At 40.4% G+C, this 72,089-nt stretch overlaps 5 protein-coding genes and 1 pseudogene across 7 annotated transcripts in view; 3 read left to right on the top strand and 3 right to left on the bottom strand.

Moving 5' to 3' along the window:
- LOC134209998 (protein Lilipod) overlaps positions 1 to 12,625 on the bottom strand; it is a 136,984-nt gene extending 124,359 nt beyond the window's left edge. Inside the window, exon 1 of one of the 2 annotated variants that reach the window (XM_062686022.1) lies at positions 12,585 to 12,625. The gene's annotated coding sequence lies outside the window, so the exon portion shown is untranslated. Of the gene's footprint in view, positions 1 to 12,391; positions 12,411 to 12,584 lie in introns of those variants that run through there. The other variant, XM_062686023.1, reaches the window with a different exon arrangement.
- Positions 12,626 to 16,882: 4,257 nt separating this feature from the next.
- Positions 16,883 to 19,288, bottom strand: LOC134214725 (uncharacterized; annotated as a pseudogene).
- Positions 19,289 to 23,390: 4,102 nt separating this feature from the next.
- Positions 23,391 to 24,163, top strand: LOC134209989 (complex III assembly factor LYRM7-like). The gene is made up of 4 exons (XM_062686007.1): positions 23,391 to 23,550; positions 23,605 to 23,748; positions 23,810 to 23,891; positions 23,962 to 24,163. The coding sequence occupies exons 1-4, from the start codon at positions 23,524 to 23,526 to the stop codon at positions 24,066 to 24,068; spliced, it is 360 nt and encodes a 119-aa protein (XP_062541991.1). The 5' UTR covers positions 23,391 to 23,523; the 3' UTR covers positions 24,069 to 24,163.
- A 6,054-nt stretch (positions 24,164 to 30,217) lies between these two features.
- Positions 30,218 to 57,239, top strand: LOC134209988 (ras-related protein Rab-8A). Its single transcript, XM_062686006.1, has 5 exons — positions 30,218 to 31,102; positions 44,100 to 44,299; positions 44,396 to 44,488; positions 55,230 to 55,343; positions 55,417 to 57,239. Exons 1-5 carry the CDS (start codon positions 30,979 to 30,981, stop codon positions 55,543 to 55,545), a joined length of 660 nt encoding a protein of 219 aa, XP_062541990.1. The 5' UTR covers positions 30,218 to 30,978; the 3' UTR covers positions 55,546 to 57,239.
- A 3,024-nt stretch (positions 57,240 to 60,263) lies between these two features.
- Positions 60,264 to 69,051, top strand: LOC134214724 (dnaJ homolog subfamily C member 22). 2 transcript variants are annotated; one of them, XM_062694045.1, is made up of 4 exons: positions 60,264 to 60,480; positions 67,093 to 67,708; positions 67,774 to 67,978; positions 68,395 to 69,051. In XM_062694045.1, the coding sequence occupies exons 2-4, from the start codon at positions 67,099 to 67,101 to the stop codon at positions 68,873 to 68,875; spliced, it is 1,296 nt and encodes a 431-aa protein (XP_062550029.1). In that variant the 5' UTR covers positions 60,264 to 60,480; positions 67,093 to 67,098; the 3' UTR covers positions 68,876 to 69,051. The 2 variants fall into 2 exon arrangements, with proteins under 2 accessions (XP_062550029.1, XP_062550030.1); XM_062694046.1 differs by lacking the exon at positions 60,264 to 60,480 and adding an exon at positions 60,552 to 60,751.
- Positions 69,052 to 71,153: 2,102 nt separating this feature from the next.
- The window catches only part of LOC134214723 (serine/threonine-protein kinase Nek8), a 3,452-nt gene continuing 2,516 nt past the window's right edge, over positions 71,154 to 72,089 (bottom strand). The window contains exons 4-7 of the mRNA XM_062694044.1: positions 71,856 to 72,089; positions 71,652 to 71,789; positions 71,475 to 71,578; positions 71,154 to 71,417 (exon numbers count right to left, since the gene is read on the bottom strand). The exon at positions 71,856 to 72,089 is cut by the window's right edge and continues 394 nt beyond it. Coding sequence (XP_062550028.1) covers positions 71,303 to 71,417; positions 71,475 to 71,578; positions 71,652 to 71,789; positions 71,856 to 72,089 — 591 coding nt within the window. The 3' untranslated portion in view covers positions 71,154 to 71,302. The remainder of the gene's footprint in view (positions 71,418 to 71,474; positions 71,579 to 71,651; positions 71,790 to 71,855) is intronic.

Raw genomic sequence — 72,089 nt, 5'->3', positions numbered from 1 at the left:
ATACATGGGACAAAGTGCATATAATCAAGAGTATGTGAAATGCATATCCGTCCCATCTTTGCTGGGTTCCTATGGGACAAACATGCAATTCACGGCAGTATAATATAGTTATAGCGTTTTTTTTCATTATAGATCATCTAGACAAATGATTGTTATGTGGCGAGCTATTTTTTTGATTGACAACCTTTTTTACTCAATTATTTGTCCCTCCTAAAGATGTTTTTAAGTGGCCACCCAAAATTTAAACAACTTCTCCTAATAATAACTAAATGTTATAATTTTTTCACAGCACAAAACCGTAAATATGCTAAATGATCTTCACTGATAAAAATGCCCACCACATTTTCCGGATATGGATTTTGATTTGTTGCACACTATGAGGAGACTTGATCCTGAGACTTGAGAGTTTGACAAAAAATTTAAGAAAATATTTTGCTTAATTTCAAAGCTAATCATTTTTCATGAATAAATTTGAGTACTGCAATCAAAACCTTTCACGTTGTTCTATTGATTGCGCTATTCAAATTAATTCATGAAAAAAATGTTACTAAATCCTTTGAAGTTGTTGAATTGTTCAAGCGCTATTTTTTTTGTAGATGTGAGCTAATCCAGTGAACATAATTTTCACTCATTCTCACAAGAAGAGAATGCTCATTCACGCAGATTTTTGCCTACTTAGACTACTCATAGTTTTGAGAAGTCCTGCTTTTGACTGATATTTAGTAAAATTTCCGTGGGATTAAAAGAGATGGCAATACAATTTTTCTTAGTCACTGAGTAGATAAAAGTTAGCGTGTTCGTTCTAAAGTAGACCCAAGACGACGGAATTTTTTTACAAACTCTTGAAGAAAAAGATTGATGATGTGAGTACCATTCCGGCTAAGCAGTGAAAATATTAAAGAAAAGTTTGATGAGAAAAGTATTTTTTTCTATATCTCTCGTCTGGGGTCTGCTTAAGGTCACTCCTGACAGAATCCAAGTTTTTGCTCTGTTTTCAGACACCACTGATACGGAAGCAACGCACAACTGTCATTTTATTGACGCATGCTGCGACGCAGAAAAGCTGAATCAACAAACATGACAGTTGTCCGCTGCCTCCGTATCGAGTGGTGTGCCCCCGAAAAGAGCACTTAGAAACTTGGATTCTGTCAGGAGTGACCTTAAGGTGATTATACAATTGATCTAATGGTAAATTTCAAATCCACCTCAATTTTTCTATTCCAATTTCCAAAAACCCAAATCTAGCGTAATAATGTTTGTATTGTTCTGAAAATTCTCATTAAACCCAAAAACGCTTGATTTCATCTCATCTAATTTGCAACTGAAACTGAAAGTCACTATTTGGTCACTTTTTCTGCAACTGAAAGTCACTATTTGGTCCCTTTTTCATCAGCGGTCACTAAAGTCACTATTTTGACCTGCATGGGTCGCTGCCAGCTGCACTTCGCGTTAATTAAGAAAATCAATGATTTGAAAGCATCAAAGTAAGTTGATGAACAGACGGAGAGCTACCAAAATATCAATCAAAGCAATCGTGGTACTTCGCCACCATCGCGGACAGAGTGACAGTTATCAGCAGACTTCGTTGCCTAGCAGCTTGATAATCCACAATGCATCAGCATCGAGAAGATTCTCATGAGTATCCGAGAAGAAATCTCAATTGAATCTCTAAGGAATTCCTTTCAGAATCATCAAAGTATTCCAACCGGAATCCAGAAGAATTCATACTGGATTTCTATTCATTCCTTTCGGTATCGTTGCGTTGAGGGATACATTTGGGAATCTGTGGAGGATACGTTTCACAATTCATGGATGATTTGTTTTAGAATCTCTCATTGATTAGCTTCGGAATTCCTCCGGAGTCGTTCGAAAATTTGTTTCGGAATCGTTGGGAGATTTGCTTCGGAATTCCTTGACGATTTATTTCAGTCCTTTGAATATTGAATTTTGAGTCTCTCGACGTTTCGCCTTGGAATCCCTTGACGACGAATTGTTGCGGAATCATTCGACGATTTACTTCGGAATACATCGACGGTTTGCTTCGAAAGCTTTCGATGATTTGCTTCAGAATCCCTCGAAGATTTGCTTCGGAATCTCTCAACGATTTGCTTCGGAATCATTCGACGATTTGCTTCAGAATCGGTAGAAGACTTGCTTCGGAATCCCTCAACGATTTGCCTCAACATCCCTGGAGGATTCTTTACGGAATTCCTGGAGGATTAATTCGGAGGCCCTCGACAATTTGCTTCGGGATCCCTCGACAGATTGCTTCGAATTCTTCGAAGATGTGCTTCTACATCCCTGGAACATTGCCTATGAAATCCTGGAACATTCACGTTGGAATTCCTGAGGATTTGATGATTTCTGAACATTCCGTTAAAACTCCTGGAATTCCTCTGGTATGTTGGAGGATTCTCCAAAATCACTAAAGATTCTCATCGGAATGTTGAGTGATCAGAATTCCTGGAGGAATGTTGCAGATTATTTTTTTATTTGATATACTATATATAATAGCCCTGTTTGTCTGTCCGGTGACTAGCCAACCAGACGCACCGGGAAATTCTCACAAAAATAAAAATTTGACACTTCAATTCTTTTTACTATCAGATAGAAAACAAAACCAGTGACAACCAGACAACCAGACACAGCATTTGATGAAAAAATCACAGACAACAGAGTTGGAAATTTTGATTTGAATGCGAAAGAATCTATCACTCCTAAAATTGAAAAAACACTGCCATGGGCGCTATTTGTCCACAAATGAACTAGAGATAGATAGAAATGCAAAATATCAACTGATGACTATCGGTGGAACCTGACGGCGATCGACATATTGTCCTTAGATACGCGAAAAGGCGAGCGCTTCTACACTTAGACGCAATAGTATATCACTTTGATACTGTGGCTTGCAAAATTCGGCAGCAGTCGATGAAGGTGATTGTTTTATTTCATTTTTATTTTCCTTCCTTGAAATCGATCTCACATTCCAGAGGAGAGAGGTAAACAACAGAACCACATCACCCAGTGTGCCACGAATATGAAATTCACCACATCAAATGTACACTTACCCAGCAAATGACAGAAAATCACCACGCTTTTATATGGGCCACTCTACTCAGAACGCACGAACTGAGCAGCCTGTCAGACGACTTCTGTTGGGTTGAATGGAATGAATGGTTGGTGCTGGCATGATTTTTATGATCTGCCCCACAGTCGCACTCACGACGGCGGCGATGAGATTGACCGTAGAATATGCTGAGATCCATGTATTTCACTGCATTGACTTTGACATATTTCAACCCTGATTGTGGGCTTCAACAGAAGGGATATTATTCAGTGTGATTGATCTGAAATTGCCTGGTGGTTGGAACGTATTTACCAAATTATTATTATTATTTATTCAGACTAAGGCCGAAGTGGCCTGTGCGGTATAAGAGTCTTCTCCATTGGGCTCGGTCCTGGCTACACGTCGCCAACCACGCAGTCTACGGAGGTCCGCAAGTCATCTTCCACCTGAGATCCACCTTGCCGCTGCGCACCTCGCCTTCTTGTGCCCGTCGGATCGTTGTCGAGAACCATTTTCACCGGGTTACTGTCCGACATTCTAGCTGTGCCCGGCCCATCGAGTCGTCCGATTTTCGCGGTGTGAACGATGGATGGTTCTCCAACAGCTGATGCAATTCGTGGTTCATTCGCCCTCCACGTACCGTCCTCCACGTACCATCCGCCTCCACGTACCGCCCACATAGATGGTACGCAGCACTTTCCTTTCGAAAACCCAAGTGCGCGTTGGTCCTCCAGACATCGTCCAGGTCTCGTGTCCAGAGGACTAGTCTAATTAGCGTTTTGTAGATTGTCAGTTTGGTAGGCGGCGAACTCTATTCGATCGGAGCGTCTTTGCAGGTCAAAGTACGTACGATTTCCAGCCACAGCCTCCGAATTTCTTTGCTTTCATTTTCGCAGTCACCAGTGAGCCAAGTACAAATTCTTCTACCACCTCGATTGTCACCACCAATGCAAACTCGCGGTGGTGGCTACATTCTTCTCTTGAACCTCTGCCTATCATGTACTTCGTCTTCGACGTGTTGATGCCAAGTCCGATCCGCTTACTTCCCTCTTCAGTCTGATGTAGGCTTCTCCATCTTCTAAGTTACGTGCCATAATATCTATGTCGTCGGCGAAACCAAATAGCTGGACGGACTTATTAAAATTGTACCACTCGTGTTAATCGTTCTTCGTATTACCCTTCCAAAGCGATGTTGAATAGCAACACGAAAGGACATCACCTTGCCGTAACCCTCTGCGGGTTTCGAAGGACTGAGAATGCCCTGAAACTCGAACTACGCACATCACCCGATCCATCGTCGCTTTGATCAACCGTGTCAGTTTATCCGGAAAACCGTGTTCAGCATTAGCTGCCAAGCTGGTCCTTGATCGATTGTATTTAATGCGGCTTGAAGTCGATGAATAGATGATGTGCACGTTTTGGCATTTCTGCAGTACTATGAATGGCGAACACCTGGTCCGTGGTGGAGCGTTCGCCCATAAAACCCGCCTGGTACTGCCCCACGAACTCCCTTGCAGTTGGTGCTAGTGACGGCATAAAATTTGGGAGAGTACTTAGGCGGCGTTCAGCAATGTGATTGGCGGTAGTTGCTACAATCAGCTTATCGCCCTTTTTGTAGATGGACACGACACCTTCCATCCACTCCTGCGGCAAAACCATCGTAATGACCCAGTGCAGGCGCTCTAGCCAGTGCTCACCACCGTGTTTAAATAGCTCTCCTGGTAGTTGGTCAACCCCGGGGCTTTGTTGTTCTTCAGCGGCCAATCTCCTCCTGGATTTCCTGAGATCCGGAGCCGGTAGAATTATGTCCTGCGCGTTCTCCCAGGTCTATCACCATACCGCCATCTTCGTTCGTCAACATCGCCATTCAGGTGCTCTTCGTAGTGCTGCCGCCACCTTTGGATCACCTCACGCTCGTTCGTAAGAAGGTTCCCGTTATGTCCTTACATATCAGGCTGTGGCACGTGGCCCTTACGTGAACGGTTTAACTTCACTAGAACTTTCGTGTGTTATTAGCGCGGTACAGTTGCTCGTTTCTTCACGGTCTCGATCTTCCTGCTGGCTTTTTCCTCCGGAAAGTCGATTTTGTCTGTTCCGCGCCTGTTTATATGCGCCTGCCTTCGCCTCGTGCGGTGTTGCAGCAATCTCGCCCATGCTGCATTCTTCTCTTCCACTAACTCTCACATTCGCCGTCTACTATACAGTCGTTTCTCTGATCCAGGGGCAGCCGTCCTAGTGCAGCGGTTGCGGTGCTCCAATGGCGGATCGAATATCTCCAGCCATCTTCGCAGACGCTGTCGCCTAGCTGCTCCCTTGGAAGTGCCACTTCCAGCTGCTGCGCGTATTTTGGGCTAGTCTACCGTCTTGTAGTCGCCCAATGTTAAGCCGCGGCGTCCGACTTCGACGCGTGTTAATGTGTACGAGTTTTGAGCGCAGGCATGCTGCAACGAGGTGAGTGGTCGGATTCAACTATTGCACTGCGGTAAGTGCGGACATTCGTGATGTCGAGAAGAATTTACCGTCGATTAGAACGTGATCGATTTGGTTTTCCGTTTCTTGGTTAGGTGATCTCCATGTGGCGCTTGGATATTTTTGCGGGAGAAGAGGTGCTTCGGACTACCATTCCGCGGGAGGCTGCAAGTTTATGCATCGCTGGCCGTTGTCATTCGATACGGTGTGCAGACTATCCGGTCCGATGACGGTCTATACATTCCTCCCTTCCTACCTGTGCGTTCATGTCACCGATGACGATTTAACGTCCCGCAGTGGGCATCCATCGAGTCTGCTCCAGCTGTGCGTAGAACCTTCTTTCTCGTCGTCGGGTCTCCCTTCGTGGGCTGCACGTTGATGATGCTATAGTTGAAGAAACGGCCTTTAATCTCAGCTTGCACATCCTTGCGTTGATTGGCTGCCACCCAATCACGCGTTGCGCATCTTACCCAGCACTATGAAGCCGGTTCTCCAGCTCGTTGGTGGTGCCACAGCTTTGGTAGAAGGTAGCCGCTCGATGCCCGCCTTTCCACACTTTCTGTCCTGTCCAGCAAATCTCCTGCAGCGCCACGACGTGAAGTTGGGGATGTAATTCATCGTAGATCATCCTGTCGCAACCTGAGAAACCCTGGACCTTGCAATTCCATGTTCCAAGCTTCCAATCGTGATCCTGTATTCGTCGCCGTCTTTGCCGATTATATCGAGTCGACATTATCTCTTATATTGTTCGTAATGATTGGTTTTATAGGCGGCTTATTGGGCCTTCGTTAACCTCCTCTGGCTCGTCGGAGGGCCGTCGTGTCAGGGCTGTTTAGCGTCCACCTAACACCAGGACTTGGGCTTGTGCGCTTTGAGGGCACACGGTCCTTTGGTGGGGCCTACTCCGGATACATGCAGCTTTTATAGAGGTTAACGGGCCACTGTCAAACCCCACCACATCCGTCAAGCACAACTCGCAGATGGCCTGCGGAGGGATCGTCAAGCCCTTGGACATAGTCCCTGCTGCCCGCAATTACCAAATTACCACTAAGATAACTTAATGATGTTCGAGAATTTGTTAAAGAACCTTAAAATAGAGAAAACAGATGAAGAGGCATAGCCCCAAACCCAAGCGTTAAAACAGAAGTACCGCATGGGACCGAAATCCATGCAGCACCAAAAGTCGCCCAAAAATATGTCCAACCTATTATAGACATGTTTGCAAGATCAACAGATCACGACCCAAGCAACCAAAAGCTCGGATAAGAGGGGATGTTTTGGCTTAATCAGCTCGCATTTTAAGTAATTTGTTGTATGGTGGAAGCGCAAAACTGAACTTTAAAGTTCCATTAAGGTTCTTGGAACTCAATGTGAACCTAAAGTGAACTAATTGATTCGGTTAGGAACTAATTTTAGTAAAATCTGAACTTTTGGTTGCTTGGGGAACATATTTTTCTATCCGACAATTGCATTGCTGTTCATTCATGTCTGAAATTTCCAACTTGATTGCAGTGAATACAACGCTTAGATAATTTAAATGATTTGATTTGCGAATAAAACAATTTGAACTACGAGCACCGTGCTACTGAATTATATTTGGCTGTGAGAATTTTTATGTTTGAAATTAATACTTGTATGCAATGGACAGATTTTGGTTCCGATCATGTCCAATAAACATCAAAAAAGCTAGCTCGAATTATCCTCTGATTGTTTGGAAATAATTGCAAAATAATTTCGCATCGCTTGAAACTCTTTCATCTACCGAAAATCCCTCTCTCGATATTTGATATCAGGTAGTAATTCATACAAACTGATAAGAAACATCATCATAACGGCAGCATATCTGATAATGGATTCAATTAGTTCAATACCCATTATGACGGCGGGCGAGTCGGTCTATTATTCGATATCTGTATTGCGTTTTGGAAAATCTCTTCATCCGTTTTGATTTCTTTCTGCAATTCATATACCTACGCAGCTTGGAATGGAAAACATCTGTCGGTTACGGACGGAGCTCGAGTGCGAGCACAAGGTCGTGGATGTTGTTCATTCATTAACATTCTTAAGCGCAGAACATGGGCATTCCGTTTTAGCAGACAAGAACACGCATCTGCTGCAGGCTGCTATTGATGGGGCTTTTCTTTTTGCAACTTCCCATTCTAGGAGGGTTTTCATGCGCAGTGTTAGTGTACATAGTGGAAATGCATCGAACCGAACGGCCTCCAGCTCTAGCTGAGATATCTTGCTTGGAATTGATGCGAACACGTTTCACGACAAGCGCAATTCGTGTTAACCCTTTGGAGCAGTTTGTCATATCGGGTCTATTTTGCGATTTGGCTGTACATTATTTTGTAACCAAATATTGGAGTAAATTCTTGCTAAACATGCATTTTCTGTATCCACGGTATGTTGTTGTTGTTGTTGGTGGTGACGGATTAATCCTTTGGACTCATGATCCGACAAAATAAGCTTTCTCTTCCATATAAGGGTAGGTATTATAGCCAAGTCAACAAATTTTCTATCGCTAGTACATGCGGCACCTAATGTCAAACGCCTTTGAAAAGTATGATAAATAACATGGTCCATGGTTATTAGAGTGGGGCGTCATGGTCATTTTTTCAAATCAATGTTTTTTCGAAGCCATTCTGGGTCCTGAACAATCATGGCAGAATTTGGGACCGATTAGTTGCTTCTTCGCTTTCCCATCGCTGTTTAAGTTTGTATGAAATTATAGCGGGAGAACGTATATTTTGCATTTCTACTACTAGAGGTTTCAGTTCATCGTAAACCAAGTGGCATATTGCGTTAAAGTATAAACCCAAAGGATGCGAAAACTTTGCAGAAGAAGGCACGTTGCTGTAACGTCCACGAAAAGTTATAACGCTTCGAACATTGAGTGTTCAAACCATATGCAAAAAATCATTTATTCTGCCAGCACTGCCGTACTACGTAGACCAATAATTTAACTGAGTGTTATTTCGAAATAATTGATCTAATAGGGCTCTAAAGCTAATTGGAGCTACCAGTTAACAAGAAAAATATCCAAACAAGAAGGACGATAGGTTTTGCCCTTCGATAACCATAGTAGTTGTCTGCAGCTGGCAGAAACATTGATTTCTTTCATATGGTTTAAACAATCAATTTAGAAACGTAATAACATTTTGTAGACCTTCCAACTAGAGTACCTTTTTGGCAAAGTCTTCAGCATCTTACAGACTATATGCTAACGTAATGAGTCACGTGATTGATGATAAATTGAAGCTGCTAAGAGCAAAATGTAAAAAGTACGTTTCCTTACTAATCTCCATGTAAATTTAAAACGCGATGCGGCATCTGAGTCGCAACCAATCGAGCCCTATTTTGCAGTTGATTGGGGATCCCAAAACGATTCAGAAAACCTTGATCTCGCTTGATCGGAGAAGTTGCGTTTTTTCCACTCAACTGCCTCCCTAATGGTTATGGATCTTCAATTTTCAGGTGTATGAGTAAAGTAACGCCATTCTGTCATTGGAGTAGTCGAATGGTTTTTATCAATCCATGTTGATGTTCGGAGATGATGGACCGTAGCTGCTGATGTCAACACGTCGTGCAGAATGCTCTCAAACTGCTTAAAGCAGCATTCATAGATTGATATGGACCGGTAGTTCTCTGCGCTATGTAATGCATAGTAGATATGTTGGCAGATTTGTAAACAGGGGTGATCAGCTTCCAATCATCCGGAAAAAAAAACAGAGTCCGTTATAGATCTATGTGAAAATAGAAGCAATGGGCAATGTTTGATGAAGGTTTACTGTAGCGATCGGGTCCGAGGTCCCCAGTGTTGAGTCAAACTGGGGCTTAGAAAACAATTCCGCATTGAAAGTATCCTAAAGAGCCGGATGGAATACGGTGAGGAGCTTCCAGGTTGTTCTTGTTGGAGGAGAATTGTCCTAAACAAATTTGCTTTCGCGACAGATGATTAGGATGAAAAAGGTGCGATGATGACATGATAGGATATTTTTCATGGCCTCGAACGATGGTCATTTTTTTATTTACAACTTTCCATATACTCACGGAATCAACATTGAGTATTTAGGATTGTACTCATCAAAACAAACGCAGATTAGTCGTGATATACTTGAACCTGTTTAAGATGAAGTATTCTTGCATTTCCTGCAAACGATTGCTAAAGATTTCGTAGTTGTTGCGTGCGCCAGACTTGATTTAGCGCTGCTTGGCGGTCGAGCAAATTTTGAACAGCACGTATTCTCAGATAATTCGTCCAGAATGGTGCTATAGAACGTGGTTATTAGAATGTCAGATTGAAGCATAATTCATCACCTGATTGATAAGTCCAGCAGGTAAACATGCATGATGATTTTTTGTAATCGCAGTTGTTGAACCAAATGCTTATGATAAGGGCCAATTTTTAAGAAGAGCCGATAGAAACCTCGAAGAGTTCTGATGCACTGGAAAGATAACGATGACTCAGATAGGGAAGGCTCGCTCGTCTCAGTTGCGCGTTGTTGTACGTAACAAGAGAAACTCATATCCGTTCAAGAACGCATTGTGAAAAAACGAATCACCTAGAAAGGGTTAACTCGGCTGTCTTTGCTTCGTTTTTCAACAGTGCTTATGTTATATGGATTTTACCTTGTGTGCTTATGGTTGCAAACAGATGACAGAAATCGACATCAATTCATCACATATATTTCTACAACTTAGTAGTTGCATTGGGTCAACGAAAACTGACTGTCGATTCATTATTTCGTGATAAGACGATACGGTTGATAAATGATACGGGCGACAATCTATAGAGTCTATGATTAAACGCTCATTATCGATGCATTAGCTGTACGCTGCGCATTCGCTGTTGTTCTTTGACTTAATGCTCTTTCGGTGTGACCTCGAATTCAGAGTTCATCATAATCAGCGTTTTTCCTGTTTCACTGTTAATATTCAGCTTAATAATGCTCAAAATTTATACAGTGTGTCTATCAAATTAGATTTTGACAGTTTGCTTATACAGAGCAAAAACAGCAACAATGGACTGAATCAATATCTATGGGCATATAACTCACCCAGGCTGTTACAGATCTGCTTATTCTAGTATTACTGGCAATCATTTCATGTACAAAAAAATGTTCTTTCTGAATGCTTTTTCCAGTTCCTTTTTTCTGAACATAAAATAATTGCCTTCTTACTCACCGAATTGATCTTAATTTATCATTCCGTATGATCCATTCTTAAAACAACAGCCATGCTAAACAACGAATTGTATTTTCGAGACATTGAAATCATGTCACAAATGTCAAAAATGTCTGAAAAATATATCTAGAAAAGTCGGGACATCCTAATTTTTTTCCGACACGGTGAAGGCGTATAACCTCAGAAGATCCGAGATCATTTTGCTGAGTTTATAATCCTATTATAATGAGTAACTTGAATTGCATGCTGGTTTTAATGTGTTCAAAAATAATTATAAATCTATCTTATTGTACGGATAATTTGTGCATTTCTGCATGTATAATAGTGAATATTCGTTTGCTCAACAGCAATCAGACAAATTCCTTTTTTCCAAAGATACAGAACCCCGTCACACATATATATGTAGGTATTGTACGTAGTCAAGCATAAGGCGTTCCAGCACTGGGAAATTTCGATGTTACCTCAATGGCGAAAATAACGATAGCTTTTGGATTACTCAATCGTTTTGTTTCTCCCTGTACTTCACATTTTATTTTTCGTCCCCTAGAAATATTATGGAAGTCACTTTTCTGATTACAACCACGCATCGCGACGAACTCAATACGATGGACGACGGCAAACGGAACTTCGTAAAATTCCTACAACTCTATTTGAGCGATAAGCGAAACACGTTCAACAAACAAAATTATTTCATACTCCTAGTAGGCAGCGATTTTAGGCGAAACGGTTAAACCAGGACCAATAATAATTGTTAAACTTGAATCAATAAAATCATAGTAAAGAAAAAAGCACCTTACCATATGCTCCTGGAACGGTGTTGTGGAATATCTGCTCCCGGATGTCGGCCACTTCCTCATCTTCGTCCATTTCTGCCACGGCTTGGGCCAGCGAGGCAGTCGATAGATCAGGGTTGAGAAAAATGTTGACTGGTTACTGTTTCTCTGACTGAATCTACTGGTTTTCTGTTGGTGCTACTGGTATATTCTGGATACCTTCCAGGTTCTCGTTGTTTATTATTCAATTGAGATGCATTTTTTAATTTTCAACACAAGCGGTATCATCACCGAGTAAATGCACCACCTACTTCAATTGATATTTCACGAATTTGTCAAAGAAACGACAAGGAACATCCTTTCTCTTTTTGATTTCGACCCAGCAATAATATAAAAGATAAATACATTTTACAGGGTGTCCCAAAAACGTATCACATACAATCGCTCGTTTTTTATTTTGGTTCAAATTTTTGAATGAGTATGATTAGATAGGCTGCAAATATAGTTCCCTTCGACAATCTTAGAATAATTCTAAGGTTTCTTTGTTCCATAAATTAAGAGAGAATGCATCTCCAAATGAAAATTACTTAATCAGGAGTTTTTCGATATGATTTTCTATTGGCCTGATCAATAATTTTGAAATTTACTTATTTACGTTTAATCATATTAAACTTAATTATAATTACAATCGTTATCATTGTATTCAGTTTTGGGACACCCTAGTTCCTAGTTGTTGCTGCACTTTCACTCGACATTTTTATTTCGGATTCTACCTATTTTTGCTTGTGACGTATATTATTTTCCCCTTTTCACTGACACTTTTCGTGACTTTTTATTTTCAATTTTCTGATGTAATAAACCATAAATCATTTATTTTCTATCAATTTTAACGCACCATTTGACTGTATGATGTATGTTAAATCGTAAAACATCGAGCACTAATTTTCGGTAACATCGATCCCCCGCAGGTAGACCCAAAATTGCGACTTACTGCCCGTAGCGCCGCGGCGTTTCCTAAAAATTTTAGCGATACTTTTTTCTGCGGTAAACGACTTTGCAACGCCAGTGGGAAAATTCTTTCCACTCACAATGTTAGGTACTCCACCGAGCAATTACATTCCACGTCTCGTCGAATCAATTTCAACAACCACGAACTAAATTTCACGACGGACAAAGCGAATCTGCGCTGCTGCTGAAAGCTGAACTGCACTGAAAATCTCGAACGAAACGCACCCCAGTGGAAGCATCTTTTGCTTTGCTTCCTTTCCCAGTAGGGTGGATCCATTGATTACGGAACACTGCTATAGGTGGGTTCAAGATGAATACACCACTAGGTGTTCCAATCTGCCAAATTCACTATTCAGCCATCTTGGATTTTAGTATGGGCGAGCCAGCCGGTTTGTTTATGTTTTCCACCGAAAATGCTTCAAGAGAGATTTTCGTTTAAAATGTTTCTTATGCTACGTTTAGACAAGGCAAGTGAATTGAGCAAGTCGCTTGAATCGAACGCGAACTGAACGTGTAAACACCTTAATTCAATTCACTTGAACGAAAAGAAAGTTGAACATGTTTAACTTTTGGCAAGTCAATTGAATTCAACTGAGTTGTTCAATTCACTTGCCCTGTCAAAACGTAGCATTACAAAAATATATTGAACCCCGAAGATGAGTGAAAACAACATTATGTTACGTATCCGATGGATGCCACCCCACAATACGACGTCATTGATTGAAAGCCATGAAAACGATGAAAACAAAGCACGCTCACAACGCATGAAGCGTTTGCTTTTTCTGTTTATGATACGAATAAAAGAAAGAAAACGGAATTTGAAAAATGTAACGGTGGGTTTTGACGTTTTCTTTTCAGGCGTTTGTTATGTGTTCAAGTTAGCCCTTTAAATGCATGATGTGGATGATGTGCATCGAATGCACAGTGGAACGATTTGAATAATTTAACACTTCGAACTGACAATTTGTTAGTCACAAAACTTGAAAACAAATTCAAATTTATTTACTTAAGTAGTTTAGATCTAAACTGGTCTGATATTACATTGCATTGAACATGGGCATAATGGCTGTAATTTATTTAGCATCGTGGTCGTATTATTTGCAGCTCGCGCGACGGGATGCAAGTTTTAGCAATCAATCATTATGTGTGATTGAATCGGACATGATTTGAAACAATGGATCACACTCAAGGTGCGAGCACGCTGTAGTGAGTAGCAAATATTAGGCTAGCAAATATTAGGTACACTAGAATGTAAGAGCTCTTTTACATCCACACAAGTTTGATTGGTTAATATTAGATTTGTGAATAATAGAAATAGATATTGTCGTAAAAAGCTATGGAAAAGAGATTAACATGGAGTACATGGCTTTTTATTGGTAACGTAAGTTATATACCGTTTTGACTTAACCGCCGATCACTCGCGTTTATAAGGCCATTTAAACTTAATTCACGTAATTCTTTCCGTAGGATCGTGAATTCATGCAAAATCTTGACCCTCAGTACGAAAAATCATTGATATTTAGGTTTTAGAGCGCATAGGGTAAAATACCCAATAGTGGACCCCCTAGTAGCGGAATTTCGGTCTTCCTGTCATAAGGAGTAGAAATTTTCAACATAATAATTCTGCTTGATATCTAATAACAAGTTCTGCATCTCCTTTTTACGATACATACATAAAACACTCAAATACACGACGTTATTCGTTGAAATTAACATTTTAAAGTCCGACTGAATTCGCCCTATAGTAGACCCCTAGGGTCTAAGAAAGGAAATTGCTTCCCTATAGTCGACACTTCATTTGATTTTCATGTTTCGTTTCGAGGCGTTCTTCTTCCCTATTGTGGACCCCCCAAAATATTCCTATAATGGACACTCTGGTGTTTATTTTTTAAAGAATTGTTATAAATTATCTAATTTTACTTTCCATAGCATTTCCAATGCATGTAATCAAATCATAGGACTGTAAGGTAGGTTCTCCCGATGGAATTTCATTGCAAAATATTTACATTGTGCTGTAATAATGCAAAAACCGCTGGAGGGTCCACTATTGGTTGGGGGTCCACTATTGGGCACTTTACCCTAAACGCCATAATGCGTGTACGCACTTACATCACTGTTGCTGCCCGAATAGAAATGAACCATTCATCGAATCGGTACAATTATTCAATTTCTATTCGTGGAATGATAATTATTCAAGTAAAACAGCTCTTTAAGATGAAAATTGTTAAATTCTAGGAACTTTTTTCAAATAGGCGTAACTGAATTTGACCTTGAAATTTGAAACGACTCATACTCGCTCTATATTCTCCATATTTCGTTCAACTTACTCTACTACCAGACAGATCGCTATCTATTGACGAATCCAAGAGATAAAAAGAAGAAGACATGCGATGGTGAGAAACATCAAAATCGTTCATGGCGAAGTATACGGCGGCGATTTTAAAATGCTCGTATAAAATTCTAAAGGTATTCTAATTAAAAACTAATAAATGTAAGTGCGAGAAAAATGAAAAGCTAGATTTAGAACACATTATCCCAAAAAAAGTTTTTCGTTTAATGCACCTAAAATATAGATTTCCATTTTCTCGCACTTTACATTGATTAGTTTTAATTAGAATTGGTAATTTAATTTTATACGGACATTTTAAAATCGCCGCCGTATACTTCGCCATGAACGATTTTGTTGTTTCTCACCATCGCATGTCTTCTTCTTCTTATCACTTGGATTTGTCAATTCTTTCTGTTAGGTGCATTTGTTGACCAAAATAGTTTGAATTAAGAGCACAAACGTCATTCCAAAATTCAAGGTCAACATCAATTAGGCCCATTTGAAAAAAGTTCCTAGAATTATTCATTATTAAATTTTGATCGTATACGTTAAACGATTATTGTTCTGAGAATCATGAATGATAAAGTGATTGTAGACTCAATGACAGATTTTTTTTGTTCACAAAAATGGTCATTGTTGAATGATAACAATACTTAACGACCCTTTCAGAGTATTATCCAAAATCCAAAAATGGTTGAGGCTACCGTCAAAGTTATTCATGGTACCATTGATGTATAATTTACTACCATACCATAAATATTCCAATCATGTACCTACACGCAAAAAAATGTTGCGGTCGAAACTACCATTCCGAGGGTTAATTTAAGAATACGCACCGACGATTTTCAGCAGACAACAAACCCGTTTGATTTTACCATGCGCGCAGTAAAAATCAACTGTGGTCCTGGTGGAATGTTGTTGCATGAACTGAATCAGTGGTGAATTTGTCCGAATGCGTGGTTAATTTAACTGAAAATTTGTGGTTGTTTTAAAAACATGGCGTAGTCTACAAAATAGTAACCGTCACCATGGAATTACATACACAAATTCTGTGTATGTATAATCTGGCATCGGCACTACATGTCCAGCCCACGGTAATCTGCCGAATTCCATCAGGTTGTACCTAATTGTACCAGCAAATACGTCTTTTTACCTCGCGGCTAATACCTACCATTATCACATGTAACGAATGTTCCAAGATACATATATTTATGAACTAATCAACAACCTCAGATCGCATTCCATGCATTTTCACCTTGGGTTGGGACCAACACCGTGTGGACACCCGCGACGAGCATGCGACCCTACCTCTCATCTGTCACTCTTTGGCACTCCACATCAACCAGCATTTCCGTTGATTTCCTTGTGCAGCACCAAGTACCTCTGTGGCTGTTGTATTGACTACTTCGAGGACTTTTGTTGCCACAATGCTTTCGTTTTGGGTTGGGTGTTCTTTGTTTCGTTCTCGGGCTTATGAGTGAAATGCTCCGCAACGCCCTGACTCGACAGACGCTGTATGTTCAGCTGCATGGTTCTTTCATGTCTAGAACCGGTGATGTTAGACAATCTTACTCGTTTATCAGTGTTTACTGATACACATATCGAGACAAATACAAAATACAGAGGAGTTCCACTGTTTCACATGGATTGGGTGCAAATTTATCATACATTTCTCCATCTGTTGATTTTTTGGAGAATTGTTGTATACAAATCATGAGTCCAAATTTTGAAATCCCAAATCTGGTCTATATTTGATTTGAATCGTCTAATTCAATTGTTATAGATATAAGATTGCATTCGTCTGTCTCTAGATTTCTATTTGAAATTAAAGTTTTAATGCCAATTAATAGCTCGAAAACCTTAATAGACTATATAGTTATGCGATTTCTGGTATTTAATTATAAAGCTTAATATTCATTGGTTGACGTTATGTTATGTCATCGTTTGTAAACTTACAGAAATGTTTAATTATTGCATTAACAGATCACACAGGTTTCAAAACGCATCGTAGGAATCGAGCCTAACGAACATAAAAAAGTACACTTCTGCTCAGAATTTATTACTATCCTTTATTTTCACAGTTTCAATTTGTTGGTTGCACCATTTTCTGATGGTTAGAAGATTAAATTACATTTTGCTTGACTTCGGTCTTCGCTTCAGGTTAAAAATAAGGGACTAACAATAAATTCGCGAAGCACTTTACTTCTTGGCAGGATTGGACAGCTCAGCGATGGCCCTTGCTTCCTCTGAAATGGGGATAAGAAAACGTAAGTTAGTTAGATGTAATGTTTCTTAAAATAGCTCTAAAAATTCAATATCGTTTCATTTCAAAGATGCATTTCATAATTGTTCATTTCTCTGAAGCTTTTCAAGACAATTTGCCAAAGTATTTAGAGATTTGCAGTTGAGTGTAAGGCAAGAATTAGCACTACTACATCTGATTCACTTTATCACTTTATTGTTACTTAAAGATAAGTATATTGACCTCGACATAGTCGGAAGGCCGATTACGAAAGGCCGAATGTATTTATACAATTTTAACTTGGGCTGACAATTTGAACCAGCAGATCAAACGGTCGGCTGTTTGTTTTTTGTTTCAAAATGTCAGCCTGGTTAAAACTATGTACAGTCGACTCCCCACATCTCGATAACTCTTCCTATGTCGATGATTTCCTCGGCCCCTTCAATCTTCATACATTTGGCCATTCTACATCTAGATAACCTCCTACCTCTCTATCTCGATGTGTTCTGATCATATTTTGTTTTGGATTCTCTCTCCTTATGTCGATATGTTTAAATTTTTATGCTACTAGATCATCTTTGGACAATAACAAACAGATCAACACCAAGGAATGACATTTGTTTTGTTGTCGTTTTTCATAGCAACGAGCTTTTTTGGATCTAGTACCCATTTCAATTTTCCTTCCATTCGTCGATCTCTTCAATATCGAGATGTAGAGAGGCGACTGTAATGCAATTCTAATTTTTGTGATTCTCCTTGGGCTATGATAAGATATTCTTTGGCATTAGATTGACCAGATGCATGCTTTCTTGTTTTTCAGTAGGCAGTATACCTTCCGTATCACAGCGATAAGGCGTATTACATAGTAGATGCATAAGTATTGGATTGCTAATGTCGTCCCTGTTCGCGTGACTAACCTCTAGGTAACTTTGATCTGGTAGCCAAAGTACCGGTACTAGAAGTGTCAAACCAATGTTGGTAATGAAACAAAACATGCACTACAACATTATGCACAACAAACCGACAAGTTAGGGTGGAAGCATATTTTGGCAAAATACTTTTAATGACTACAGCGCCAATAGGATTCTAGTATTTATGCTTCTACTTATTACATAGTCGTTACGAAGCATACCATGATGAATGTGACTGAGTTCGATTCTTTATACAAGTGATCCCCAGAATTTTGCGGGGTTTTCCTTAATTTGCTTTTAAAACAATAGTAATATGCTTTTATCACAGACAAACTTTTATCTTACATGCTAGTACTTGGATGAAAGCTTATAAATATATCTACCAGCTAAGGGTATTGGAACTCATATTGATCCTAAAATCACTTCGATTGGTGCTCACTGCACCATTTTTTTCGTTTTAATCAGTAAGTAAGTACAAAGTGTAGCATGTAAGATCATAGTTAATTTTAATTGCTTAAGACGCAATTTTGAAAATGAACGCTCAAAATGCTGAGAAACACTGCTCTTTACGGTTTGAGAAATTTTCGGGTGAGAAATTTTCTCGCCTTTTAGATGTATTGAAATCGTACATTACAACTAATGTCATGAATTTTTCAGTAGTGAGATGCAATTACAATAGATAAAAAGCAGACATACATATGGGAGAGATGTTGGAATAGCAATCATATCTCCTTTAAACTTAGACCGGGCAGATTTTAACTCAAGAAATGACAAAATTCTGCCATAAGAAATTCCACCTTCTGTTAGGGTCCCGCCATGTAGGTGACACAAATATAAGCATGCAAGTGGCATTATACTGTTAATTTTAAATCATAATAGTAATATGTGTGAGGATAATTTACAATAATCTTCCATCCACTAGAAGACTACATTAAACTACAAATACATACAACAGTTGCATTCCTAATAATTATTGTTCTATTCATAAAGGATACTGACCAGCCTGTGCACGCTTCTTCTCCCTCTGCCAGTTTGGCGTCGCGGATGACTTTCTGCTTGGCTTCGACCTCACGAATGCCGACCTCACGCTTGGACAGACGGCTCTGTGGTAGGCACGTACGCCACACCGATGGCAAGGAACGACCAGCGACCGAACTACAAAGGAAATCAAAAATAGTAAATATAAATCAGGCATAAGGTCAAAATTGGCAAATAATATAAAGATCTCGAATATCTTTTCGTTTCAATGTTACCTTCTTCCCGGACAAACTGACAAACATTACATAATGGGACGGCACATCTTTCAGGGTGGCATTCTGGCCAGCACAAAATGACTAATACTACAGCTTACGCCTTTTGATCAGTGGGGATACGCGAACTGGAGCACCGAGATCTGCCATTTTCTGAGGATAAATTTAATGGAAAATATGGAAAGTTAAGCAAAACTTTTCCTCCTAAAATTTCCACACTACGCGAGAAGACGGCAAAATGTCGTGACGAACGATCTGTCAATTGTCGAAATGTCAAAAGTTGATAAAGCCCGCACTTTGAGCCATCATAAATTACGTTACCAGTATTTGCCTCGCCAGGCAGCAGGGTGGCCAGACCTACCGATTTCTCGGTAGTCCTACCGATTTTTGACTCACCTACCGATTCACAGACGAGAGATCAAAAACTACAGATTTTTCAAAATTCCTACCGAGAACTACCGATTTTCAATCCGCCAAACAAAAGCACGTTCCACATAGTAATCTTTGTTATAAACGATTTGAACAATTTCAGTTATTTCTTAGGCAATCTAGTATAGAATAGTTTAATCATAAATTGGTCGAATCTTCAATGTATAACATATATCTTAATTTGGTCTTCCTTAATGGGGCCCTCCTTAGCCGTGCGTTAAGACGCGCGGCTACAAAGCAAGACCATGCTGAGGGTGGCTGGGTTCGATTCCCGGTGCCGGTCTATGCAATTTTCGGATTGGAAATTGTCTCGACTTCCCTGGGCATAAATGTATCATCGTGCTAGCCTCATGATATACGAATGCAAAAATGGTAACCTGGCTTAGAAACCTCGCAGTTAATAACTGTGGAAGTGCTTAATAAACACTAGCTGCGAGGCGGCTCTGTCCCAGTGTGGGATGTAATGCCAATAAGAAGAAGATTATGATGACATTTTGCATCATATTCATAGTTCAATGCTCACAAATAGATTAAAAACAGTATCAGAGTGTTCAATAATTATTATTCCTGCTACTTGTGATATTATTGTATCTTTGATAAATATAATTTGAGGATCATCCGCATTTATTACTTTGAAATATTTACATATTAAAAAAGTTTTGTTCAATATTTTGCGGCAATATCATGGATCCCATGTTTCTACGAAAACTTCTGCTAACTTTAATGAATTAGAAATTATTTGGAGCTAAAGAAGTTTATTGTCTGCAAAAAATGTTACGTGTTCAATACACACGTGTACAATACACATGTGGAAGTATTGGCTTGAGAAATGGATTGCGAGTGATTTGACTATGCGTCCAATTTGGGAATCTCGAGCTCGTTCAGTAGCCTCTAGGTTGCGAAGTCCGACGGAGGTCCTTCGTAGCTTAGTTGGTTAAAGCACCAGTCTAGCGTACTGTAGGGTCATGGGTTCGAGTCCCATCGAAGGGAAAGTGGTTACCTCCAATACATTTTTCAAATCAATATCTTCCACATAACGTACATATTCACATATGAGTTTCCATAACATTGTAAATTCTAGACCAACATTTGAAAAGGGCGTAACAGCCAAAAATTATTCCTTCTGATTCTTTGTCCACATATATATCTATATATGTAGACGAGGAATCAGCAGTAATAAATTTTGGCTGTTACGCCCTTTTCAAATGTTGGTCTAGAATTAACGTCCAAGTCGGGTGGTTTAATCCCCGGAAATAGGCAATTAACTTTGATTGAACTGAACCTGAGTTGCGTTAAGTTTGCCTCACGCAATGCGGTCGGGTCTGAGCTTGATGACCGACTGGCAAATGCTTACACAACCTCACTTGATCAGTACAGTTGCTGATGAAGAATGTAAAGCCGCCATGACATTCTAAATACTCACGCTCCTCTAATGTGGACGTGTACAATACACATGTGGAAGTATTGGCTTGAGAAATGGATTGCGAGTGATTTGACTATGCGTCCAATTTGGGAATCTCGAGCTCGTTCAGTAGCCTCTAGGTTGCGAAGTCCGACGGAGGTCCTTCGTAGCTTAGTTGGTTAAAGCACCAGTCTAGCGTACTGTAGGGTCATGGGTTCGAGTCCCATCGAAGGGAAAGTGGCTACCTCCAATACATTTTTCAAATCAATATCTTCCACATAACGTACATATTCACATATGAGTTTCCATAACATTGTAAATTATTTTTTTAGTTTTCCTCAAAATCCTCTTTTTGGTAATTGCTTTGGATTGTTAAGTATATGGAGATTCTTATTAGATTGCAGGCTATTTCTTTGCAGCGTCAAATCATATGTGGTATATAATAACCAAATTCAAATATGATGATGCAACTATTCTTGAAATCTAGAGATTTATCTGATTATTTCTATTGTTCCAAGAACTCCTTTCGTGAACAACAAATCTTTATAAAATATTCATTTTTGCAAGTATTCAGGGCTATGGATAAAACATCTGACGGCATCCATCAACAGAAAAAGGCTATTTCAGTCTAAATATTTTAGATCCCCTTTCATAGGGGTCTCCTGTCCTCGTTATAGCACAAGGCTATGACGCTGATGACCTTGATATGTGGCTAGCTTTGGAAATACTTAGAGTTTTATCAGCAATCATTCAGATTGTTCGGCGATATTTATTTTGAAACTGAAAAAAACATGCATTTTCACAAGAGACTATTCTAGATTCATCTTTAAATCAGTTGAGTTTCAAATATTTGACGCTCAGCCCTCAGTACACTGTTTGTCATGATGACAACTAGTGAAACTAGTTTTTAACTATAAAAATAAGATTGCTGGGGAAACCTTGTTCTTTTATAGCATCAGATTCGAATTAGAAAAGAGTATTAAATGCTTGTATCAAATTTTGATATTAGTTTGAACCTAATCACTACTGATTTTACTCTTGATGATGAAAGTACTTATAAACAATAAACCATGGCTCCTAACTTCTCAATTGTAAGATGTACGTTTATTTACATATTTTGAAAGAGATATTTTTCAACACGCAATGATATTACTATTGTAGATCCAGTTGAAAACCGAACTGAGCTCTCGCGACAATCGCATTTTCTCCCATTTCCGAATGTCGCAACTGCATCGCGAGTTATGCGCATGATGGCGCACGGCTATGGCATAGATGCGCTATGCAGTTGCGACATCCGGAAATGGGAGAAAATGCAATTGTCGCGAGAGCTCAGTTCGGTTTTCAACTGGATCTGCAATATTTCATATTATGATTAACTTTTCCGGCCTACCGATAACTACCGATTTTTTTACAGTCAAGCTACCGATTTACCAAAATATAATCTGGCCACTCTGCCAGGCAGTATACGCAGCTTACACACGGGCAAAATATGGCGAAATTATCAACGGACTTGTGATAATTCAAGCCAAAATTTTCAAAACAACTTATCTGCTTTTGTAAACAAAGATTTAAACGACGATTTGACGAATCTGATAGCTCTCCCACGCAAACCAACACCATCAACAGGTAGCGGCATCCTTTACCTACCTATTGATGGTGTTGGTTTGCGTGGGAGAGCTATCAGATTCGTCAAATCGTCGTTTCAATCTTTGTTTACAAAAGCAGATAAGTCGTTTTGAAAATTTTGTCTTGAATTAGTTTGTAGATGAAAAATTCAGATCATTTCATTATCAATGAATTATTGGCAGTGGCTGATTTTCTACTCACCGCTTCCACATCCAGGCGCTATCGTATATGCGCAAATAGCCAGCATGAGTTAACCGCCAGAAATTTGTATGGCGAAAGACATCTAACGCGGGTTTTCTGAAAATTAGGAACTTTTTATGAAAAACCATTTGGTACCGGTTATGTAGGAAGGTGTCCGCTAATACGCCTACCAAATATTGTTTCGACGAAGACGCTTAATATTGAGAAATCGAACCTTAGATGCCTTTCGCCATACTGATTTCAGAAAGTTAACTCCTAGTGTGCCGCTGTAATTACGCTCAAAGCAGGTGATTCTTTCTTTTTAGCTTGAAATAATTCATGGTGCAATTTTGTTTATTTATTCGAACTTTTTCCTTGTGAACAGTGATATCACTCGCCAGAAATCGTCATTTCAAAATCCAAAAGAATTTTTTATTTCGCAAGACGTGAAGATTAAATACAATTTTACCCATGTTAACGGTAACTCAATGTTTGATCCCGCCTGAGTGTCTGTCATATGCGGCATTTGTTACACAACACCAAAACAAATTTATTTATTAAAAATATTGAATTTAGTTACTTGTTTTCAAATAATATTTAAAACTGATAGGTTTTAATAACCCGTGACACATTAGATCCACTCAAAACCTATGGTTATGAGTAACTTACGGAGAGAGGTAACTTACGTAAAGTTTATGATAAAACTTTCATTCATATCTTTGCTGTCGCAGGCATTGAAATGGTACAAAACGCTTCAGCGCACCAAAGATCATGTGTTTGCCGGTGACTATCGAACCATTCAAGCTGCCCGGCAGCGCATCCGGGAGGAATTTTCGAAGAATAAAGATCTACGCGAGGAGAAGGATATCCAGGAGGTGATGCGTTCAGTTTATTCGAGCAACGTTACTCAATCAATAAATAATTTATCATTTCCAGAAACTCAAAATTGCAAGAGACGTTGATATTGAGCTGCGAAGTTCGGTCGTTCAGGCGGTGAAGGGTGACGATAACGTCTATCGTCAGTTGATTGATCTTTAGATCTGTATCATGCGGAGCATGTTATCTAAAACAGATTTATTTTATTGCAGATGCCAAAATTACCAGTGACACGAAAAAAATGGAAAATGTTATGTTCGATCCGAATGCCGAATTACCGGCTCCAAGGACGAAGAAATGCGGAGATGGAAAGAAGTAGTACATGTTACATGTGATTGTAAATTTTATTAAATAAATTAGTTGAATACCTGTTGTTTTCGAAAATAATTATTCTAAATCATGGGATAAAGTTAAGTTTGCTGCACTCTTTTATTTTTTTATTTCATGAGAGTCCTTTTTTTAAAATAATACTTTATTTTAATACTAAATTTAAGAGATTACAAAAGATGCAGTCAATTTTGTTTTTATGGATGATTACGATTAGGGGAAGAGGCCCCAAAAATGAGTTTTCCGGCAACAGAATATCACCATGTGTGAATATTATCAATTTGATTGAGGTTTTTGACAATTTTTGACTAAGTGTATTAACAAGTTGTTGAAACTACACACCGAATTTTTGATTCATGATCCAGCAATTTGATTTGCTGGATTATTATCAGCAATTGAACGTTTTGCTGAAATACAGCTTTTCAGTTCGACATGTACTGGAATACAGCACACATTTTTACTGAAAACCAGCTAACAAAAAGGTTTTGACTGATAGTCAGCATATCGAGCGACGTTTTACTGAAAATCAGCAAACGATTCCATAAAATGATTTCTGTTTAATTTCAAGTTTTATCAAACATGTGCAGTTCAATTTGTTTTTTCAATAATAGCGGACATTGATGTCACTTCCGATGACTCGTCCACTTTGGATTGGAAAATTACATCTCCTACAAGAACGATGGTACACTTCATCGATGGAAAAATTATGTAGAGCGCTGAGCCATCTTTGAATAATAATAAAATAATTTAATAAATAGAATTGTACGTATTTGTTGTTTATTAACCAATGGGGCTACCCAAGAAGCTCTCTCTAATGTCTAGTTCAAATTTTAAAACCACTGCATTTTTATTCATCCTCTATTAAATTGCTGGAAATACAATTGATGGTTTTCAGCGATAAAAAATAAGTGTGTGCAGTACCCTTTGATCACACAGAAAACATTGGAAGCTGAAAATAGGCTGAAAAAAATCCAAATTCAATCCAAATCCAATCCAAATTCAATGTTAATTCAATCCAAATCCAATCCAATCCAAATTCAAACCAAATCCAATCCCAATCCAATCCAAAATCAACCCAAATCCAATCCAAATCCAAAAATCCAATCCAAATCCAATCCAAATCCAATCCAAATCCAATCCAAATCCAATCCAATCCAATCCAAATCCAAACCAATCCAACCAACCAATCCAAACCAATCCAAACCAATCCAAACCAACCAAACCAATCCAAACCAATCCAAACCAATCCAAACCAACCAAACCAATCCAAACCAATCCAAACCAACCAAATCCAATCCAAACCAATCCAAACCAATCCAAACCAATCCAAACCAATCCAACCATCAATCCAAAACCAATCCAAACCAATCCAAACCAATCCAAATCCAACCAAACCAATCCAACCAATCCAAATCCAATCCAAAACCCAATCCAAACCAATCCAACCAACCAACCAATCCAAATCCAATCCAAATCCAATCCAAACCAACCAAACCAAACCAACCAACCAATCCAAACCAACCAAACCAATCCAAACCAATCCAAACCAATCCAAACCAATCCAAACCAATCCAAACCAATCCAAACCAATCCAAACCAATCCAAACCAATCCAACCAATCCAAACCAATCCAAACCAATCCAAACCAATCCAAACCAATCCAAACCAATCCAAACCAATCCAAACCAATCCAAACCAATCCAAACCAATCCAAACCAACCAAATCCAATCCAAACCAATCCAAACCAATCCAAACCAACCAAACCAACCATCCAACCAACCAAACCAATCCAAACCAATCCAAACCAATCCAAACCAAATCCAAACCAATCCAAACCAACCAGATCCAACCAAACCAATCCAAACCAACCAATCCAAACCAATCCAACCAAACCAACCAAACCAACCAAACCATCCAACCAATCCAAACCAATCCAAACCAACCAAACCAATCCAAACCAATCCAAACCAATCCAAACCAATCCAAACCAATCCAAACCAACCAAACCAATCCAAACCAATCCAAACCAATCCAAACCAATCCAAACCAATCCAAATCCAATCCAAATCCAATCCAAACCAATCCAAACCAATCCAAACCAATCCAAACCAACCAAACCAATCCAAACCAATCCAAACCAATCCAAACCAACCAAATCCAATCCAAACCAATCCAAACCAATCCAAACCAATCCAAACCAATCCAAACCAACCAAACCAATCCAAACCAATCCAAACCAACCAAACCAACCAAACCAATCCAAACCAATCCAACCAAACCAAACCAATCCAAACCAATCCAAACCAATCCAAACCAATCCAAACCAACCAACCAAATCAACCAAATCCAAACCAACCAAACCAACCAAACCAATCCAACAAACCAAATCCCATCCAAACCAATCCAAACCAATCCAAATCCAATCCAAACCAATCCAAACCAATCCAAATCCAATCCAAACCAATCAAACCAATCCAAACCAATCCAAATCCAATCAAACCAATCCAAACCAATCCAAATCCAATCCAAACCAATCCAAACCAATCCAAACCAATCCAAACCAATCCAAACCAATCCAAACCAATCCAAACCAATCCAACCAATCCCAAATCCAATCCAAACCAATCCAAACCAATCCAACCAATCCAAATCCAATCCAAACCAATCCAAACCAATCCAAATCCAATCCAACCAACCAATCCAAACCAACCAACCAATCCAAACCAATCCAACCAATCCAACCAATCCAAACCAATCCAAACCAATCCAAACCAATCCAATCCAATCCAATCCAAACCAATCCAAACCAATCCAAACCAATCCAAACCAATCAAACCAATCCAAACCAAACCAACCAATCCAACCAACCAACCAATCCAAACCAATCCAAACCAATCCAAACCAATCCAAACCAACCAAACCAATCCAAACCAATCCAAACCAATCCAAATCCAATCCAAACCAATCCAAACCAATCCAAACCAATCCAAACCAATCCAAACCAATCCAAACCAATCCAAACCAATCCAACCAATCCAAACCAATCCAAACCAACCAAACCAATCCAAACCAATCCAAACCAATCCAAACCAACCAAACCAATCCAAACCAATCCAAACCAATCCAAACCAATCCAAACCAATCCAAACCAATCCAAACCAATCCAAACCAATCCAAACCAATCCAAACCAACCAAACCAATCCAAACCAATCCAAACCAATCCAAACCAATCCAACCAATCCAAACCAATCCAAATCCAATCCAACCAATCCAACCAACCAATCCAAACCAACCAAACCAATCCAAACCAATCCAAACCAACCAAACCAATCCAATCCAAACCAATCCAACCAATCCAAACCAACCAACCAATCCAAACCAATCCAAATCCAACCAAACCAATCCAAACCAATCCAAACCAATCCAAACCAATCCAACCAACCAAACCAATCCAAACCAATCCAAACCAATCCAAACCAATCCAAACCAACCAAACCAACCAAACCAATCCAAACCAATCCAAACCAATCCAAACCAATCCAAACCAACCAAACCAATCCAAACCAATCCAAACCAACCAAACCAATCCAAACCAATCCAAACCAATCCAAACCAACCAAACCAATCCAAACCAATCCAAACCAACCAAACCAACCAAACCAATCCAAACCAATCCAAACCAACCAAACCAATCCAAATCCAATCCAAATCCAATCCAAATCCAATCCAAATCCAATCCAAATCCAATCCAAATCCAATCCAAATCCAATCCAAATCCAATCCAAATCCAATCCAAATCCAATCCAAATCCAATCCAACGTTTTACGGCACTTGACGTAAAAAGATTTTTAAACAATATTGTCATCAAAAAGTGAACCTATTAGAAGGCACTGTTAGAAATCCAACGAACTAAGTAGCTGTTCTGCATCTTCAACATTTGCGTTCCATTCCAGGTCATCCAAGAATTCTTTGGAGACTACTCGCGTCCCATCAAACATTGGAAGCTGAAAAAAGGCTTATTCCATTAAAATATTCTTCTTCAGCTTAAATTGTTTGTTGGGGTATCCAAGACCTTAAGATCGACTCGACACACATAACCAAAGGGGCGATATCTCTTTTAAAATCTGCTGGATATTTCTTCAATGACTATTCCGTTTCAGGTCTTCCAAGAATTTCCTGGAGTATAGGCCTTGAAATCCACACACGTAGCCAAAGGTTTGATGTCTCTTTTTGATCTATTAATCCAAATAAATATGATCCATGAATCACTGGAATATAGGCCTCGGATCTACACGCGTAACTAAACGTCTCTTTAATGATTCTTGCTCTTTTTAATCCGTTCGCCTTCGGGTTTTACAGGTTTACACGCGTAGCAAAGAAAAACAGCATTTTCTTGTCATAAGACGAGTTTGTACAATCCCATTGAATTCCACCACTTAATTGTATCTTGACATACGTATTTCGACCTCAACAGTAAGGCCGTCTTCAGTGTCTCGTAATTGACTCGACTACGTACTCGACTAATCACTAAGAGCATGTTGCATTTCTAAATGGAGCATGTAGATCTTTCGTTATGTTTATTGACCTAAAGGCCTGTGCTCCAGGCCATACATTAAGTTTTTATCCAATTTGGTTCAAGTGATCACATACCTACAGCATGTTGCATTTCTGAAAGGAGCAAATAGATCTTCTGTTACGGTTATTGACCTTCAGGCCTGTACTCTAGTTCTTGGAATTATTGGATGGCTTGAAATGGAACAAACGCTGAAGGCATGTCCAATTTGATTGAAGAATCGCAAGGAATATTGATGTTTGGACCGCTGGGAGCATGTATCATATCAAAAATCCTATACTTAGTTACTAGTTTATAAGTGGAGGCATGAAAGCCTAAACTCCAAGGAACTCTTGGAAGCCCTAGAACATGTGATAATAACATATCCAATTTGGGTCTATGGATTGCTATGATTATGTATCGTATTTCAAAGATCAATGAATTAAGTGAAAAACTAATAATTCAAGCAAAAATTCTTTTTACGTCATATTATTTATAGTTACGTTTCCTCAATAAGTGGCGTAAATAGAAGGTTGAGTGTAATAAAAAATCTACGTTTTACCATTTAAATCATAGATTTTAAATAAAGTGGCCGAGGACTATCAACTCAACCGGGAGGAGGTTCTTGGTACCGTCGAATCCAACTTGTTGTGTCAAAGACAAGGAATGTAATTGTCGCTGAAAAATGCAAAAAACAAGCGACAAAAGAGAATAGCGATAACTCTTTGTCCCCATCTGCAGAGGATAAAGACATTGTTGCGTTCCATTTTATTTGCAACAAACATGGAGAGGTAATTGTTGTGAACTTTTCAAACTGCGATAACTTGTTTATTTTAGAAGTAAAACGCAAATCATGTCAACAGATGGTTAAGTTTATGTCTAATCTATGATAACTGATACTAATTTAACCAAAAACATCATCGGAAACCGACTACTTCTCAAAATGCGTGGCAGGCGATAATTGTCCTATTCTGTTGCAGTTTGGGACAAACGCTTATTGCGAGTTGAGTTTGTCCCAACATTTACAAGAGAGGATAATGTCGTTGTCATTGGCAATGTTGTTATTTTACATTCCTTGGTCAAAGACAAATACGGCAAAATCCGAAGCATACACGCGAACACGCATAGAGGCACCATCTCGTGTGATGAGACCGAGTCTGTATATATGACACTTGGCTTTCCGGGCCAGCTATCAAAAACTCGTTTTTAACAGTACGCCTATAGCATTTCAGTATTACCTACTGGTACATATACGAAAAAGGCAAAACATGATGATTCATCCCATGCACACCACTAAATACCTACTAACATCATTTTACAACGGTGATGCACTGCCGTCTCGCCATCCTTCGTATAATATGATCAGCATCCTTCCCATAGGTACCTATCGTGCCCATGCCCATCGCCATCATCGTCGTCTATACGATGGCGGTGTTTTGCTTCCTCAATTCGATATCCTCCACCGACCGCGCGGCAAAGAAGCAGACCACCAATCGTCATCGCCTGTCGTCAGGACGAAATGCTAACCGTCGATTCCCAAACAGATGATGTAACGCATGCGCCCCGATCGTATCGATTTTTCATAAAATTTGTTTGCTGAAACATTTCCCAATCGCCATCAGTCGCTGAGGCTGCCTTTCATTGCTACATTGGTACTGGTGCCGTTATCGTTCGTCGTCGTCGCTGGCCTGGCCAAGTTCGGAATTCTACAGGCGTCCAGCAGTCGCGGGGCAACGCACGGCGTAGAACTGTTGTCAAGTTGGGAATTAATTCACGGGGTCCTCCGCGGACGAAAACTGCACAATTCTGGTTTCTGTATTTGTAGTTATAGCTGGGAAATGCAATCATCTGGCACTTGAGACTAAAGAAAAAATCTAGATAATATCGCGAATGCATTAGTGATGAAAGGATTCTAAGTATTTCCTGTGCGAAGCGATTCCCGTCCGCGAATTTGTTCGTTTGCTGAAACAAAGAAGTGAAAAGTGGTCTTGCCCGTCGACGACTTCGGTTACAGTGGGCCCGTGGGCGAATTGCCAAGCTTTGAGGAGTGAGGAAGAAAGTTGGCAAACAGTCAATCGATTTTGCAAAACGACAAAAAAAAAATTCGTTGATAAAATACAACGTCCATCAGCGGGGGGGATATCAAATACATAAATAGTGTAGCACTAGTGAATGGTGATTCAATTATTCAAGCAGTTTGAACTGTGCTCTAGAGGGTGGTGCAAATCCAACAGGAAGAAAGATACAGGAAGCTGTGAAGTCTAGAAACAGCTTTTGCTCGTTTCGACGTGACGACACGGCGAACGATCTCGAAACAAACAACCTATCAACAAAATAAAGGATACAGAATGGCTCTAGATTTTGCAGCAACGTACAAGGTTCTGGTTCTGGGGGATTCTAATGTTGGCAAAACGTGCATAGTGCATCGATATTGCGATGAGAGATATTACGACACGTACATTTCAACTATAGGTAAGTGAATGCTTTTATTGGAGCTTTAGCAGAGTTTTTCTATTGAAAATGTTTATCTCGCTGGGGAATGGTGGAGTTTCGGAACTTCTCTGCCAGTGAGTCCTCGGGCCAAAACTGGATGTAAAAGGGGTTATGCTCTGTGGATCAAATATACAATAATCAAAAGCAATGGGTTCAACAGGGTTCAACAAACCACTTAGGGTCTGTCTCATTTGGAGAATTAAACTGAAATTAAACTTAAAAGTGACATTTCAATAATTATCAAATAACCCTGCTCGCAGAGCAAGATTACTTTTGACAGATATCGAATCATTTTGCATCGATGTCTTATTGGAATTGCTGGGTAGCACCAGCCATTCTTATGACTGGGTTATTTAATAATTTTCGAACTGTCACTTTTAATTTTAATTCTCCAAATGAGACAGAGCCTTAGACACAATAATTCTAGATTTAATTTTTATAATTTTAGAAATAAAACCTTAAATTTTAATAAATCAATAATAAAACAAAGTAGACATTTGTACGACCGCGCATCCCTCAAGAATAGACAGCCCAATATTTGGATTAAATGAATGTATTAACAATTTCAATAAGGGTATAAAAAGTTAGTTTCGATTTGTAGTTATTTGAAAATTATTGCGAAAAAAGGCCTATAAGATGCCTTGTAATTTATTGTTCTTTTTTCATGACAAGGCTTGAAATAATAAAAATCCTCTACTTTGACATTTATTGTTTTGAAACCGTGTCAAAACAAAAACCCAGATTAATCCACCTAGCGTTGGTGGTGCCTTTCTCGCATTTAGTTAAAACACCAACCTTATATGGGGTTTATATGGTCCGATGTACCATTTTCTTCATAACTTTTAAACGCAATGACCGATCGTTATAAAATTCAATAGTGATCAACAAGGTTTTGTCCCCTGTCGAATGAAACTTGTTGCGAGAAAATCGGTTAAGGATTACTATACGAAAAGTTGTCTAATGTTTTTTATAGCTTTTGTGCACACACATACGCACACACATGCACACACACATACACACATACATACACACGGACAGACAGACATGGACTCAACTCGTCGAGCTGAGTCGATTGGTATATAATACTATGGGTCTCAGAGGCTTCTATAAAAAGTTCGTTTTCGAAGTGAAATGATAGCCTTTCGGTACAACTTAGTTGTACGAGAAAGGCAAAAAGATTTCAAAATTTGTTTAAAAATTACCTGTTGTCCTTTTTTTTACATTGCAGTAGTCGAACGAGCATCCGTTAATCCTAGTTTCGTAAATATTAAGTCAATTGTGCTAAACAGGGTTTCGACTTTTCGTTTCAATGAGACCAAAGCAAGCGTTTTTCAGGTCAAGGGAGAATCTTTTGAGGGTCATCTTTCACCCATCAATCTTTCCTCTAGAGTTAACCTTGGAAGATAAACGTAAATCTTGCCTATTAGATGAAAATCCTTTTTCGTTTCATCACTTTTACCCTTCACTCACTTTTCGCGAGAATTATCGCAGAACAACTACAAAATTGTATGGACGCGCCGGGATTCGAACCCAGAATAGTTACAATAATATCTGTATAAAAGTATTCAGTTATTTGCTCCACATGAGCTACTACCATTTGCATTGATGATGCCACGAAAAGACTCGAATATGAAAGAAAAAGAGCAAACCAATGTTTGGCGTGAATCAAAGTGAGCGAAAAATGCTTATCATTCTCCAGGCTGTTTTTCTTTCCCGAAAAACGATTTCTCCCCAAAATTTTTGATGAGGGAGCATCCTGTGCTCCTGAGATTGAGCGAGTATTACGAACCCTGGTGCTAAACTTAGGGTCTGTCTCATTTGGAGAATTAAACTTAAAAGTGACAGTTCGAAAATTAAAAAATCATCCCGTTATAAGAATGGCTGGTGCTACCCAGCAATTCCAATAGGACATCGATGGAAAATGATTCGATATCTGTCAAAAGTAATCTTGCTCTGCGAGCAGGGTTATTTGATAATTATTGAAATGTCACTTTTAAGTTTAATTTCAGTTTATTTATAATGCGTATAATGGACCCCCTGAACAAAACCAAAAGTTAACGCTGGAATCAACGATTTCCTGCAAATTTCCATTGGATAAAGCTGCTTCACATATCAGGGTAGTTGTTCCATGCAATTGTTTTGGCTTGGGATACTAAAATTAAGTTATATTAACTAATTTTTAAAAGTAAATACGTTACATTACTAGCACACAAGGGGGGTCCATAATAGGCAACAGGAACAACAACAACAAGGACGATAGGCATAAGTACGTTAGGCATAATGGATGTTAGGCATAACGGGCGTTAGGCATAATGTACGTTAGGCATAATGGACGTTTGGCATAATTCTACCTTCTTTATGTCGTGGGCTGTTCTTTGGGTCATTTTATGCCTAACGTCCATTATGCCTAACGTACATTATGCCTAACGTCCGTTATGCCTAACGTCCATTATGCCTAACGTACTTATGCCTAACGGGGTATACCCCAATAATAGGACGCATTTGCCTGTCGTTGCGATATTTTTTGAAGGTCACCCCTATTGTTGCGGTATTGCATGTAATTCTTATGGAAGTCGATACCACAACAATAAGGACCTTAGCACTATCGCAATCATAGGCTCAAAGGATTCAAATTTTTAATGAAGAATGTTGATTTTTCATCATTTTGAATGGAATTTTGTCAAACAAAAGCTGTTCTAGTCGTTAATTCGAAGAGTTTTAGCGTATCCACAAATGTTTTTGATGATATTGTATCCAGAATGCACTATTTTAGCACTACCGCAACATTAGGACATACCACAACGATAGGACGTTTTACCCTAAATATCTTCACTGTGCGGTCTCACATATGTATGTAGGATAATCGGAAATGAGTTGAACATATGAAAATAATGTGAAAACCCAGCCGGTAGTTAATAAAAATAGATGTAAATATGGAGGGAAAACGCAAATGTTGAGGATACATCATCGATTTAGGTCGATTATCACCTCAGGCCTCAGGCAGTGTTGATAAAAACTCAAATTATCAAATCTCATCCACGATTCAAATCAAGCGCGAGGCATCTTCTGCAGGGGTGAGTATATCGATGCTTGGTTGTTCCCTGGCCTCATTCGCCAGTCGATCAGCCATAGTGTCACCGTTGATGCCGGCGTGCCCCGGAATCCAGCAGAAGCGGACGGGTTTGTTTTGCGCTGCACGTTCAATTTTCTGAATCCACGGGTGTTTCGACGCTCCTGATTCCTCTCGGTATTGATGTTCGGGATCGCTATTGCCATCTTTATGGCATACGCTTCCGCCGAGAAGACGCTGCAATCTTTCGGTAGACTGAATGTTCCGACAACTCCATGAGCGTAAAATGCGGAGCCAACTGTTTCATCCTGCTTAGAGCCGTCGGTGTAGAATACCGTCGATCTTTGGAAGCGGGTCGATACCAACTGCTGAACAATTGGGCGAACTCTATCCGGCGGGTCGCCAGCTCGTAAACTTCTCTTCACGTCCCACACTATCGACGGTTTTAGTGCGTTCCACACACGATTGCTCTGTCTTACTAAATGACTGACGGCGGGAAGTGCTGTATCCGTAAGTTCCAAGATACGATCTGATGTTCGCCGGATCAGAGGAAGGGTGCTGTTTTGTTGTCTGTTAGCTAGTATCCGGATGGTCGTTCCTGATACTGATTGAGCTGCGAGGAATGCGAAAGGGAGAGTTCCAGCTTCGGCCATGACTGGTCACAAATACTCCTGAAGCGTAGCGTACCATTTTGTTGTACGGTGGGGAGAGGGTTTGTAGGGTCTCAGGCTATCCTCGGATCACTAGTCCTATTTCGTATGTCAGCTTTGCTGTGACTAGCGCTGAGCCAACCTGCAGTAGGGTTGCACGACTACTACGTGGGAGTTTTGCTTCAATCATCTAAAGGATTCGCAATCGTGAGTCACACGCTTTCTTCACGGCTGTACAGTGTGGCTTGAACGTGAGCGTTCGGTCCAGAGTGACGCCCAGGATCCGTAGGCGGTTTGTTTTCGGAATGTACGTTCGATCGATGGAGATATGTTGCGCCGGCTCTCGACGCGCTTTTGGGATGCAGTAAAATGGCTGGGACTTCGCCACAGATATGCGGAATTCCACGATCTTTACCCATTTGTCCACTGCTTTGACGGCGGTTTACAGTTTGCGATGTAAACCTTCACATTTTGTTCTACGCACCACGAGGAGGATGTCGTCCGTGTACAGAAGGATTTCAACTCCGGCGGGCAGCACACGAAAAATAGGCTGACTCGTGATGAGAAACACAGGACGGAACTCTGAGGTACTCCGTTCTCCAGAGGGTACTGTAGGTGTATGAGAAATTGTGTACTTCACTGTGTTCACACACTTTTGGAAGACAATGTAGTACCCTTGAAGTGAAGATCGGACACATTTCAGATTTTCGAATTTTTAGAAGAATTTCAAACTTTTCGGCACTTTCGGTTTATCTCCGATTTATCTCGGTTTATCATACATAGCGTGACCCAAACCATCGACCATTGAATGGAGACAGCTGGGCAGCCGGGCGATGTTTGTTTGTTTCTGTTAGATTAAGCACGTGACGATACCATCGGGCGATTTTCACCAGACCTTCACTCTTCATTCTCACTCTAGCACTTGATACACTGATCGAAGCGCGTTTCGACCGCCGCGATCACGAAAAACTAGGAACATTAACCTTGTTTGTTTCGAGGGCGCGCACTGTACCACTGTATGGGACGGTGTGTCGGAACGTGATGAACTGCGTCGTTGCTACCGAAAAAGGCAGTAACTACGGAGTGCTTTGGGAGCGGCAAGCAAGGTCGCCGGGTTACTGTCTGCAGACCTACCACGTGTTACGAAGGCTGATTGGGTTTGGGAACAGGAATTTTGCCTAGTGAGCTCGGTTCCGCCCACAAGCATGTACTTTGTCTTTGACGCATTCACCACCAGTCCAACTTTTGTTGCTTCACGTTCGTACAGTTCTGCCAGTTCTGCAAATGTTCGGCCGACAATGTCCATGTCATCCGCGAAACAAATAAATTGACTGGATCTGCTGAAAATCGTACCCCGGCTCTTCGCATGACACCTTCTAGCGCAATGTTGAACAACAGGCACGAAAGTCCATCACCTTGTCTTAGTCCCCGGCGCGATTCGAACGAACTGGAGTGTTCGCCCGAAATCTTCACACAGTTTTGCACACCATCCACCGTTGCTTTGATCAGTCTGGTAAAAGCTTCCCAGGGAAGCTGTTCTCGTCCATAATTTTCCATAGCTCTACGCGGTCTATACTGTCGTATGCCGCCTTGAAATCAACGAACAGATGGTGCGTTGGGACCTGGTATTCACGGAATTTTTGAAAGATTTGCCGTTCAGTAAAGATCTGGTCCGTTGTCGAGCGGCCGTCAACGAAGCCGGTCGCCTTTCTTGTAGATGAGGCATATAACCCCTCCCTTTCACTCCTCCGGTAGCTGTTCAGTAGGGTGGCTCAAATTTGTATGGGAAATTTTTTTTCAATTTTTATGATGGTCCGCCCTCTTATTCGGTTCTATTTGATGCCCTGATGCTCTGAACAAAATTTCAGCCAAATCGGTCTACGTTTGGGCGGTGCTAAACTCGTTGGAAGTTTTTATGCAAAAATGTATGCAGAAACATTAAAAAAAAAGAAAATTGCAGTTGGACGGCACAACTTACTATGAAAAACTATGATATTCATTCAGCTCTTGTAGAATTATATACAGAATGTTATGCTGAAAACCGCGAGAAGATTAGAGTTTGCCCGGTTAAGTTATTAGCTATTCTGTGAAGTGGGGTTTGGGCAAATTTCGTTTCTTTTACCTTTGAAAAGAAATAAATTCACCCCTACAACACTGCAGTAAAATGCTAATATCTTTGCGTAATAAACTCTATTCTTCTCGCGGTTTTCAGCTTAACATTCTGTATATAATTCTACAAGAACTGAATGAGTATCATGGTTCTGGATCGTAAATTGTGTTGTCCAACTGCAATTTACTGGTTTTGGATGTTTTTGCATACATTTTTGCATATAAACTACCAACGATTTTAGCACCGCCCAAACGTTAACCGATTTGGCTGAAATTTTGTCCAGAGCATCAGGGCATCAAATAGAACTGAATAAAAGGGCGGCCCATCAAAAAAATTGAAAAAGTGTTTTTTGAGCCACCCTACTGTTCAGATTCTGACTATCAGTTTGTGTAGGCAAGTGGCTAGCTTTTCCGGGCCCATCTTTATGAGCTCAGCTTCGATACCATATTTAACAGATGCTTTATTGGTCTTTAGCTGTTGGATGGCATCCTTAACTTCCATCAAGGTGGGGGCTGGTTGGTTTCCATCGTCCGCTGAACTGAACGTAGTCATCTCCTCCGCTGCCTTGGCATTCACTGCCTGTACTCCCAGCGCCATTCAAATGTTCCCCGTAGTGCTGCTTCCACCTTTCGATCACCACACGTTCGTCCGTCAAGATGCTCCCATTCTTATCCCGGCACATTTCGGCTCGCGGCACAAAGCCTTTGCGGGATGCGTTGAGCTTCTAATAGAACTTGCATGTTTCTTAAGAATGGCACAGCTGTTCCATCTCCTCGCACTCCGCTTCTTCCAGGCGGCGTTTCTTCTCCTGAAAAAGGCGGGTCTGCTGTCTCTGCTTCCGTTCTACGTTCTGCCGGGTACCTTGCTGCAGCGCGACTGGCTGCGCTGCGTTCTTCTCCTCCAGAATCTGTCTACACTTTTCGTCGAACCAATCGTTCCGTCGACTTCGTCCCACATACCCAACGTTGTTCTGCGTCGTTAATGGCTGCTTTGACTGTATTCCAGTCCTCAAGAGGGGCCCCATCGAGCTCACCCTCTACCGGCAACGCTGCCTCGAGATGCTGCGCGTATGCAGTAGTGGCGACATCAGGCTGCTTCAGTCGCTCTAGGTCATATTGCGGCGGTCGTCGGTACCGAACATTGTTGATGACGGATAGTTTTGGGCGCAGTTTAACCATCACCAGGTAGTGGTCAGAGTCGATGTTAGCGCCACGATACGTCCTGACGTCGATAATGTCGGAGAAGTGCCGTCCATCAATCAGAACTTGGTCGATTTGTGATTCTGTCTGCAGTGGTGATCTCCAGGTGTACCGATACTGGAGGCTGTGTTGGAAGTAGGTGCTGCGAATGGCCATATTCTTAGAGGCGAAATCAATTGGTCGTAGTCAGCCGATGAGCGCTGAATTTCCCAATAGTCGGTCTAAACTCCTCCTCTTGGCCAACCTGAGCGTTCAAATCTCTTAAGATGATTATGACGTCGTGGCTTGGGCAGCTGTCGTACTCACGTTCCAGCTGCGCGTAAAATGCGTCCTTATCATTATCAGTGCTTCCGGAGTGTGGGCTATGGCCGTTGATTATACTAAAGTTGAAGAACCGGCCTTTGATCCTCAACCTGCACATTCTTTCATTGATCGGCTACTACCCGATCACGCGCCTTTGCATATTGCCGTGCCACACTGTTAATCCTTACTTCAGAGTAGGGTAGAGAACCATTTGGGTATAATGTTCATTACACGATTCCCGTCCACAATGTTCGTTACCGCAAAGAAATTCTCTGCTTGTCACTTTTATTTAAAAGAGGGGAAGTCGACGAAGAGAATCCTCTCTTGCGACATTCGCCCTTTTACCAGATAGAGCTTGATATGTATGTTGATTCGAAATGAAACGAAACGAAATATATATTTACTTTCGAGACTTCGAAACGATACGAAATCAAGGTCCATTTAATTCGAAATTTTACGGAACGAAACGAAATTTTAATTTTTTTCCGCGGAATTTTTATTGAATTGATTTTACATTTAACAAAATTTGTTCACACGCAACCGAGATATGTATCTCCAAAGTTGTCCATTTTGTATGAAAAACTGCAAGTGGGCTTTTTATTATGCAGGTCACTGTAGTAACAAAAGAAGCAGTCTGTGATGAATCGCCGCTTTCCCGTTTACAATTGGCGAAATGGCAATACCCCAGCATTAGTGCCGTACCAAATTTCTCTTTATTATCATATTCAGGATATGATTCCTTCCTTAGAAGTAGACATTTTGCCTAGACTTGTAGATATAATGTCTTCAATGAAAGCAAAACCTGTCTAGTATGACTTAAAGTGATATTATTGCCTAATTTTCTCAAAATTGCACGCGGCGAACCCTTCATGAAAGGTACCGCCGCGCTTTCTGCACCCCGTTTACTTGATTCTTATGAGTGAATAGCATTGCGGTGTATCATTTGGCGCGGCCGTACCTTTTCGACAGTCATTCGCCGCGTGAAGTTTTGTGCAAGTACCCATTTGGGAACACTACAAACGCCGCGCAGTGTATCATATCCAGAAAATCTGACAATATATGTATATGAAATGAAATCTGCGTCTGGAATGAGGCAAATAAATATGATATCCATTCGTAAACAGTTTGTTTGGAAAGACAATGAATGTATAGTTAAGTCCCTTTTATGAAAGTTAATTACAGTATACCCCCGCTGATCCGACAAATGTATGGCCGGAATATGAAGGGTCCTGTCGTTAATCCGACTGTCAAATTCATACAAATCAAGACAAAATTTTCAAAATGACTGATCTGCTTTTGTAAACAAAGATTGAAACGACGATTTGACGAATCTGATAGCACTCCCACGCAAACCAACACCACCAATAGGTAGGTGAAGTGTCCGCTACCTGTTGATGGCGTTGGTTTGCGTGGGAGAGCTATCAGATTCGTTAAATCGTCGTTTGAATCAGTGTTTACAAAAGCAGATAAGTCGTTTTGAAAATTTTGTCTTGAAATGAACAGCACAAATTAGAAAACTGACAGCATAATGTGTTTAAATGGGTTTGATGCTTTTTAATCCGGAAAATTCCGAATTAGCGAGATCCGGACTAACGAGTTGTAGGATTAGCGAGGTCCGGAAAGGCGGGCGGATACTGTATACAGAAAATCCTGTCATTAGTAAATAATAATTAGTAAAGAATTCAGAGTTTTACTATTTCTGGGGAATTGTACATTCTGGCAAATTACGTTCTAGCAAATGGTCTATTCTGGCATATGGTCCATTCTGGGGAATGGGTTTCTGGTAAAAATCATTCTGATAAATTGATTCTGGCAAATGCCATATAATCCTTGAGCTATCTCAAAACCAGAAAATGAATGTATCCAGTATTTTGCGCTCGGTAATGGCGGCGTGAGTGCCATACAGTTTGACGTTCAAGAGGTAGAAAACATTGGAACTCATCTAGTTTGCTCTGGATAATAAAAAAAATCAGAGAACAACAAACGTCAACCAACATGAACAACAACAAGGATTCCCGCATGGATTTGATTTTAGATAAATGACTTTTATAATTACCTACATTTCTTTTCATTTCAGGCATTAAATAGGACAATCAAGGACCGCTTTATGAACGACCCCTTTGAAATATATGCATATTGTGGGTGAAATAGTGTGAGGTTCTAGACATGCGATTACCCCTGCATCTTAATATGATTGAGCTCTATAGTTAGAATATCCTTATGTACATCTTCAAGTCTCAAAAGAAGACAATTCACACAATTACAATTATTTGCTTTCTCTCTGTTCTTGCCTTTATCTGTACAGGATTCCAAATATATGAACGATGATGTCTAGCGCAGTAGTATTTTACACTACAATCCACTTTTGAAATAAGGCTCAACGTTCAGATTATGGGAAAATCAAGAAAAGAACGATCATTCCGGTTTTCACAGAGAATATAGTGTACATATTGTGTTTATTATAGTCTCGGGTAAGAATTTTCGACTTCCCCGCGTGTGATGACCGTGTAATTCAAACGTGAGGTATGATAATTCATACTTTATTCGAAACCCGTAGAGGTAGAGTAGTACAAATTATGCGCAATATGCCTATATTCCGTAAAAAGCAAGAATTTGAAATAACAAAACAAAAACTTTCGCCACGATAAGATACGATAAGTTACGATAAGATACGAAATTCCGTTAGAAGAGACTAATATTGAATTAACACAAAAATGAGAAGTATTCAAACCCACTGGTGAAAAAAAAATCTCTGGTGAAATATCGGGGGTCGCTCATAAAGAGGTTCTTGATTGTCCTATTTTATGCCTGAAATGGAAAGAAATGTAGGTAAATTATAAAAGTCATGCAGCTAAAATCAAATCCAAACGGGAATTCGTGTTTTCGTTCTTGTGGTTGACGTTTGTTGTTCTCTGATTTTTTTCTTATCCATGGCAAACTAGATGAGTTCCAATGTTTTCTACCTCTTGAACGTCAAATGGTTTGGCACTCACACCGCCATTACCGCGCGCAAAATACTGGATAGATTTTATTTTCTATCTAGTGGGCGTATACGTAGATAGAGAATTCTCGCTTAACTTTTCAAAAGGACCTAAGTAACATTTTTTTCATGAATTAATTTGAGTACTGCAATCGAAACCTTTCATGTTTTTCTGTTGATTGCGCTATTCAAATTAATTCATGAAAAAAATGTTACTTAGGTCCTTTTGAAAAGTTAAGCGAGAATTGTTAATAGCATATACATTTGCTCGCTAAACGAATCCTCTGCACCTTTCTAAAATGCACAAAGATATTTCAGATTGTATTTCAGAAATGTGATTGCAAAGTTTTTACGGCACCAGTTTGTCAGGTATGTAGAAATAATTTTTCCTTTCTCATACAAAAACTTGTAGCAAAAGGATATCATTTACAGTATACCGCCGCTGATCCGACAAATGGATGGCCGGACTATCGGGGTTTCTCTCGTTAATCCGCCTGTCAAACCCATACAAATGAACCAAAACAAAATCTCAGCACAAATTTGGAAACTGACAGCATAATGTGGTCAAATGGGTGTTGATACTTTTTAATCCGGAAAATTCCGAATTAGCGAGATCCAGACTAACGAGTCGTCGGACTAGCGAGATCCGGATAAGCGGGGTGATACTGTACTTCCAAATTCAACCTTTTTAGGTTGGGAGGCTCGGAGACCCATAGTCTTATATACAATCAACTCGACGATCCAAGTTATAGTCTGTATGTCCTTGTATATATGTTTGTGCTATGAAGCATGCAAAATCATTGCCAAATTCATTAGTAATGGCCACGCCCTTACATTCAATTTAGGCTTAGGATAGGAAAATGAATTTGACACTCATTATTATAAGAGACCGAGGAATGCTCTGCATCTCCGTGAGCGCCACTGGAAAGAAATCTTTGGTTTGTTGAAAAGGTAATTCCAACCTGGTTTGAGACATAAGAGGTGAAGAAGTCGGCCGTTAATAAAAAAAAAGGCGCTCTAAAAATAATACACAAGGGCCTCAGGAATCCACGCCACGGCTTTGCCTCTTTGACAAAGTTGTACTGATTCAGACATTTACACTCTGAGCCTGACGTTTTAAATATTAAATAGGATAGAATAGTTAAAGATATTTTTCGTTTTCTGTTGGACATTTCTAACAAAACACTGAAAACGTTTTATAGATGAAAACTAAATACGTATTTGTCGACTCAGAATAGGATTACATATGTAGTAAGCGTTAATATGAAAATTTGTATGACATTAAGTTTTGAAAAAAGCTTTATGATTTTGTTCAGCGGCGCAGCCAAAATTTTTGATAATACACTTCCGCGGAATTCCGTTAAATTTCGTTAAAAGCTAATTTTTTCTAGCGAAATTTTTGTAATTTTACGAAACGAAACGAAATCAAGAAATCAGATTTCGCCATGCTTAAATTCCGCGAAATTCCACGGAATTTCGTTTCGAACCACTTGAAACGAAATTTTTCGAAATACCGCATATGCTTACTACGGAGGGTTCCTGCTGCCCCCAACTTCCTGATATTCATCAGCATTAATTGAAATATCGCAATTTGTTCCACATCCTTGTTCAGTATATATTTTTATTGAAGAAACAGAAGCTTTACTACGAAGCCACGAAAAACTTTAAAAATCTTTATTGCATTCATGTTAACGATATAGCTTGGTAATATTTTTGCCTAGTCCACTGCGTCATGTCTTTTCCTATAATTCTGAGAACAGGATCAACCCACATCCCTATCCGCTAGCTACATGAATCAAACAAAGATAATACATGATGTTGAGCTGAAAACAGAAGCTTTGCCAAAAAAAACCACCATGCAAAGGCATAAATTTTCAACGTCTGTATTTTTTTTCCGCTTCCCGACCTCCACATCAGGGCTTGGGGCATGAACCATTTCGTCGTAAAATGTCCCCTCGTCGTAAAACTCGTCTCGGCTGTATTATTATTTTATTTTGCTTGCTTGAAGGCCAACTGATGGCACCCTAAATGACAAATTTCGGCGAATATTGTGGTCTAACATTCCGGACGATACTCTGGCTAAATTGTGTGAAGGGAAATTCATTTAGATATTTGCAATACTGTTGAAGAATCAAAAAATATATCACATTTACAGTTTTGCTAGGACTCTTGATTATGACATCAAAGGACATGTGTAATGTAGTCATTCCCCGCCAAATGAGATGTATGCAAACACTTTTCAATGGTGTGACGGCTGTCTGAGTGGATACTTTGCCACGTTCGAGCGCCACCATGTCGAGATAAGTCTGCGGGAAATGAGATCGTCTGAAAAGGGAAATGTTTGCGAGATTAGTGCATGTTGATAATTCGGTGGGGTGTGAAGAACATTATCAAGCACTGTAGTGTGGCAGGCAGTCAAAACTTTATTTTAATTTATGATTTATACAACAATTATAATCATTTATACAAGAGTCATTAATTGGTAAATGACTCAATGATTGACTGTTGCATATCTAACGATACTCATTATTTGTAAATATAAATATTTGTAACGCAATATACCTATCACAGTTTGCGTAGTTATACGTCAAATTTTCGGTTGTGCCTCAAATTCAACATTCTACTTTGACGTACATTAATTCTGAACTACTTTTCCATTATCAGGAATCGACTTCAAGCAAAAACTAATCAACCTAGACGGAGTGCCAATCAAGCTGCAAATTTGGGATACCGCTGGTCAGGAGCGGTTCCGAACGTTGACCACTGCCTACTACCGGGGAGCGATGGGAATACTGCTGATGTACGACGTCACCAGTTTGGAGTCCTTCAACAACCTGTCCTATTGGCTACGAAACATTCAGGAGGTAGGCATCGACCGACGAAACTCAATTACATCTACCACAACCCCCGCCGGATGAGTGCAGCCGTATATAATTGTAATTGCCGTTTTTCCATTTCAGAACGCTTCGCCGGACGTGGTGAAGGTACTGGCGGGCAACAAGTGCGAGTGCAACCCACCACAGCGGGCCGTCGACAAGGACCGAGGAGACAAGGTATGAAGGTGTGCCGAACCATTTCGACACAAATTTTCATCAACAACCCCTGGAACTCACGCAACACAGTTGCGGAGTCCTTGGACGACACGAAGCACTAAAAGTGTAGACAAGGAAATCGAGTCATAGTAATGTGCCATTTCGCTAATCTCATCTTGGCTCATGCCGTGCGCCTTCTCTGGGTGGGTGTATAGAACGACTTGTACGTGTACCTACCTGCCAGAGGAATGGAGGGATTTTCTTCGGGTGGAAAACTCATTTAACCTGAAACTGTTCAATTTGTGCGAGATTATTACATGACTGAGTTTGCATTAGTGGGACGAAGCCAATCGGCAGCCGTTTTTGTTTCCTGTTAGAAGAAGATCCTAATGCATATGTACAAGAGCTTGATGTAAACCTGGACAATATGATAACCATTATTAGAGTGATGCGAGGGTAATGGAATTATTCAAATTATAGGCTACGTGCGTATTTAAACAACAATGCATTTCTTCCGTTGCACTTTACTGCAGGGATCCCCCTTGCAATGAATTTTCCGGGTTAGTAAACTACATAAATCAGGTACCACCGACGGCGGCATGTGGGTGATGTGGATGCAAAACAAAGAACGTTCGGATAGCCACAGCAATACAAAATTGTGTACCTATATTTGTGTAGAGATACGTAGGCATTCGCCTTTCATGCGGTTACCATACAACGTGTATGGGCGTCGCGGCGTCGATTGCAGTTAGAATTATTTATTGAATGAGTGAATATTAGCGAGACAAATAGGCGTCGCACGGAATAGGAAGGTACCTGATGGCACGGTCTGTTTTCCATAGCTGAAAGCATGTCGTGCATGAAAACTAGTTGTGAACTGTATATAGAGTTCAGTGCCGTTCGGCGCCAATCATGAACTATAGCCCCAGGGAAGGGCAAACAGTCCTTGTACGAAACCTTCACTCTTCAGAAGGTTTTTTTTTTATAATTTGCAGGCTTGTTTTGCATGATTCACTTTCGTGGAAAACAGGGAAACATCGTGGAATCTAAATGGTTTCAAAAATAGGTGGTTTATATGTTCTATGAATGCACGTGAGCTGCAATTTTATCAGATTTCGTCATAAGAGCATTTGTGCATGTTACTAATGTATTTGATTTTTCTTTTTCTTTTCTAATGGCTCTACATTCCAACTGGAACATGGCCTACTTATTACATCCGTTGCATCCGTTGTGACTCACAACTTGTTGGTTTCTTAATCCATTGCACAATGGTCCCGAATCTAGCAAGACAAAAATGTTTGCGCCAAAACTATTAGTTTTAGACATATAGTGCCTTTGGGAAAAAATTCATATTTTTTGACGATTTTTTTTCCATGTAGTGAAATTATGGTGGTACCTATATTTCAGAAGTTGGTAATATCAACTTTTTAATTTTTCGGTAAAGATTTGTGCAATGTTCCACAAAGTTGTAGAGCAATTCATTTTGAGCAACTTTGCCGAAGAAACCATTTTTCTATCACTTATGGTTCACAAATTATGAGTTTTTTAATAAATACGTTAGGGCGGTCCCTAAAATCGGTATTCTTCACATAACTTTTATACATTCATTTCTCGCATAAACTTTGTTCCGAGCACTTTTAGGACTTTTGAAGACGCACATTTTGTTAAAGAACCATGGATCTATCTCTTATAACAAAAAAGTTATTCGAGTTTTGTATGAAAACATGTTTTTTTTCATATGCGTTTATTTCAAAATGGAGCAAACCGATTTCCAATCTATTGGTTCTATTCGAAAGCTCACACTTTTCTGCGTTTATGGTGGGAAAACTGGGAGAGCGTTTTTTGTTTAAAGCGTTTTATTGCATTTTAAAAAATATGTTTTATTCGAAAAACGGCTATAAATTGATAAATAAACGAGATAGGTCCATGTGTCTCCAACAAAAAGATGTGTCTTTAGAGGTTCTAAATGTGGTCCATACAAAGTATCCCTCAAAAATCAATACATAAAAATATATTTATAAAAAACGGTTTTCGTAAGGAAATGAACGTTAGATCGATCAAAGTAGGCTGAACTAGAGAGCGCATTTTCTCGGTTCACCGGTTCATTCATACTGAATGTTTACATACGCGTTGAGACTGCCATGTCTTTTGTGTGCCATGTTAAACATCAAACAGAAAATCAGGATACTATGCATATTAATGGTAGTAGCTTGGTTTTCTGTTGGATATGTAGCGTTAAAAATACGTCACTTTTGAGTATAGCCTTTGTTACAAGCCTATCTTGTTTTGATTAGATTTTTTTCGGTATCGCCAGTGGGAGAAAGCAAAGATGTGCTACCAGTGGTTAGCTACTGAAATGTTTTTATTACTATTACGTTAAAATCAAATCTTCACATTTGGCCGCCACGTGGTGCATCCTAGCGGCGAATGCTTGGATAGCACGTGCTGTTTGTACTGCGGAGAAAATTTTCACATCTATGAGAGCTTTGGAAAATTATCACGAAAGTTGTAATTTTTGTTGCAAGGCACCAGCCTACTTTGATCTAACTAACGTTTATTTCCTTACGAAAACCGTTTTTAATAAATATATTTTTATGTATTGATTTCTGAGGGATACTTTGTATTGATCACATTTAGAACTTTTAAAGGCATATCTTTTTTTTTTGAAGATCCATGGACCTATCTCGTTTATTTATCAAGTTACAGCCGTTTTTTAACCAAAATCAAATAAAACGCTTTAAACATAAAACGCTCTCTCGATTTTCCCAGCATAAACAAATAATAGTGCGAGCTTTCGAATAGAATCAATAGATTGAAAATCGGTTTGCTCCATTTCGAAATATTTGCATATGAAAAAACATGTTTTTCATAGAAAAACTCAAAAAACTTTTTTGTTAGTCCATGGTTCTTTAACAAAAATGTGCGTCTTCAAAAGTCCTAAAATTAGGGTTAGTTATAACTTAACATTTTTGTCTTGCTAGATTCGACTCTGGGACCATTGTGCATTGGTTTCTGCGACCTTAAAAAGATTGGCAGAACAGATCCCGTCGGATCATTGTCAAGAACCATTTTTATCGGGTAACTGTCCGACATTCTGGCTACGTATCCGGCCCACCGCAGTCTCCCGATTTTCGCGGTGTGAACGATGGATGGTTCTCCTAACAGCTGATGGAACTCGTGGTTCATTCGCCTCCTCCACGTACCGTCCGCCATCTGCACCCCACCATAGATGGTATGCAGCACTTTCCTTTCAAAAACTCCCAGTGCGCGTTGGTCCTCCACGAGCATCGTCCAGGTCTCGTGTCCGTAAAGAACTACCGGTCTAATAAGCGTTTTGTAGATAGTCAGTTTGGAACGGCGACGAACTCTATTCGATCGGAGCGTTTTGCGGAGTCCAAAGTACGTACGAGTTTCCAAGTTTCCTGCCATGATGCGTCTTCGAATTTCTCTGCTGGTATCGTTATCGGAGGTCACCAGTGAACCCAAGTACACGAATTCTTCAACCACCTCGATTTCGTCACCACCAATACAAATTCGTGGTGGGTGGCTTACGTTGTCCTCTCTTGAGCCTCTTCCTATCATGTACTTCTAAAGTGATACGACCAGAGGAATTTCGGAGACTCGAGTAGAAACGCGATAATAATTAATTGAACACTAGCGATCAAAAGTAACACGTTTCAACACTTGTTTTATTCAGCAAAGATATACAGAGCAGTAGTAGTAGAATGACAGATTGTCAAAAAGGTAACGAGGCGTTACATCGATGTGGATGTACAGATAGCAGGGATTGTTATTCTCAACACTTCGTCTTCGACGTGTTGATGACTAGTTAAATCCGTTTAGCTTTCGCTTTTCAGTCTGATGTAGGCTTCCTCCATCCTCTCAAAGGTACGTGCCATGATATCAATGTTGTCGGCGAAACAAAATAACTAGACGGACTTCGTGAAAATTGTACCACTCGTGTCAATCCTTGCCCTTCGCATTACTCCCTCCAGAGCGATGTTGAATAGCAGACACAAAAGACCATCATCTTGCCGTAACCCTCTGCACGTTTCGAAGGGACTCGAGAATGCCCCTGAAAATCGAACTACGCACATCACCCGATCCATCGTCACCTTGATCAACCTTATCAGTTTATCCGGAAATCCGTTTTCGTTTATTACCTGCCATAGCTGGTCCCGATCGATTGTATCATATGCGGCTTTGAAGTCGATAAATAGATGATGTGTGAGCACGTTGTATTCGCGGCATTTCTGCAATACCTGACGTACGGCGATTACCTGATCTGTGGTAGAGCGTTCATTCCATAAATCCCGCCTGGTACTGCCCCATGAACTCTCTGGCAATTGGTGTTAGTCGGCGGCATAAAATTTGGGAGAGTACTTTGTAGGCGGCGTTCGGCAATGTGATTGCGCGGTAGTTGCTACAATCCAGCTTATCGCCCTTTTTGTAGATGGGCACACGATACCTTCCAACCACTCTTGCGGCAGAATCTCATCCTCCCAAACCTTGGTAATCATCCAGTGCAGCGCTCTAGCCAGTGCTTCGCCACCGTGTTTAAACAGCTCTCCTGGTAGTTGGTCAACTCCAGGGGTTTTGTTGTGTTTCAGCCGGCCGATATCTTCCTGGATTTGCTGGAGATTCGGAGCCGGAAGTCGTATGTCCTGCGCGCGTGCTCCTAGGTTCATTACCATACCGCCACCGTTATCTGTCACATCGCAATTCAGATGCTCTTCAAATTGAGGATGCAATCCCTGTATATGGGGAGCGAGCGGTTGAATTGAACGCTCGTCGAGAAGGCCCAAGGCCCGTTCGATGCTGACCGATTCCGGAGTTTCTGGGGTCAAGCCGTCCAAACAGCAGCTTTCTTGTCCAACCGCAGCCCATCGAATGCGATCGCGTCGAATGTTACACCGTTCGAGCTCTGGGAGGGGAAGAAGCCGAATGTATCCAAGCTACGAGCATTTGGCTGCCCTGTCTACGTCCATGTCCCAAAGGAACTGAGAAAGAAACTGGATGCAAAGGCGTGGAAAGGTGTGTTTCTTGGCTACGCTTGCAATGGATATCGTGTGTGGCATCCAGAACAGAAGAGGATTCTACATGCTCGAGATGTTGACTTCGTGGAAACAGGCACACTTAATTTTTTCCACCGAGATCTCAGCACTTTTTGTTTATTTTCCCGAGGTGGGCACCGCCGAGTTTCAGCAAACATGATTTTTGCCGAGATCTCAGTAAAAGTGACGTTTCAGTTGCTGAGATCTGGTAAATATTTTGCCGAAGATCAGTAATAGACCAAATTTTATGCCGAAGTTCAGTTCAAAAACTTACTGAGCTACAGCGGTGCCCGATTTTGCCGAGCTCGAGAAAGAAAAACTTAGTGTGGGTAGTAAGGCGCCGACGAAAAGCGAGTTTGGTAAACCTTTGATAGATATTATGCTTCCTTTGAACGATGATGATTCAAATACGAGTGTAATCGATGATGAGACACAGCCAGAATCAGTATCTGACGAAGATTACACTAGTTTCATCGATGGCAGTGATGAACTAGCGCCAACCGAAGAGTCTGAAGGGGAGCGAGATCGGGAAAATGACGATGAAGGCAGTAGCTCGCAGCGACCCGTACGTTTGCGAAATACTCCAGTGTGGCACAAAGATTACACACTTAGTTTTTTACCGAGATCTCTGCAAAATGTTAAACTTTTACCGAGTTTCGCACAACCATGCCCCAGCAAACATGTTTTTTGCCGAGATTTCTGTCAAAATTGCTGGAAATCGGCAAATAATTTGCCGAAAATCAGCTAACAAACGTCATTTTTGCCGGGATATCAGTTTTTATTTTGCTGGGCAGACGGCTGTGCGGATTTTTGCCGAGCTTCAGAATTAAAAACTGAGTGTGTAGAGTATGCTGCCTACGCTCTGAATGCCACAAGTTACGTCGAAGATCTCCCTAACTCTATCTCCGAAGCTCGTAAACGTAGTGACTGGAAATCCGGATCGCTATAAGGCGCGTCTAGTCGCAAGAGGTTTTAGTCAGATATACGGTCTTGACTATAGTGAAACCTACTCACCGGTGACAAAGCTAGACACTCTCCGTTCCGTGCTAGCTATGGCGAATCAGAAAGGGATGTTCATTCACCAAATGGATGTCCGTACAGCTTTTCTGAATGGTATATTGACCGAGGAGATATATATGGTGCAACCGGAGGGTTTCGAAGCTGATGGAAACATAAGTCAATATATAGACTTAAACAAGCATCACGCGCTTGGAACGCCCGTTTTGATGATTTTGTTCAGAGGCGGATGAAGTTCACCAGAAGTACAAACGATCAATGTCTGTATATCCGACGGGTTGACGGCGAGGTGGTGATCATTATACTTTACGTGGATGATGTGTTGGTCATAAGTTCATCGATGCGCACCATAAATACTGTAAAAAGTTGTCTTTCTAAAGAGTTTGAAATGACAGATGCGGGTGAAGTGCAATGTTTCCTTGGAATGAACATCGATCGGGACCTGCAGGAAGGTGTAATGCGAATTAGTCAGCGGCAATACTTCGAGGATATGTTGCGACGTTTTCGAATGGAAGACTGTAAGCCTGTTTCAACGCCCTTAGAATGCAGACTGAAGCTAGCAAAAGGTATAGAGGAAAAACGTATTTCTGATCCATACAGGGAACTAGTGGGTTGCCTAACGTATGCTGTCGTTACAACTCGACCGGATTTGGCAGCAGCAGTCCATTTCCTCAGTCCTTCGTTAAATTAAAGGTTCGCTAGATATGTGCCTCGTGTACAGAGTCAACAATGAGGCTCCAACGCTTGAAGTTTTTACGGATGCTGATTGGGCTAATGACGTGGTAGACAGGAGATCAATTAGTGGTGCAGTTTTCAAAGTCTATGGATGTACAGTCGGATGGACTACCCGGAAACAGAACACGCAGTGTCATTGTCTTCAACGGAAGCAGAACTGAACGCTTTGTGTAATGCTGCTTGCCATGAGATGTGGTTAGTTCGTCTGCTGAAGGATCTGGGGTGCGATATCACACTACCAATCACGTTTTACGAAGATAATCAATCTACAATACGGATTGCAGAGGAGTCAAAGGATTTTGGTCGCCTGAAACACGTCGACGTTAAGCTGCATTTCCTTCGAGACCTTGTGAAGCAGAAGAATATTCGTTTGCAGTACCTTCGATCAGAAGAACAAGTAGCCGACATAATGACGAAAGGCCTACCGAGAGGAGTTTTCCGTCAACATCGTACTGGTCTTGGACTTATCTACCAGCAGCGAGTGCGGGGAGTATTGAGGATGCAATCCCTGTATATGTTGTCCCCATTCTCATCAACCAGACTGTAACATCAGGTGCCCACTTTTTCACACTCTTCAGTGTAATATGTTTTTGATGTTAACTGTAAACAAAACAGTTAAATTCGATTCTTGCTTTATTTAAGTGTTCCATCCGAATTCCCTTCCCACTTTACTTCATAGTGCTGCCGCCACTTTTGTATTACCTTACCCTCGTTCGTATGAAGGCTCTCGTTTATGTCCATACATATATCGGGCTGTGGCAAGTGGCCCTTACTTTCGTGCGTTATTAGCGTGGTACAGTTGCTCCGTCTCTTCACGGTCTCGTTCTTCCTACTGGCGCTTTTTCCTCCGAAAAATCGAGTTTTGTCTGTTCCACGCCCGTTTGTGTCGTGCCTCGTTCACGCTCGTGCGGTGTTACAGCAATCTGGCCCATGCTGCATTCTTCTCCTCAACTAACTGCTCACATTCTCTTATCCGGGGGCACCGTGCCAAGTGCCAAGTGCCTCCAATGTCAGATCGAATAATATCTCTCCAGCCATCTTCAAGAGATACTGCGCCTAACTGCTCTTCCGTTGGGAATGTCACTTCCAGCTGCTGCGCGTGGTCTTGGGCTAGTCTACCGTCTTGTAGCCGCCGAATGTTTAGCCGCGGCGGAAGACTCCTACACCGTTTGTACACTTGTACACCATTTTGAGCGCAGACATACTGCAACGAGACATACTGAAAATCGGTATGCTGTCTTTTTTTTCTAGTGGCATTCCGATTCGCAACAACACTTTTCCTAGGGTGAAGCCAGAGTAGAAGCGACCGTGCGATGAGACGCAACGCGACAGTGCAATTTGACAGTTCATTGATAGCACTGGTTGATAGTAATTTTTTAATCGCGATGCTCGTGTGTTGCATTTGTAGTTCTCGGACTCTAAAATCGACTGGCTACTGGCGTTTGTTGTTTGATTGGGGAAATTTCGACTTTATTTGGTCACCAAGTAGGAAAGGGATCGTCGCTTTAACAGCGTTGAAGTCACTTGCATGTTTGCATGTTTGCATGTTCAGATAAGTTAAAATACCAACTTATTACGATAATCTAAGTTATTATGATATCGGAATATTCCCATGAGTGTTTTACTGCCAAAAAAGTTGAAAACTGTTTAGCAGCATATATGCATAGACAAGCATAGAAGCATCCCGATCAGCACAAGTCAGGCAAAAATGGTTACAGCAACTTCCTTGTGACTAAATCTGGTCACATATGAGTTGCAGTAACCCATATGGAACATCCCTAGTAACATTTTGGTTTTATGCTGGTTTTATAATACCCTTGAAGAGTAAATTATAGACTTCAAGAGCGTTATAAAACTTAAAGTGTTACTTGGGATGTGTGCTGCTAGGGATAGAAGCATATGGAGACGTATGGAAAATTTGTGCGATGATTCATTTTGTGACTAAACTTTTTATGCAAATTTTATCCCATCTGTTTTATTAAATATATGAACAAGTGTGCAAACATTTGTGTGGAGTACATGTTCTTGGTTGACATCTGGGTGCTGCGGATAGAGCCGTTTTTTTGCTCTCAAGCGAGTAGAGGGATATTTTAAAATCAATCCCATAAGCAAAATTATTTTGCAGTTACTTGGCTGTCAAACATTTCCCGTTCTTCGAATTTCTCTTTCCATGCTGCATGAGGGCGCACAAATGCGCGAGACTCTACATGACTTTACGATGGTGTACACACCTTCCTGCTCCAATAAGCTGCTGAATCTCGTGAAATTTCGTAACTAGTGCTTCTTAGTTGCATTCCTAATAATTTTCCGAAGTATTATGTGAAAATATTTGTTAAAATGAATACAAAAGTGAATTTTTATTTTTATTTTTCAAATAATGACAATACTTCTCAATATAGGATCTGAAACGAACATAACCACAATCTTCAATGTTTGGCTCCGGCACAATAGAAAAGTTTGGCTTCAGTTTGACAACCAAATCGATTCTATTCGCACCACCCAGGTTGACATGTCGAATACTGCGATCAAGAAATCATTAGGATCATGCTTTCAAACAGCAGGTTCCCGGGCGTCTTCTAAGCAATTTCCACAATTCTTTCACTGTTGTCTTATCCACCTTCTCTATTTTCCTGTTGTTTGCTAGTTTGTTATGTTTCTAGGAATCTTCATTTTCTGCTGATCAGCTGTCATTTAAAATGTAGAAAATTTTGATTTACCAAATTCAATATGAGTAAAATTTATCGATTTAAAAGAACTTCATAATGGAAATCAACCCAGCTTGTCCCTGCAAGCCCTTGCGTATTATATGCAATCCAAATTAGTTTGATGCAGACGTTGTAGGTTCAAATTGTTCTGGAATTCAGATCATTTGGTCCAGAGGGTCAAACGCCTGGCATCCAATCGGAATAAACCCAGCATGCCCGCACAAGTTCCTCGAGTACGTGCGTATTATGTGCAGTTCAAATTAGTTTGTTGCAGATGTTCTAGGCTCTCCAAATCGTTCTGGAATTCAGATCATTTGCTAGGCTATGCCAACTACGCCTGGTATCCAATCCGAATCAACCCAGCATGTTAATACCAGTCTCTAGAGTCCTTGCGTATTATTTGCAGTTTAAATTAGTTTTATGCAGCAGATTTTCTAGATTCTCCAGATTGTTCTGGAGCTCAGATCATTTGGTCTGGCTGGTCGATTACGCCTGCTGAGGGTGGCTGGGTTCGATTCCCGGTGTCGGTCTAGGAAATTTTTGGGTTTAGAAATTGTCTCGACTTCCCTGGGCATAAAAGTATGGTAGCCTCATGATATACGGATGCAAAAAATGGCAGTATGGCCAAATTTTAGAGATATTCGCATAAAAGTCTCATACGCCAAATCGATCAAACAGCGTTTTTAGAGTGTTATTTCACTCACCTACCGATTTTGGGACGGAAAAAGTCCTCTCTACCGACCTGAGCGTTAGCGTCTCCGATAACCATTTTCACGTCATGCTTTGGGCACTTTCCATAGCTTGCTCCATAGGTTCAAGACATTCATAAAACGCATCTATCGCGTCATCGGATTTATCGTTTGTCAGTGCGTAGATGTTGATTAAGCTGTTATTGATGTTCAGATGTTCTAAAATCTAAGTTCTCCAAATCATTCTAGAAATCAGACCAATTGCTCTACCAGGTCAATTACGCTCGGTGCAAGAATGGTGGTATACTAATCCATCATGAAGTATAAAGAAGGAAGGATTGCTAGTTTGGCTCTTGTTGCTATTGGTGATTTAGATCACCTCTGCATCATTACGAATGTGATAGGGTGTTGGGTTACTTTTAAGGGATAGTTTATAGCTATCTGCATTAATTTCGATACGTGAACTGTGAACGTTCCTCCTGATCGAACTTCACTTCATTACATAATACATATACTACTTTGTGGATAACGTCATACTAATAAAACGTTTATTTTGTTTTAGATCGCTGAAAATTTCGACATGCCTTTCTTTGAGGTATCCTGCAAACAGAACATCAACATTGAGGAAGCATTCCTAACACTGGCCCGTAAAATCCGCGAACAACGAGAGCATAGAGTACGTAGCGTTGAATTGAGATGACCTCCTCACAGTTGCTGACATTACCTAATTTATTCTAAAACCTTTGCAGGGTGAAAACTTTGACGATGGCGATCGCCAGAAAGGGCTCCAGGACATGATCAAGAATGGGCCCGGTTCTAACGGACTGGGGCCCTTCACGTTAGGCAGTGGCGGTGAAGGTGGTCGATGTTCCTGCTAAGAATGTCAACCCCGTTTGGGCTCGGCGGTCTTCGGATTGAAGGATTCTGCGCTGGTTGTGTTATCCGATGGTGACGCGGTATGACACAGCGATGAAAAGACTCGAATTTTATCAAGATTGATTATAGATTTTGTTGACTAGTATAGTTGGAAGCCAACTCCCACAACAACTAAATCGAATTTTGAAGATTATGTTCTACTCGTATTTCGCCTGGAAGATGAGTTGAAAAAGTGCACAAATAAATGGATCTGGAACAGGCATAATTTTATAACGAAGAAACGACTATAGAGGGATGGTATACTACACGATAGTGAAGAGGAATGAGATATTAAGTAAACAATACTCATATCACATTAAGTAGCTTAAATACAATGGTAAATCCATAAAGGAGAATACAAAATAATCCAGTTTTATACGTTTAGTATGTTCTTATTTGTAACTAGATGTATTTGTTATGTGTTCATAATTCTTAAAGTAGCATTATATACCGGAGCAGGATCTCAGTCTTCATTATATTGTTTGTGATCTATCATTATTGCATTGCTGTTTTCTAGCCTATTTTTTACAATGGCGAAAAATTCATCATAACATACAACAAAATCTTGATCACAGTTTTTTTTATGTATTACATATTTAATTAATAAGCAAATAGTTTGCACATACTTAGTTGAATTAATATTGTAATATTTTTTATTAACTCCTTCTTGCCTTTTTATTTAAAAATTCTCTGCCTCCACCTGAAACAAAGGGAAAAAAACTCGAAATATGTAGTTTTTTTTTATTAGGCTGTAAAATTTAAAATAGTACTAATTGAAAAATAATCAGAAGGATTCGTATATTTTCAATTTGATATCCTGGTTTCCAATAGATTTATTTGTCTTTTTCATGTGGCGTATATTTTGTACTAAAGCTCTTTTCCAAATTTCCGAAACTTAAATATGAATTTATTCTGTCATTTTCGATATTACTAATATCTAACAACTTTGTTAACAAATTAGGTCATTCATGACCGTTGACCGATATTTGAACTGTCTTTCGTTTATGTTTTAATTCGGGAATTGATACGGAGTTTGACATTCTTTCCTGCGTGCTTAATTTATTGATCTGAATGCAACGAAATACACAAATAGGAAATGCTAGAGGCGGCAATTAAGCTTTATGTGGTATCCACTAACGGTGGAAAAAAAGCTAATCAACTGTTTCAAACGCTACCATCTGTGTAATAAATTAACCTTCAACTACCTACGGTTCAAGTTATACTTTCAGTTTCTCATCCAATCTAGCGTAAATTATGTCAATGTGATACACAAAGTTAGGAGGACAAGTTTTAATGTTAGTCTCATACATTGCGAACCATTTGGAATCGTTCAATAGCGCAAGAAAATCGACGGGGGAGAAATCCCGAAATCCGGTTGTTTTCTATTGTGTTATATTGTAACGGTTTTCATTTGCACCCTAGAAAATAACAGAATGTGCATAGATTATTAAAATTTCAAACTATTGAAACCAAAATTCAAAGCAAAAGAAATATTGAGAAACCAGGGCAATGTTTGAGGAAACACTATGTGAAAATTTGTCAATATATACTGAAAAGTGGAAATAAGAATAACGATAACAGGAGCTGCAATCTAATTGGAAGTTTCATTTCGGATAGCTGAAAATAAATTTGACATAATATGCCACAAACATTTAAAAATGTTTATTCTTTGAAACCTCACTCACAAATATGGGTTACTGTTTCGGTTCTGCATATCACAACTCCCATATGCATCCTATAAAAAGCAATTACAAACCTTTTCTCGCAGCAAGTTGCATTTATGTGAGCCCTCCTTAGCCGTGCGGTAAGACGCGCCGCTACAAAGCAAGACCATGGTGAGGGTGGCTGGGTTCGATTCCCGGTGCCGGTCTAGGCAATTTTCGGATTGGAAATTGTCTCGACTTCCCTTCCCTTCCCTTATCGTGTTAGCCTGATGATATACAAATGCAAAAATGGTAACCTGGCTTAGAAATCTCGCAGCTAATAACTGTGGAAGTGCTTAATGAACACTAAGCTGCGAGGCGGCTCTGTCCCATTTTGGGGATGTAATGCCAATAAGAAGAAGAAGAAGTTGCATTCGAGCCACCATAAGTAGATCGGATTTGTAAAAAAACGTTTAGACACACACACGAGCTGGGAACAGCTTTCATACTGATGGGCGATATGCAAAGGCGCGTGATCGGGTGGTGGTCGATCAATGAAAGAATGTGCAGGTTGAGGATCAAAGGCCGGTTCTTCAACTTCAGCATAATCAACGTCCATAGCCCACACACACTGATGATGATAAGGACGCATTCTACGCACAGCTGGAACGTGAGTACGACAGCTGCCCAAGCCACGACGTCATCATAGGAGATTTGAACGCTCAGGTTGGCCAAGAGGAGGAGTTTAGACCGACTATTGGGAAAAAAACATTCGCCGCCGCACCAAATGTGTCATGTACAAGACGCTAATAAGACCGGTTGTCCTCTACGGACATGAAACATGGACAATGCTCGAGGAGGACTTGCAAGCACTCGGAGTATTCGAGAGACGGGTGCTTAGGACCATCTTTGGCGGTGTGCAAGAAGACGGTGTGTGGCGGCGAAGAATGAACCACGAGCTCGCCTAACTCTACGGCGAACCCAGTATCCAGAAGGTAGCTAAAGCCGGAAGGGTACGACGGGCAGGACATGTTGCAAGAATGCCGGACAGCAACCCTGCAAAGATGGTGTTCGCTTCCTATCCGGCAGGTACGAGACGGCGTGGAGCGCAGCGAGCGAGATGGGCTGACCGACTTGGCGAGCGTGGAACGTACTCGAGGATAGAGAGATATGGCCTCGAACCGTGTATTGTAACGTCAAATTGTTGATTCAGTGTTATCTGTTTAGATGTAGACTAAATAAATGAATGAATGAAAAGGGCTTAAAAGGTTCGAGGCCGAGTTTTATCAAATTTGAATTAGTTTGAAACTTCCTTACTTTCAATACGATTCAATGCAGAACTGATTGTTAATCATATACCGAAATTGTTGTCAGCGAAGCATCAAAGGTTTTAGGTTTCATCTTCAGGATTGCCAAAGAATTCACGGACATTTACTCAAGGATGTTATCAATCATTTAGTAATTCGCGTTCGATCATTTAGTAGTTTGTCAATAACTCATTCCAAAAGCTGAATTTCGAAATGTGTTGTATGGTGGACTTCTAGTGCGAAGGTTTTTCTACAACTCTGCCTAATGGTTCGTTGTTAGAATTCAACTAATAACGGAGTTATAGCGCTAGTTGCAGTAGCTTAAACTAAATGATTGGAATTTTGTAATCATTTAGTCTAAGTTACTGAAACTATAGCTATAACTCTGTTACTAGTGGTATTCAAACAACGAATCATTAGGCAGAGTTGTAGAAAAACTTTCGCACTAGAAGTACACCATACAACACATTTCGAAATTCAGCTTTTGGAATGAGTTATTGACAAACTACTAAATGATCGAACGCGAATTACTAAATGATCGATAACATCCTTGCATTTACTGTCTAAAGTCGTTGTACTGTTGCTTGACTCGTTCCGTTCTGGAGTACTGCTCGGTCGTCTGGTCTCCACACTATAATAACGGCACCGAAAGAATTGAATCCGTCCAGCGTCGTTTTATGAGATTCGCATTCCGCAGATTACCGCACACTCAGTTTTTAATTCTGCAGCTCGGCAAAAATCCGCACAGCCGTCTGCCCAGCAGAATAAAAACTGATATCCCGGCAAAAATGACGTTTGTTAGCTGATTTTCGGCAAATTTTTTGCTGATTTTCAGCAATTTTGACAGAAATGTCGGCAAAACATATTTGCTGGGGCACGGCTGTGCGAAACTCGGTGAAAGTTTAACATTTTGCTGAGATCCCGGTAAAAAAATTAAGTGTGCGTGGCAAAACCCCTTCCGTCTTCCAAGCTATGAAAGCCGTTGCCGTTTGATTGATCTGGAACCCCTTTCCGTCCGCCGAAGCACAACGAGGGCATTACTGATAGCAGATCTACTACAAGGACGACTCGACTGCCCTTCTCTTCTGGAACAAATTAACTACCACGTGCAACCCCGATCCCTTAGGAATAGTTCGATGTTCAGGTCTCAAATGCATCGAACGAACTACGGTATGTTCGGTGCTATTGGCGGTCTTCAAACAGAGTTGCATCTCCGTCAACTAATTCGCGAAAGGTTCAGTTCTTTTTTTTAGCAATAGTTGATAATGATACTTGACCATATAATGTAATTTCGAATTTTGTAATTAATTATAAGTAAGCATCATTGGGGCCAATACAGCCTGTTGATGTATCATATAAACAAATAAACAAATAAACTCCGAAATACTTTCAATTTGAATCACTTAAAGGCTCCCCCAGACCTAAGCGATTTCATCGCCGTGACGGCGACAACTAGTCGCCGCGATTCTATCGTTGGGTCGCTGCAGGCAATGTTCTATTTACGCTTCCATACCAACGGCGACAGAGTGTCCATATTGCCCCTATTCCCTTTCATAAACTTTTGCGAAAGAAACGCTGCGCTGCGCGAAGAAAGCATCTAACAAAATAAAAACTGGAAAAAGAGAGCCACTGACGTTGCGATCATGCGTTGGTTGATCGTTTCTCGCTCTCAACTTTTTTGCTTTTTTTTGCGTCGGTTACATCTTGGTTCTGTCTCGCAGCCAGCGGAGCGGTCGGTAGCCAGTCTTTAGCAGTGAGCACAAAGAGCGAGATCGGTGCAGTTTTCTTATCGCAAAAGAAAGTCACTTCTAAGCATTTTAGTTTTGTTTGAACGGTGGAAAATCTAAGCTTTATTGATTTCAGGTGATGTGAAGTGAATAAAGTGATTTCTTTTCCAGTTAACAACTAAGTTTTCATCGTTGAGTATCATTGAACGAAGAACAAATCGGTAAGCAAGAAACACCGTACTGAATCATTCAAAGAAGCATAACGGTATCCGGTCGGTATCTTTGTGTCTTTGCGTGTAATTCTGCTGGGTTGATGTAGATCACTCAGGTAGTAAGAATAAAACGGTTCAAGAGTGATTACTGTTCATTTTATGAAAGTCTGTGTGTAGAAAATGATAAGATTAAACGTGATTTCTGCACAGAAAAAGCAGTTGTAGACGGAGAGTTTGGTGACGCGATTACTCCGCTGACATAGTTTTGCTTCTCGATCGAGTAAGTGAAAGTTGTGAAAAGGTATGAATGTGACTTGACTATGTGAATGAAATTGATGGCTCGAATGTTTTGTATTTCGGAATTAGAGACTGGTAAAAAAATAATGCGTTTTGTGATCTTGAAATCGAAAGTAGATTTGAGCAAAACTTGAAAAAGGACAATATATATTGGGAACGATCTGCCATTTGGACTTACATGATTTTGTCAACATACATTGATTGGCGAATTCCTGCTGAAATAATCGTTTCCTGAGAAAACAACGGTATGTATCCGACAGAATAAGCTTTCCTCTAATCAGGCGAAGGGAATTATTTTTGAAGGAAAACGGTTGCATTCTATGGAATCCATAAAACAATGTTTGTTTATAAATTGAGTTACGCTTAAATCGCAAATGTGGAAAAGTGGAAGCTGGAAATATGTACTACTATAGTTCTTTGCTGTAATCAAATCAGATGCAAGATGAATACAATAAGAACCCTGATCAGATGGACTTCGATGCTCTATGGAAGAGATTCTCCAACTTTTTGAGTATGCGACCCACCAAGCAGCATATCATTTCACTTGCGACCCACCTGTTATTGCATATTTTGAAATCGATGGAATTAACGTTTTGTGTTTCTCCTGAAGATTTATACCAAAAGTTGTAATAGAAAAACTATCATTATACTAATTATTCACTAAGTATTGGTCACGCAAACATTATGCCCAATGTAACATAACCATGAAGCATAACCCTAGTACCGCTTAGTACATTGAGTGATTTGCTTGCGCACATTTGCGCTTTACTAAGAACGCTGCAGTTAAAGTTTTCTTGAAAAATGTGGTTTTTACTTTCTATACCTCGTAATGATTGGAAAATGACAACATTATTAAAACAATATTTGTTGTTTGCTGTTTTATGCATGCTATTATTTTGAAAATAAACAAAAAACCCTGATTAATCAACCTAGCGGTGTTGATGACTTTCTTGGGCATTTCGACATATATCTTGCATGCGCTATAAAAGCTCTTTTTACCGATCCTAGCATATGCCTATTAGACCTCTTCATGTTTTCAAAACAGTAGCAAAAAATTAACCGGACGATCAGAACAGAATAGCAATTCTTATGCTAAAATAAGCCTCCAGTCAAATTTTCAGCCCATTCGGATAAAATTTCGAGGTGGCTAAAAGATATTTTAGTTACCAGATAAAGATTGTCGCTTCGGTTCCCTTTGTTCTGCTGTCCGAAACATGTGTGGTACCCGTGGTACCTAACTGTCAAATCGTATGTATTTTTCCTTCATTAACATTTAGATCCCCTATCCTCGCCAGCAAAAGATGTTCCGGACAGCGACGACAGCGACAATCTAATGGTAACTAAATGGTAACTAAAATATCTTTTAGGTGGCTCAAGTCGATTTAGTGTTTTTGGACTATTTTCAATTTTGAAAAAAAGCAATGGGTAATGTTTTCAACATAACTGCGAGTAGACGCAGGACTTGTATAAACGTAATGTATTTACATTTAACTTTTGGATCTATGGATATTGATTATATAGGTATTGATATTGGAAACGACAACTTCCATGGTGTGTAGAATTATTAGCATTCTGTTTATTCAAAACTTCTGGAAATAAAACTAATAATTAAATACATAATTAGAATTACTTTACTCAAGCAAATGTAGGGCATTTATAGATTTCTTATTGATGATAGTATATGACCGCGCTAATAACTCACGAAAGTCCTATGAGAAGTTGAACCGTTCACGTAAGGGCCACGTGCCACAGCCCGATATGTGTAAGGACATAAACGGGAACCTTCTTACAAACGAGCGTGAGGTGATCCAAAGGTGGCGGCAGCACTACGAAGAGCACCTGAATGGCGATATGGCAGACAACGGTGGCGGTATGGTAATGAACCTATGAGCACGCGCGCAGGACATGCGACTTCCGGCTCCGAATCTCCAGGAAATCCAGGAGGAGATCGGCCGGCTGAAAAACAACAAAGCCCCTGGAGTTGACCAACTACCAGGAGAGCTGTTTTAACACGGTGGTGAGGCACTGGCTAGAGTGCTGCACTGGATAATTACCAAGGTTTGGGAGGATAAGGTTCTGCCGCAGGAGTGGATGGAAGGTGTCGTGTGTCCCATCTACAAAAAGGGCGATACGCTGGATTGTAGCAACTAATGCGCAATCACATTGCTGAACGCCGCCTACAAAGTACTCTCCCAAATTTTAGGCCGCCGACTAACACCAATTGCAAGAGAGTTCGCGGGGCAGTACCAGGCGGGATTTATGGGTGGACGCTCTACCACAGACCTAGCGTACGTCAGGTATTGCAGAAATGCCGCGTATACAACGTGCCCACATAGCATCTATTTATCGACTTTAAAGCCGCATATGAAACAATCGATCGGGACCAGCTATGGCAGCTAATGCACGAAAACGGATTTCCGGATAACTGATACGGTTGATCAAGTTGACGATTGATCGGGTGATGTGCGTAGTTCGAGTTTCAGGGGCATTCTCGAGTCCCTTTGAAACGGCAAGGTGATGGTCGTTCGTGTCTGTCATTCAACATCGCTTTGGAGAGAGTAATACGAAGGGCAGGGATTGACTCAGTGGCGTAGCGTAACCTCACTTTTTACCTGTGCACTGACCCAAAAAGTGAAAATTTTGATATTTTGACAGCTCAAATGGAAAAGAAAATTATCAGAGTCGTTTATACTAATCAAAATCTAGTTATTCTAGGCATTTCCGCACACCAATTCATTAAATTTAAACTCAGTGCACAGGTAGATTGAGGTTAGGGAAACGCCACTGGATTGACACGAGTGGTACAATTTTCACGCAGTCCGTCCAGTTATTTTGTTTCGCCGACGACATTGATATCATGGCACGTAACTTTGAGAGGATGGAGGAAGCCTACATCAGACTGAAAAGCGAAGCTAAACGGATTGGACTAGTCATCAACACGTCGAAGACGAAGTACATGATAGGAAGAAGCTCAAGAGAGGTCAATGTAAGCCTCCCACCACGAGTTTCCATCGGTGGTGACGAAATCGAGGTGGTTGAAGAATGTGTGTTCTTGGGCTCACTGGTGACCGCCGATAACGATACCAGCAGAGAAAATCGGAGACGCATCATGGCAGTAAATCGTACGTACTTTGAACTCCGCAAAATGCTCCGATCGATTAGAGTTCGCCGCCGTATCAAACTGACTATCTACAAAACGCTCATTAGACCGGTAGTTCTCTACGGACACGAGACCTGGACGATGCTCGAGGAGGACCAATGCGCACTGGGATCTCTCGAAAGCAAAGTGCTGCGTACCATCTATGGTGGGGTGCAGATGGCGGACGGTACGTGGAGGAGGCGAATGATCCACGAGTTGCATCAGCTGTTTGTAGAACCATCCATCGTTCACACCGCGAAAATCGGAAGGCTGCGGTGGGCCGTAGCCAGAATGTCGCACAGTAATCCGGTGAAAATGGTTCTCGACAACGATCCGACGGGAACAAGAAGGCGAGGTGCATAGCGGGCAAGGTGGATCGATCAGGTGGAGGACGATTTGCGGACCCTCCGCAGACTGCGTGGTTGGCGAAGTGCAGGCATGGACCGAGCGGAATGGAGAAGACTTTAATGCCACTCCGGCCTCTGGTAATAAATAAATAACTTGATCTTCTTATGATATTTCAGTGTGAAATATTGATATTGTGGTCTGATATCAGAAAACGGACAATTCAGCGTAACTTTCAACCTCCTTGATCGACCAACCAAAAGATGCGCTATCCAAAGACCGTGAAGCGATGCTAAGACAGTTTTTGAAAATATTTTGAATTGATTTTTTTCGGGACCACCCTATCTAAATTAAGTAATTTTGTCATAAAACATTACCTATATGAGATAAAATAAATGTTTATTAAGCAAAAATGCTTAGAATTAAATTCTCTATAACTTTGTAGAATAAAATGATCTCCTAACTTAAATGATTAAAAAAATAAATCCCCAAAAAAATTTCACAAAAGGGCCACCCTAATGGCAATTTACAACAAAAATAGATCTCTTCTTGCAGATCATTTCTTCTGAAGACGTCAAAACTCTAGCACTGATGGTTTTCGAGTTATCGATTTATGTCGTGAAATTTGACGAAACCGACCATTGTGCAATGAAGAAGACAGATGATAAAAGAAAAAGTAGAAAATATAATAGGAAAAAAACGAAAGAAGTAAGAATAAGGGAGATTGAAGAAGGAGAAAGAAGGACAAATTAGGAAAAAAAATGGAAGAAATAAGCAGAAAGTCGGAAGAAAAAACGAGAAAAAAGGAAGGACAGAGGCGAAGGATAAAAATTAATGAAAGAAGGAAAAAGCAAGGAAGAAGGAAGAAAAAAGGAGAAGAAATAGAGAAATACGAAAAAGTTAGAAGAGAGGTAGAAATAAAGAAGAAAGGAAAGAGGATCATAGAAGGAGCATACACACTTAAAATAAATCGCAGATTTCTGTGAAATTTCACCGAAATCTCAACAGCAGAACTGTTCGGTAAAAATTTTAGGTTTTTTTGTGGTTTTCACAGTTGAACAAAGGAAAATACCGCAGAAAATCGGTGAAATAAAATTATCGAACTAATCTGCTGGTGAGATTTCGGTGAATTGAAGCAAAATTCACCGAAATCTGTGAAATGATTTAAGTGTGTATGTAACATTCAGCAAAGATGGCAAGAAGCAACAAGATAACCGAGTTCGAAACTTTTCACCGGAGACACTGAAATCAATGAAAGTGCTTCCATCTGTTGCACAAAAACTCAACCATTAATATTATTTTTGAAGGTTTTTGTTTATCGTGTCAGTAACGTCAGTAACAGTTACACGGCAACACCATCAGTATTTGTAGTTTTTTTTTCCTGAAACGAGATTGATTCGTGACTTATGTTTAGACATATTTTTCTTGTAGCTTTTTTTTTAAACTCTGTTCTACTCCTCCACGATAACATGTCGCTCCATAGAATTTATAACTCGCTCCACATCCAATGCGTAATCATGATCATGGGCCAAATGCTTCTCGCGAGATTCCTTGGATTTTCGTTAGTTAGGTATATTTGCTGATCGATGTCGACATTTCCCAATTCAACTTCTCCAGCAACATCAATTTCGTTATCCTCATAGTCGTGGTCTAAATCCAATGGATTTGCATATTCGATCGATTTAACATCTATTTCCATCGGAGTTGATATTATTGCTGCTGGTTTAGCCGGGAACAGCGATGGAGCTGTAAAACGCCTTAAGCCAAAATGGATTTCATAGCTAGACTTTGTTATCATTGTTCTTATAAACATACCCTTGAAATTTATTTCTGTGATTTGAAGAAGCAGAGTTGGAGAAATGTTTGAGCAGATTTTACTGCTCTTATTGATACCCGGTTATAACAAAACTCGATCCAGGGTCTCACATCTTTAAACATAATTTAATACATATACGCACTTCATCAAATGAAAATAAGACACAGCTTGCCAGTTCAGTTTTAAAGAAACTGTTTTTGACCATTGCCTTGTGTAAGTTGTTTGCTTGGTGCAATGGCTCAGCTGTTATTGTTTTATTTTATTGACATTTCTTCAGAAGATGATCGATTAAAATTAACAGTGTATTAGTTCGGTTTTTGTTCACTCGCGGCGCTTATCGTGTCTCCGTTAAATCATAGAAGTCGGGTATCTTGTTGCTTCTTGTCATCTTTGCATTCAGCTCGAGAGTGGCGTTTTCAACCTATTGCAGCATTGAACTAAACAGCATTAGGCCAAGAGGCTTAAGACAAAAAGACAAATCGCCACCCTATTGCGAATCTGATCACAGTGTACACGCAAAGTTGCATCTATATATCGATCTATATCTTCCTGTCCATTTTTCTACTTATGTGCAGCACGCAATAAGACATTTGAGTTGCATAATTTACTTTTTAATCTCGTGCAAAGCCGAGCACATAAAGCTAGTATTACAATATAGGTAAACTAATTTTAAAAGATATTTAAGGCTAGAATTTTTTTTTTCAATAAGATTAGATATTTCTCATCAAATCATTAGAATCTACTTTTTAATATTTTTATTATTATAATAGGCTGCCGGTGGATGCATAATTGTCTCATATTTGTCGGAATTATCTTTATATGTTCATACATGGGACTACTATGCGTCCACCGGCAGTAAAGGCCTCAATCAAGCACATAGTCTGTTCGGATTTTGTCGCGAACTAAGCCTTTCTCTATATATAAAGACCGCATGTGTTTATTAAAACTGTTGACACAGCCGATAACAATTGGATAAATATTTATTCCACATCGTTCAAGCTTAATTCGTTTTTTCTTCCTACAGTAAGCAATGGGCGAGAAACTATCCCCTTCGATGGATTCCGCCGGCTCGAAGAAAAGATCATCTCCAGCTGGTTCCACTAAGAAATCATCCCCCGATGTTAAACGAAAATCTGCTCTACAATCAAAAGAAGTCAAGCCCCAGAAACTAGTAAAACGCAAAAGCAAGGAGGAAAAGCTGAATAATTGGTTTGGCGAGCCTCTGGTCGGTACTGCATCGGTCCATGAGCGCCCCCCGCAAAAATCAGTCCTGGTGACGTACATTCTGTGGCTGTTTGGCGGCTTCCTGGGACTGCATCACCTTTATCTGCACCAGGACCGGCGGGCATTCGTTTGGTGGTGCACGCTGGGTGGATATTTTGGCATTGGATGGCTGTCGGAGAGCTATCAAATTCCGGCGATGGTGAGGGATGCCAATGAGGACCCCCGGTTTGTGGAAGAATTCAACGAGAAGCTAAGTAAGAATGAAAAGCCACCGTTTCAAACGCCGCGATTCCTGTTCGCCGTCATGGTGGGATATCTATTCGGTCAAGTGATTATGATCGCAATACCTCAGGAGGTTTTCGGTGGAGTGGATTGGAGCTTCCTGCATTGGTTGATCCCGCTTGGAGTGGCGATCGGTAAGTGTAAACGTAGATACGCTTGAGGATAGTAACAAAAGTCAATTAATGTTTTCAAATTCCAGGTGTTTGGACGGTAGGAAACATGGGTCGTGAAAAAGGTGTGTTTTGGCACTGTTTAGTCGCATCTTATGTTGCCTATCCGCTGCGATACTTCGTGTTTGACGAAGCATATTGGTTTACAATTATGGCTGTATGCTCAGCGTTTGCTTTCGACCATTTCTCTAAGGAATGGAATAAGAAAGTTCCTAAACGCAAAACACTTTTCAAGTAAGTTATGAAGGCAAACCTCGACACACAGTCAACTAAGAAAAGGTTAATTCATAAAATATTATATATTATTGCCTCAAATTAAGAGGCATCGGACGATCATTAAGTATGAGCTTTACACGTGTGCAAATAACTTATTGAAGGAGCTGAATTTTGCTACAATTTTGTTTAACACTACTTCGATCTATGTCCGTTAGCCAAAACGCACAACGAGCACTAAATACACTATATGTGTGACTTTTTACTATAATAAGCGTTATTAGCGCTCTAGTGCTATAGCTAGTGGACATTGAGCAATGTAGATTAGTCAATCAATAGGTATATGCTTTGCGCTTATTTCGGTTTAGCAGATATCCATCCAAATATTAATCATTCATGTTTTCCAAGTTAATATTATTCTTATCTACCCCTGATAGACGTGCCGCCATTATCATCCCCTGTGTGTTGCTGTACCTGTCTCTATGGGGCTGCTTCTTTTATTTCAACGGCACCATCACCGATTCCGACGGCGATGAAGTCCCGGTACATGAAGCGATTCACAACTTTATCAAATCCCCATGGTGGACGGACTTGAAGCAGACCTTCTCCGAATTGATTCATTTTGCCCAAACCAACGGGTGGGCAGAGGTTTGGAAGCAGCTCATAGACTCTATGGATGCCGACGGAGAACAAAATTCCTATAAGGTTCTCGGAGTAAGTCCGACGGCTTCGCAGACCGAAATCACTTCGGCGTGGCGTAAGCTATCCCGCGAGCACCATCCGGATAAGGTAAAGGACGAAAAATTACGACTGGCGGCGCAGGAAAAATTCATGGAAATTCAGAGCGCCTATGAGGTGTTGAGCAAGATCAAATCCAAGAGACGGCAGCGGAATAAGAAGCCTAATGATGATTTGTAAGTGGACGTGTATGAACTTAAGTTCAAAGTATTATTATCTGACTGACTGAAATCTGATTACAAAGATCTTGTTTCTATACAAACTGTAAATATTCATGAATATTTAAACAACACAATTCTTTGCAGCTTTGAATTCTAAAATAATAAACTTAGCCCTATTAGGCATAATGTACTATCGTTTGCGTGTACTTAAATTTGGAAAGAATACCTTAAAAGAACGAAATTCCGCATTGGTTGTATTCCAGCTAAACAACACAAGCCCCCCCCCCCCCTTCGCGTGGTCACTCACATCTCAATCCAATATTACTACTACAGATCGTGTAGGCATTTTATTCATTTTCATTGCTATGCAGAGGCAGTGCCGTAAATCCCTTGATAAGTTAAACGATACTTCATTCATATTACTATTACAAGGCCTTCCTCAGTCGTGCGGTAATATTCGTAGCTTGAAAGCAAGACCATGTTGAGGGCGGAATCCGGGTCTTACTGACTGTTGGCAACTGCTCTCCAAGGAGTCACCAACGTAGTGTTTGTGGAACGATCTCTTCAGCTGCTCTTCAACTGGATATTGTACTTCGCACTGTTTCGCATTCGCATTCGCAATCAATCCACCATATTATCCAGAAAATATGGGAGGATGAAGAACTGCCTGCCGGCTGGTTGTGGTTGGATGGCCTCATATGTCCAATCTATAAGAAAGGGCACAGACTACAGCGTGCCAATTACAGAGGGATCACCCTTTTGAACTCGGCGTACAAAATCCTTTCGCGTATCCTGTTTAACAGACTGAGACCGCTAGAGGAGTCCTTCGTCGGCGAATACCAGGCAGGTTTTCGTGAGGGCCGATCAACGACAGATCAGATGTTTAGCCTGCGGATGATCCTTGATAAATTCAGGGAGTACAATTTGCAGACTTACCATCTGTTCATTGATTTCAAAGCAGCGTACGATTCAGTGAAAAGAAATGAGCTAAGGCAGATAATTTCCGAACATGGTTTTCCGGCGAGACTGATTAGACAGATATGTGCAACGCTGGATGGCTTGAAATCAAGTACACGGATTGCAGACGAAGTGTCAACCTCGTTTGTGATCTTAGATGGATTGAAGCAGGGTGATGCACTTTCGAATTTATTGTTCAACATTGCACTCGAGGATGCTATTAGGAGATCTGGCGTGCAGAAGAACGGCACTGTCATCACACGGTCGTATATGCTCCTGTGCTTTGCGGACGGCATCGACCTCATTGGAATCGATCGCAGAGCAGTAGTAGAGACTTTTGTCCCACTGAATAGGGAGACGGCGAGGATAGGCTTAACCATCAACTCTACCAAGACAAAGTACATTGTGGCAGGTAGAGATAGAGGAAGACCTAGTGGTGTTGGTGCTTGATCGGGATGTGTTTGAAGTTGTTGTAGAATTTGTTTACCTTGGAACGCTTGTGTGAAGTGAAAAGATGTATTGTTGCCTTTTATGGATTACATAACCAGCTTAGATCCCGCAACATGCAGACGGAAACGAAATTTGCTCTATACAAAATTTTGATTCTACCAGTGGCCCTTGATGGACATGAAGCATGGACGTTGAAAGAGGCGGACCGGAGAGCTTTCGGGGTTTTCGAGCGAAAAGTGCTGCGTACAATACTCGGAGGAAAACTAGAAAATGGTGTGTGGCGCAGACGCATGAATCATGAGCTGTATCAAGTATACAAAGAAGAAAATATTGTGAATCGTATCAGTGGGCTGGTCACTTAGTGCGAATGTCGGAAGAAAGAATAACGAAAACAATATTCAACAGAGAGCCAGATAGAGGCCGGCGACTTCGTGGAAGGCCACGCACACGCTGGATGCACGCGGTGGAATCGGACCTGGGGACCCTGAACGAAACTGGAGGAAAATTGTCCAAGACGATTTTGGAGCTTTACAATACGCCAGGCATAGGTGTAACGACGCTGTAGCCAACCAGGTACCCAGGTAGGTACTATTTCGCATTCTTGTTGTTCACGAACTCAGTGGATGCCGGATAACACGTTGTTGCTGCGAAGATAGCCACGTGTATAACACAAATTTCTCCGCAGACGAGCCAGCCTAGGGCCTGTATAATTTGTCAGCTTTATCCTAAGTTCAGAGCTGTGTCCTTCTATTCAAAGTCAGAAGCGGAAAGTGTCCCTTACGGGATATTGACCCATAATGGGTAATGGCTTTCGAGGTAGCTGCGCTCCGGGTGTTCGCATTCGGGTCAACAGGACCGTCGTACTAGACATTTTAAACCATATTCGAACCAGAAACATTTATTCACTGAAAAGTTGAATCATCTCCTTACCAATGCACACAGATTATATTCAAATCTTAGAAGTAAAACATATTCAAACTTTTGAACTTTTATCACTGTTACATTCACTGATTTTTGGAAAGCTTTCAACTTCACGTATCTAAACAAGAGGGCACGTGGTATCCACCACAATCAGAGTGCTATGCATCAAGGGATGAACATCCATTAGCTTGACATAACTGCCTTTGTCCTGTTGTTGCTTCGAGGAGTAAAGACTGGAAGAAAGCCAAATCTGATAAACCGATTTGTTAGCAATTTGTTAAAATACCTACGCCAGAATATCTATAGGGTCCAATATTGTCTCGTATTTATAAACAGATGTCAGAAAGTTTGTGAATGCAGCTGTGTTATTTTCAATTGATGAATTGTCCGGTACCTGTGCGTAGAAGGAGCTTTATTAGAAAACATTTCCGATGGTGTAAGTCTCATCTGTTTGAGATTTTACATACTTTGTTGGGATGATTGTTATTTGCAGCATCCAATGTTGAGTTATGACCAGTTTCCGGTATTCCTAATCTTGTACCCCAAAACAACACACAATTGTCGTCTGATGTTGCCACTACATATGTTGAATAGCACCTAATTCTCTAAAATAGAATGATTTCTGTAATACCCCAATATCATGTATGTATAATTGATTATAGATATCTCACCGTGATAAAACGTGGCAATAAGTTCTTCAGTAAAGTAGGATCCCCCGTCTCATCCGTCTGTCCCAGCCCACGTTGTCCATTTCTATTGTCCCCTGCAGTGATGACGTAGCCTCCATCGATCAAATATGCTCCAAAAGTTTCAGCAACACTAACATCAATTATTTTCTCATTGACAAACGTAACCCTTTGTAAAGCCGTAATTTGGACAATTCTGGTTCCAAATCCCAGTCGGTT

Source organism: Armigeres subalbatus, chromosome 2 (genome assembly GCF_024139115.2).
Source record: "Armigeres subalbatus isolate Guangzhou_Male chromosome 2, GZ_Asu_2, whole genome shotgun sequence".
Taxonomy (NCBI): Eukaryota; Metazoa; Arthropoda; class Insecta; order Diptera; family Culicidae; genus Armigeres; species Armigeres subalbatus.
The sequence above is the reverse complement of the archived record's forward strand: the minus strand, read 5'-3'. Positions and strand labels throughout refer to the sequence as shown.

What these genes read in the sequence shown, in the direction of transcription:
- LOC134209989 (XM_062686007.1), top strand. Translation starts at nt 23,524, where the DNA reads ATGGTTATGAGTAACTTACGGAGAGAG. An exon ending in AGGAGAAGGATATCCAGGAG is followed by an intron (nt 23,749 to 23,809) that starts GTGATGCGTTCA and finishes TATCATTTCCAG; the next exon opens with AAACTCAAAATTGCAAGAGA. An exon ending in GGGTGACGATAACGTCTATC is followed by an intron (nt 23,892 to 23,961) that starts GTCAGTTGATTG and finishes ATTTTATTGCAG; the next exon opens with ATGCCAAAATTACCAGTGAC.
- LOC134209988 (XM_062686006.1), top strand. Translation starts at nt 30,979, where the DNA reads ATGGCTCTAGATTTTGCAGCAACGTACAAGGTTCTGGTTCTGGGGGAT. An exon ending in GGCTACGAAACATTCAGGAG is followed by an intron (nt 44,300 to 44,395) that starts GTAGGCATCGAC and finishes TTTCCATTTCAG; the next exon opens with AACGCTTCGCCGGACGTGGT. An exon ending in ACAAGGACCGAGGAGACAAG is followed by an intron (nt 44,489 to 55,229) that starts GTATGAAGGTGT and finishes ATTTTGTTTTAG; the next exon opens with ATCGCTGAAAATTTCGACAT.
- LOC134214724 (XM_062694045.1), top strand. Translation starts at nt 67,099, where the DNA reads ATGGGCGAGAAACTATCCCCTTCGATGGATTCCGCCGGCTCGAAGAAA. An exon ending in CCCGCTTGGAGTGGCGATCG is followed by an intron (nt 67,709 to 67,773) that starts GTAAGTGTAAAC and finishes TTCAAATTCCAG; the next exon opens with GTGTTTGGACGGTAGGAAAC. An exon ending in AAACGCAAAACACTTTTCAA is followed by an intron (nt 67,979 to 68,394) that starts GTAAGTTATGAA and finishes TACCCCTGATAG; the next exon opens with ACGTGCCGCCATTATCATCC.